Consider the following 63,901-nt stretch of genomic DNA (forward strand, 5'->3'; position numbering starts at 1 on the left):
CTTCTTTCGTCAAAAAGCGCCACTTTGACCAAAACGGAGACATTTCACACTAAGCCCAAATTTGAAATGACGGTTTAATCGGTACTAAGAATGGAAAACGAGTGTTATGTCTGTTTGTCTGTGGGTAAACCATATTCAATATTAAAATCTAATTCTACTACATTTATTCTTAGCAGATCCTAAGGGTACTGATTAACTGAAACATTGTACAAGAATTGTATGTGTGTCTCTGTCTGTCTTATTGTCAGCTAAAGGTTCACATAATTTGCTACAAAATATAGTAATCACTTGATATCAACGTCGACGTGTCATTCCATTCATCTCTGTTCTGTTAAAACGGAATACGGACGAAATGGACATAGCACAAATTGCTTAATTATCATAAGGAACGTGCTACCTTCAGTCACAAACACTGACACAGTTTGAAGCATTATGCAATATGAAGATTGGCCAATTAATACCTAATATCTACGGCCAAAAAATTTGCGGATTTGGACGACTAATGGTATTACCATTCAGATTCCTGATTTGTCAAATGACACACATTTTTCCGTAAAAAATTCCAAACCCGGTTCTTACCATAATCACTCCATACTGTAACAACTTTGTAGGTACTAGCAGCTCGAAAGAGATCCCTGTAGTTCCGATAGTGAAAGCACACACAAACCAAGCCCCCTCCCATTTGCACGAGAATGTGTGCACTTGTCGCCGAAAGGTTGCATAGATGAGCAGCATACAATTTTTGCATTGCAACAAATTCATCGCCCGGAGAGCAGCAGCAGCAGTAGCGCACAGCGTGAGCAAGAGAGATAGAGAGCGTGAGCTGCAGCGCGTAACTGCTGAACTAGGGAGAAAGAGCGCCGACTTTTGTGGTGCGAAAATCTCCATCCACCCCCTTCTCGTTTCCTGCCATATTTCGGTTATCTCCATGGAGCACAGCCAGGCAGGTTATGCAGAATTTGTTGCGAAGGAAAATTCCCGATGCCATGCTGCTATCTATCGTCGTTCGACTTCAGTTCGACTCCACGATGCGCTGCGTCGCCGTCGCCACCGCCGCCCGGTGGGTGGCTGGGAGAAAGGAAAACATCGAGTGCGCTTTGCCGGCTGCCGTGGCAGCCACTCGCAAATCGAAACGTATTGTGGTAGGTCAAGAAACGGAAATCTATTTAAAATGAGATTGTACACTTTTGTGTTTGCGAAACGGAGCCGCAGCAGCGGTCGGCACTCGACGACGTTGCTGCTACTGCTGCAAGTGGCAGAGAGTGCACTTTTTTCGCTTACATCGCTTCTAGCTCGAGCTAAACCGGCCGACCCGATTCGGGTCGAAGTGCGTTTGTGTTGGAGCGAGGGGGTGCAATAAATTAACACCGTACGGACAAGTGCTTGAAATATAGGCGTATTTAAAACGAGACACTAAATAACGAACTGCGTACAATTTATTTAAATATGATACTGGAGCGGACTTTTTGTTGTACCGGCCGGTCAATTATTGTAACACAGCCTGTCAGGTAGCAGTGACTGGTGGATTTTTTATACGGATAAACTGTTTCAACCGGGGGGGTTGAGTAATTAGGTGTTTACTGATTCGACCGTAACTTAACAGAGTGGTATAGATTATAGTATTGCCCTTACGGGTAAAGAATTTTATATTCAGTATACTGAATATATTCTTCCTGAGTGGAAATTTAAGAATGCAGTTTAGATTAGAAATCTTCATGAGTGTTACTATCACGTCTCATCCATTTTAAGTTACATAATCTATCTCCCAGCTTATATCCTATTAAAATTAAAATGTTTCGTAAGGAACTCTGATTTAGAATTAAACATTAAAAATTTAAAAAATTCTTTCTGCCGTGAGGTTTACCTGTATGCACACGTTTAATTATGTGACTGTATTGATTCTTGCACCTGTAAACGGCCGAATTTGATAACAGAAATTGCACTCTTCATACAGCGTCCAATGTGTTATTCCATTTAACTACACTATAAAAAGCAAAATCGTTATCAGTTCCTCCGCGCTCGGGGTCGTCATTTTTTCCCACTAATGACGCAGCAAACGAGGGAGAAAACATGCAAACAAATAATGAGAGAAAACGAGACAACAGAATACCCTGCGCTCTTAAGTAGGAACACAGCCAAAAAAAACCTACCGACCGTCACCCGCGCGATCATCACCTCGTCCTGTGGCTGTGGCTGCAACTCTGTTTTTAATAATTTTCTTTCTCAGTGCGATTTCAGTACCGCTTTGCGCTGTCGCGAGTTGCAAGTGACACTCGGCGTCCGTCGATTGATACGTTTATTGTTTCAGCTCTTCTGTATTCGAAAAGATTTCAGGAAATCCAGCAAGCTTTAAAAAGAAAAACAATTAAGACAGTTCCAGCAAGTGGAATAACCTGCAGAACATCACAACCGAGAAACCATTGGCAAATGTTTAAGTGAATTAAAAGACAAACAGTCAACACCATTGCGGTCCGTAAAACATTGCTCCAGAATTTTCCTATAAAGAGTCAAACAGCGATCTGCAAACAGAGCGAAAAAGTGCAACCAAAACCTGGTACCGCCCTTTCATCGCATCCGAAGCTTTCGGGGTTTGCCTCCAGCATTTCACCGCCGGTCAACATAACAGGATTAGTTAAGATGACTGCTGAATGCATCGAGGATTTGTATCCCACTTAATCCCGTGATACGGAGGAGACCCACCCTTTTGTCGGATTGTTTTACGGAAAAGGAAGCACGAGTTGAGTGACTTCCGTTTTAGAATTGTTTGGTTGCCCTAAAGATTAAAATCATCATTGTGTGTGCGTGCGCGCGAAAGGGTGGTAACTGAGTGAGTGTGTCTGAGTGAAAGTGACTGCAAAGCATGGATAGTGAATTCACCGAGTTTTTCAACCAGACCTGGAACAGTAAATTTCGAGCTGGACACAGCAGCGATGGAGGTGGCAGTGGCAGCAGTGGTGGCAATGGCTCTGGGACAGGATCCGGAAGCGGACATGGTTTGTTTGGAGCAGCTTCCGCAGCAGCAATGGCTACTGCTCCAAAGCTTTCTTCAAGACTGACACAATCCCAACAACAACATCAGCAGCAACAACAACAACAACATCAACAACAACAAATGGCTGCTGGTTGCAATTCTTCCGGAGGAACTTCTACCAATAACAGTTCCCTTCGGAATGACAACCTGCTTTCCGATACCCGCCTTTTCCTGAACGAAATTGCCAATAGCCATAAAAACCAACAACAGCTCCAACAGCAACATAATCAAAACAGTAGAAACCTATTTACAACGGGCATTGCAGCTGCCGCAACGACTGAATTACGTGATACAAATTTAGGGCCTTTAAGAAATACCAGTAGCAGTAGTAGTACCAACACTAGCAGTAACAGCATCAATACCAGTAGTAATAGTGTCCATAATAGTCATAGTTTTACTCGTGATACCAGAGAGTTTCCAAAGCTCAGCCATCGACTAATGCAACCATTGAACGATGCCGGCACTTCCGGTGGCTCTGCTGGCGGAGCAAACTCCGCAAGCAATGGCGGAAACGGCAGTGCAAGCACCGGGCGGCATTCGGGGATTCTGAATCAGCAAGATTTCAACGCGTTCTGCTCGTCGCTGTCGGCTGCTGCGGCGGCTGCATCGGCGGCAACTAGCGGCGATCTGGCCGACAGCACCACGCCGCCACCGTCGTCGGTGGTCGGCTCCGGCGGTGGCTCGTCAACGCTCAACACCAACAATCTGCTGGCGGCGGCTGCAGCTGCGGCTGCCGCAGCTGGTGCCGAACTGGGCGGTACGGCAAGCGATCTGCTCAGTCTAGGTGGGCATCAGCACGAGAAAAAACCGCCGAACTCAATTCGAGGTAAGTGTGTTAAAATGTGTTTCAAGACCAGGGCAGAGCAGGGTAATGCAACAAAAATAAGAACAATATCAAACGTTTCGTTTCAACACTTTGACCGGAACGACACACTGGGCAGTAGACAACTATCATAAGGTTTGAAATTTATTTTTACTCCTACTATAAATAGAGCGAGCAAAACATACAAGTGAACATCATTTTGTTGTTTGTAGGTAACTTTCTTATTTTGGGATTTTTTAGCTTTCTTATGACGGGTTTCAATTTTGAGCAAAATCTTCGCATTTATAACGTAATACGATTTACGTTATAGGGTTTTGCCAATTATAAGGATCTGAAGCTTTAAATCAAGAAATTGTTGTTTATGGGCGCCAATCATTGACATTCCTTACAGCTGAAAATTTTAAAATTAATTTGTTAAATCATTTTACAGCTACAATTCCATGACAATGTTGAAACAAAATGTAATAATAAACTAAACTAAACCAAACTATTTCAATGGAAAACATGGACAACGTTTTCCAAAAAAACAATTGGATATTGCACTTTATATCAGTCTTCGTCCACTTCGTCGTTTGGCACTCTTGCTACGTGCCCAATCCATTATAGCCTGCCGTGTTTTACCCGTTTAAGTGACCTGAATGCTCTCTACTCTATGCATTGCTCTGCTACTCGACAACATGCACATCTTGCCTTAGATTACCACGGGGGGAATTGGCTTCTTTCAGATTGGGATTTTTGTGTGACCTTGCTGGTTCAATCCGTAAAAGGCCCTGTTTGCAGCTGCTTCAGATGTCTGAAAACCTCTTCCAGTACTTTAAGATTAACGTCCGCACAAGCTAGGAACATACGAGACTTCATAATACTGGTACTGCTGCTCTGCCCTTCCAATACTGTTTTGAACAAGAGACAGTCCATCACCTATTCGCAAACCATCTAACGTCACGATTTCTGCTTCTATACCAGCTTAGAGTCAAAGTATCTCTGGTTACAACTCGTCTTCACTCTACTCGATCTTACCCTACTGGTCGCCAATTCCTCAAGCATCTCAACGTGCAATAGTTATTCAGGAGCGCATTCTCCATCTGTAGATGCAATCGTAACCAGCATAACAGCAGAAAATCCTGTAACGGTGGTGTGTTGATCGCGATCTCAAATAGGCTGAGTTGCTCCATGAAGAAAGCCTTGGGTTTACACCGTCTATAGACATTACTCTTCTTTATCGACAAACTTCGCAGCCGGCTGTTAGAGTACAGGAAAATTACGGGGCCAGTGTAACGAACCTACTGACTCTATCTAGCAAGCACCGCCTTGGCGAGATTCGAACATACGGCGACTGGCTTGAAAGACCAGTATCGTACCTCGAAGCTAACTGGGCTGATTACATGGATCCGATCCATGGACCGATCCCCAATTTACAAAACATTTGAGCAGCTATGGGGGTTGTTAGGCTAGAGAAGCTCGGAGTTTCCGCACCGCTTTGCTAGTGGCTACGACTTACTTGACTTTAACAGCCGAGAGCCGGGGTGGCTCTTACCGTATCAAGAATTCCTCTCCATTGTACTCGATACTGGGCTACTCGTCGCCAATTCGTTGCGCGTCTTGACACACGCAAGTCGGCTTCAACCTAGTCGAGCCATCTAGCACGTTGAACCCCTGTATTCTTGGTGCCGGTGGGGTTCTTCAAGAGAACGGATTTCACTGCACAGTCGTTCGGCATCCTTGCGACGTGGCCGGCTCACCGTGGTCTCCCAAGTTTCGCCAGGTGTACGATCGGAATCCCTCCAAGTAGTTCCTGCAGCTCGTGATTCATACGCCTCCGCCACTTTCCGCTTTCCGTTTGTACTCCGCCAAAAATAGTCCGCAACACCTTTCGTTCAAATACGGCTAGTGCACGTATGTCTTCCGTAAGCAAAGTTACTGTCTCAAGTCCGTAGAGGACTACCGGTCTGATAAGCGTTTTAAATATCATCAGCTTTGTGCGGCGGCGTATATTCCCGTATCGAAGCGTTTTGCGGAGGGAAAAGTAGGCTCGATTTCCAGCTTGAATGCGTCGTTGGATCTTCTTACTCGTATTACTGTCGGCGGTGGCCAGAGATCCCAAATCTACAAACTAGTCTACCACTTCCAGTTCATCGCCATCAATAGTCACTGTCCATGAGAGGCAAACGTTGCTTTCTCTGGCAAATGTTGGAGCCTCTTCGTATCATATATTTGATTTTCGACGCATTAATTTGTAACCCTATCCTTCTAGCCTCCGTTTTTAGTTTGGCATAGATTGCCTTCGCCGACCTAAGATTTCTTGTAATCGGTCGAGGTCATCTGCGAAGGCTGGGAGTTGGCTACTCTTGCTGAAGATCGTTCCTCTCGTTTCGATGGCCGCTTGCCGGATCACACCTTCAATAGCGATATTGAATATTATACAGGACAGTCCATCCCTTTGACGCAACCCTCTGAGCGATTCGAAAGAACCCGAAACGCGCACGTAGCACATCACTCACGTCAGAGTAGCTTTGATCAGCCGCGTCAGTTTGTCCGGAAAACCGAACACGTGCATTATCTGCCATAACTGTTCTCGTTCAACTGTATCGTGTGCTGCTCTGAATTCCACGAAATTATGATGCATGGGCACGTTGTACTCTCGACATTTTTGGAGGATTTGTCGAAGAGTAAAAAGTTGATCCGTAGTAGCATGCGCCCCCATAAAGCCCGCCTGATACTGCCCTACGAATTTCCTTGCTATTGGGGATAGACGACGCAACAAAATCTGGGAGAGCACCCGGCGGCGGCGGCGGAGGCGGCGTTGACCAACGTGATGCCGCGATAATTACAGCAATCTAGCAGGTCGCCCTTTTTGTAAATGGGAAAGACTACACCTTCCATCCACTCCTCCGGTAGTTTCGCCTTCTTCCAAATCCAAGAATTTATTCAATGAAGTGCCGTGGCTAGCGGTTCTTGGCCATTTTTGTAGAGCTCCGCCGGGAGTCGATCCTTTCCGGCGGCTCTATTATTCTTCAGCTGACGAATTTCTCGCCGGAATTCTTCAAGATCGGGAACCGGCACGTTGTTGTCGTTTGTAAGCACTCCGAGGTTAACTTCCATTGAGTCTCCTGCTGTTATATTGCCGTTGAGGTGCTCGTCAAAATACTGCTTCCACCTATTGACCACCACGCTCTCGTTTGTGATTAGATCCCCTCCCTTGTCCCTATACATGTCACGTTTAGGTGTGTAGCCCTAACGAGTTTGGTTCACCTTCTCGTAAAACTTGCGCGTGTCATTAGCCCGGAATAGTTGTTCCAGCTCCTCACGATCTCTGTTTTCCTTCTGGCGCTTTTTCATTCTCAGGACCGTTGTCAACTTATTCCGCGCTCGTCGATACTTGGCCAAATTCTCTCTCGTGGTTATGCTTAGATAGTTTTTCCAAGCTCATTATTTCCTATCTATCGCTTGTTGGCATTCGGCGTCAAACCACTCATTTCGTGCACACAAGGTTTCCACTCCTAGCACCGCGGTTGCGGCCTCGTTCGTTAGCGACCGAGCGTATCAAGCTCCATCCGCTCGCGAGGGTCGAAGCTCGACAGAGGAACGCAGAGCTTCATCCAGTACGCGCGCGTAGTTTTCGGCAACTGGCGGGTTGTTTAAATGCCGAATGTTTAGCCGAGGATGGCAGCTTTGTCGCGAGGCAGGGTGATGTTCGAGAAAAACCAGCCCTCGATGAGAATATAGACGATTTGGTTCGAAGTTTGTTGGTCAGGTGAGTTCCAGGTGGCATTGTGAATATCTTTGTGGCGAAAGAAAGTGCTTCTGATCACCAAGCCTCGGGAAGCTGCAAAGTTGATGCATCACTGGCCGTTATCATTCGTGTCAATTTTCAGGCTATGGGACCCGCTCACCGGTCTATACATTACTTCCCTGCCGACATGGGCGTTCATATCCCCGGTGACGATCTTGATGTCCCGTCGTGACCAGCTGGCGTACGTTGCCTCCAGCTGCTCATAGAACGCTTCCTTCTCGTCGTCGGATCTACCTTCGTGTGGACAATGTACGGTTACATCATCATAAGAAAGAACCGTTGAAGAAACGGCCTTTTATCCTGAACACGCACATCCTCTCGTTGATCGCTTCCCAGTCCATTAGGCGATTCTGCATTTTGCCCAACACTACGAAGCACGTTCCCAGCTCGTTGGTCGTTCCACTACTCTGGAAAAATTGGGCTTTGCCGCCAAGGATCCTCCACACCTCGCCTTTGCAGCAAATCTCCTGCAGTGCCACGATGCCAAACTTTCAGGGTTCTAACTGATCGAGCAGCAGCCTGTCGCTACCAACGAAATTTAACGATCTGCAGTTCCAGATACAAAGTCTCTATTCCATGTCCTTATTTCGTCACCTTTGTCCATACCGAATGTTCCGAGTAGAATTTTCTAGACCCTTTTTAGTTTTAGTTTAGTGAGTTTAGATATCAGTAGCCATACCAGAGCTTACGCTACCAAGTCTCGTGATGTGGCTGCCATCTTACGAGACAATACTGTGCCTTCTTCCCTGTTGGTATACGAGCTTAGTTTTTACCGGGGTTGGTTACACGATCTCCGCTCAGGTTGCTCGTATTCCGGCTGGTACCATGTGGAGGTAGGGATAGAAGTTGCTGGAAAAGAGGCTAAGGACCACAATGGGGTCTGTTTAACGCATTTTCCAACTATTTACCAACCAAGTGGCTACAATCGTTCCTAATACATCGTAGGTTCAGTGTGAAGATCATGTTCGAGTTTTCTAACTAGTTCTGTAATTTATCTGGCGTACCACAAGGGACCAACCTTGGACCACTGCTAATTTCTCTTACTGTGAATGAACTACCCAGCAAACACCAACTCGTATATCAATGTACGAAAATTATCGTTATTGACTTTTAATAAATTCAGGATCGTAAAAATAGCCTAATGAAACGCACACAAGTTTACATTCTGTCGTATTTGACGATAACAAGTGATTGACTTACGACTATCAGTGCAGAATTGTATATCATTATACAACTAATCGCTTTGAGTCGGATCCTATCGCATACAAAGACTCATAAAGTCGAATTATTAACGTATATTTTGTAGTACGTATATGGCCTCCAAATTAGTACGCATATGCTAGTTTTGTGCATCAGATACGATTTTGCAGGGTATATATAAGTACATATAACTCATTTGTTACTCTGATATGCATATGAAAATGTTTACTGGGTATGAGCTCTCCTATCACTTGGCTGTCGGTCTTTTTAAGCTTACGATTGTGGACAAATATGAAGATTGGTCACTCCTTTCACCGTAAAAATAAGCCTTTTAGCTTTTGATATTACCGTGGTGCGATGCAAGTTGAAGGTGAGTCTGGCATTAAAGAGTACCGCGAAGTCGTTCACTTGATTAATTACAGCGATGCGTTGGAAAGGCATTTCTTGACATTTCGGAATGTTAATATCAAGCCTGTTTTTCCTGCACCAATCGACGAAAAAATTTAAGAGCCCATGTCATCTATACATCGAATCACCGAATATAATTTCGGGCCATCAGCATATATCAGCTTGTATGCAACTGCAAGCAACGAAGCAATGTCGTTGAAAAACAACACAAACAGGAGAGGTCCCATATTGCTGCCTTGAGGAACACCCGAGCAGTTGCCAAACTGAGAAACAGAAATCACACGAGAAACTCTGCTCCATAAATAAGAACTGAGCCATTCGGAGATGCGTCTCGTCGCGAAATTTTCTGCATGTATGTATGTGTGATGAATAGACCTATAGATTTCCCACTGCCTGGCAGTGACATTATGTAAAAAGATAACCGCAGTCTCTGGAATTAATTTAGTTTCGAGTTATACTGCCGTTACTCGCATAGCAGTCCTATTTAGGATGGAGTTTCCTATATAAATGGAACTGTTATGCGAGTAGTGGCAGTACAAAAGGTGTTAGCTCTTCTGACTTTTCTGAATTTCCGATGCAAAAAACAACATATCTAGCGTAACGCCAATTACCTACATGTCGAACGAAATTTATCAATAAATGTCGAGCATCAAATATTCGTATCTATTTGATGAGCTGCTTAAAAATTAGTTCTTTTACAAATGTTTTTCTGTACAGTAGACACAGAAAACTAGATTTCGACGACGATATTTTATTTAAATCCTGGCAACCGCGCATCGCGAAGCGATCTGTTCAATTCGAACCAATGTGACACTCAACGGAAATCACGTTGCATTGGTCGTGTTAATGCTTCTCTTTTCGCTTACAAAGTGCAACATTCGAGTGGAGGGATTCAGCTGATATGGCCAGTATTAGCAAAACAACGCATTGCACCGAAGCGTGCAGGCGTTGAAATCAATCGATTTTATTTTCAATTTTTGCTGATACATGGGTCGAACTCCCAGCACATTAATTCGTACTTATTCATAGCGTACTGATTCATCAAATTGAAATTTTGCCGATTGTTCACTGGCTTCTGACCGAAGAGGATAATTGATCGACAAACCGGACAAGCGTACTACATTGTGCGTGAAAACGGGTACATTCGGGTAGTGTGCAGCTGCCAGAACCAAAACAAGCCCATTGATTCGTATTCTAATCATTGCCTATTTGTAGCTAATCATGTCATTTGCCACATGACTGGGCAACGAGTATTCCGAGCACATAATCCGCTCGACAGCTGGACGAATGAAGACATAAATGCAACATTTATCTCTCCCAGCGAAGAATGCACACCAACCAAAGGGCAGAAGAGTAGTTGGCGGCACTCAATCCATTCAACTATTACACTAGTAACACTACTACCTACTGGCGTATCACTGGCCGCGCTAGTCAGCTACAAAGTTTCAGTTTCAATCACGTTTGCCGTAATGCATACAACACAACAGGCACGCTCCCAGTAGCGGCTTTGAAGGCAGCGTGCCTTTTACTAGTGTAATCCGCTTGGGCAGTAACCCCTCCCACTCGCGACCGCGCGGCGCAAAAAAGTGCATTATGCAGGCACGCCATTAGTGATTCTTTGAATGACATCAGGCCCGCACAGAGAGACTCCCACTGGAATCAATGAAAACGCCAGGGTTGAATTTCGAAGCACTTTTTTGACTACATATTTCTCCGGAAATGTTGCTTGGCTACCTTGCATATAAAGGCTATAATTGATGATACCAATAAATTTTTCCAATACATGGAATTAAACCCTGCTGTACTTCCATCAAAGAAGGTTCATCGACTCTGAGAGCAGCGGAGTAGTACAAATATTGTACACCAGCAAGCGTTATTCTTTGCAATAAACATATTATTTGCATACATAGTACAATAAATTTCAAAGCACGAGCATCACCCAATCTGCTTAATGGCAGGCACCGTGTATCAAGCAACTTCGCTCAACCGACCCAACACTTGATCGTCGCAGCGATTTGCTTTGACTTGACGTTGAAGTTGCAGTAATACCCTGGAGTGACAACGTAATAAAATCGGATTGAGATTGGGCCATAATAGTAATTGGGAAATTGCAGAGCTCTTCTTTTACTGCACCAGACCGGATAGACTGGAGGAGCAGCATGGAAGTTTTCTGCACCATGGAATGTTTATAACCTGTTGTTGCACTTGTACTAAGAGTAGGTCAGACATAATGTTCTACTGATCATGTTTTAAACTTTTCTTAGTCAAGTTTTTTGTGACTAACCTATCAGCATCAAACTCTTAAAACTGCTGAACATCTGCCTAACAGATCGTGCAATGAAAATGTTTATTTCCAAAAACACGTAAAAGTATAAACAACATAAAACGACAATCATTCGGCTTCCTTCCAGTGTTTCACAGCGCCATCGTTGGAAGATCAGACACGTTTTCACAGTAGCTTGTGAACCTAACTTTCGCATACAGTCACTGAAACAGAACAGTCATCCAAGTTTACCGCCGAACCATCCAGAATATTTTAAAAGTCGCTGAACAGACATACAGTTCGTAATAATCATTACCCGTAGCAGCAGCAAAAGCGCACATACCCGTTCCAACAGCTGGCAACTCGCAACAGCAAATAGACGGCAAATGGCAATGCCGCCGCATCATCATCATCGCCATCATCATCGCACACCTCGCGCGCCGTACAATCATCGAGCATCATCTTCACCAAAGTTCATCGACGGCCCGGACCTACCGAAACTTTGGCTGGCCCAAGCCGGACGGCGGCCATCGCCCAGCCGCGTACGGACAAGACCAGAAAAGATCAACGAACTCTCGTATACGGCTTCGCGATCGCGTCAATTTTTTAGTGTCTGGTCGCGAGTTCAACTCAGAACGTTGTCTTGTATTTTATATTTAGCAGTTTTTTTTTTTCGCTGCTTCGCCGAAATTACATTCTTCGTCGCATACCCCGTTCCTTTTATACCTACTCGTTGCGAACGTATCGCCGTCACGTGTCTTGGCATATTATTTCTTGTACACTCAAGATTTTTTACGACTTCGCATCCAAAGGCAGGTTCTCACGAGGCGTCTGGCGATCGCGTTTATGTTGGTTCAATACACAATCGGCTACCAGTGCGCGTGGTAGCGTCGTCGTTCGAATGATAAATTGTGATGACGGTTACGGCTTCCAAATTTTTCATTCTCAGTGCGTTCTTCGAGGAAACATGCTTGCATGTAAGATCAGCTCCGTCGTGTCGTAGTTCATTGACTTTCGCGAATTTTGTTTTGATTCGAAATCGCCACCGAAATCAGCGAGTGAATCATACGTTCTATGGCCGCGCTGAAGGAATGGCCTCATCAGTCAGTCACTGCGAGAAGATGCTTCAACTGAACTGTTTGGTTGAAATCAAAGCTTGGCGAATTGAAGATTGTGAAATTGCTATATAGCCCTGCAAAGTTTCAACTGGATAATTGGTTGGTCTTGGAATATCATCTCATTCACTCTCTGTACACCACTGATGATGCAAAAATAATGATGATCATCAGACAACTAGCTGCCTTGGTGACCGGATGATAGCCATAAATATGGTATCCATGCGTAAGGGTGCCATAAAAAACGATTCCCATAATGTATGTTTGCAATAATTGGCTAGAATCACAATGTTTGCTATCCCATTTTCAAATTTAACTTATTTTCCCCTATTTTTAACAACATTTACTTTTATTTGAGAACATTTTGACTTTGAGAAAACAAACCTTTAAATTTAACTATTCCCAAGTAGCACTTGTAACTAATCATAAAAATAAAAAAATACAAAAAGGTTGCACAGCAGTTATATTTAGGATACTTGTAACGAGTTAGCTTACATAAAATTAAAAATAGTTACTTTTAAGTTTTCTAGTGACAAAAATCTCAAAAAGTTACCAGGTAGTTACCAAATGACCACATTGAAACCTTTTTTTCGAACTGTCAACAACTGTGGTCGTCGCAAAACAGTCACATTTCAGTTACGAGTTACCAAATAGTTATCAAGTGACACAAATGAAACCTTTTTCCAAACTGCTGGTCGCAAAACAGTTAATTTTCCGTTACGAGCAGTTACGAAGTCAAAAAAAAGTCAGCTAGTAACATTTTCGCAACAATTTGTTCACTGTTTCTTGTAAACACAACGGATTAAGGAAAAACTAGACCTGAAGAATATTGCTAATGGTAAAGATAAACAATTGGTACACGGGTTGTGAAATGCTCTTGTAAATGCGTTTATTTACTTAATTGATGGTACTTGGAATCTTCTCCTCCCAGACATTGGTATTAAGTAAACAAATGATGATTATTCTCAAACGTCAAAACGATCAAGTTACATCGAAACGAAACCGGCAATGAAAATAGGTTACAGTGTAACTTAGAAATGACGACATAAGAAATAAGTGACTACAACAGATTTAATATTGGTTACCGTATAACCGATACCGTAACCAGGTCGAAGGCTAAGGTTACGTACAACTAGAATGTAACTGCAATGTAACCTTCTATGATTAACACTGGTGGTAACTGTTTTATTAAAACTGAAACTATTCTTTGATACTAAATTAACACTTTCTTTTCACAACAATCACTAAAAAATACCTTTCTCCGATATCAACAATGTGAACAATGAACAATGGCTGCTTAAAATCATTTCATGCAATATGCCGAAAACGATACAAAACTTCAAGGACGATGGTGTAGTAGTTAGAACCAAAGGCAAAATGGCTATGATTTTTACTGTGATAGCGAAAACCACTTGATTTTTAATGGTTTCTAGGTGAATGCTCGACTAATTCATTATTGCTAAGAATAAATTTAAAAAATCAAAAAATTTAAATTTAAATTTTTATATTTGATTTACAAAACATCAATTTTTCAAAGAAGTAAGTAACGAAAAGCTATATTAAATAAGAGCGCGTGAATTTTTCAAAGCTAGAATCGTGCATTTCACCATAAATTTGAAACTGCATTAAAATTTGTGTTGAAATAATAATTTATACACTCTTCTATATTCAACAGTTAAATTTACTGCTTGACGTTGACAGCCATAGATTGAAATAATAAACCTGCTACATTTTCGCTATGCAATAAAAGTTACAAGATAACTAATTTGCCAACAATTGAAAGTCAATTTACAGTTTATGTGTAACTTCAATAGTAACCATTTTGTAACTATACATGTTACATATTGGTTATTGAGTAACTGTTAATGCAACCAGATTTAGTTACATAAGTTGCGCTATTTCGGTTACACAACTGTTATATTTTAGGTTACTGTAACCGAAGTTTTACATTTAAATTTGTCGCATATCAGCCGCTGCGACTCAATTGTGACAACGTGTGCTACTTGGGTTTTGCGTAAAGAAGTCCATAGAATCGAATATGGTCCCATTTAGTTGGGACCCCGTCAATTTTTTTGCTGAGTTCCCTTTAACAAACGAGAATATAGCCAAAACATAATGTGCTCCAAATTAACCCTCTAACGCTTTTGGGACTGAGCCATGCTTTCCATGCTTTTTTCAATTTCGTAATATAGGGTTTTTTTTTCTAATTCCCGTCGTAATAAGTAAAGCCATTCTAATTTTCATCATTTGTTGGATGGATTTAATGAATACTCCAAAAGTTCTTGTGCTGACTTGACTAAAACACACTTACCTTCCGATCCGTGAACTTTGAAATCACTGAAAAGCGACTATTAAAGCATATTTTTGAAATTACGCAACTGACTTTATTTCTAAAATTCGTCGTACCGTTTTAAAATCCGTCCATCAAAATTTTTCATCGTCCAAACTAAAAATCACAACAATGTTTACGAAGCTAACGCGCATGTATTTGTGTAGGACGGCATGACAAATGTTATTCTACAAAATTTCTGCAGGTCAGGCAAGTTTTCCTGGCTGTAGAATAACGACAATGCCTTGCGTGAGTTATTTTCATTTATGAATGACGGAAATTAAAACGATTAGTCGACATTGTCTTCTTCGTCGGACGAAAAACGTAGAAAACGTGGTAGGACTGCTTTAATGATAAAAAGCATTTAAATAGATCTCAGCTCACTTTGATTGATCGCGTATGATAGACAACTAACTAAAATATTAAGGAATAACTAGTTTTGCATTGTGTGTCATAAAAATGCTGATATTTTTAATGATTTGTATTATGACGATATAGCAACATACCCTACCTATCTGAATTGTAAAACGAAAAAGATAAATTCGACTATTATACTAAAATAGAAATTGACCATAACAGAATACTTTGCGATGACAATTATGAAATGGATGGACTCCGAGCAATTCGCTGGAAATTTTTATAGATGTAGAATCATTTATATTTTATCAGCTAACCTGGTCGTTTCTAAATAGCAAATTTTTGGCTCGTTTTTGCCCATAGTGCGTTAATGAGCCTTCCAGTTGGCCTCGAGGTATGAAAACGAGAATCGCAATGTCACCCCTGGTCTAATAATACGTTCAAAATTAACTGCTGATATTTATTGTCACATATTTCATACCATTTGTATTTTTATTATAAAAGAAGTAAATTTTCATTTAGCGCTAAGTAAAATTTCTGTCCATCGATTACCATTTAGCGATTATTGAGAGAAAAAAATCGCTTAACGCAGATTAATAACTGTTGACAGACCGGCTGCTGATGTTCGCTGCTAGAAAACTTGCTGTGTCTTAATGTCTTGAAAGCATAATTTACGCGGTTTTAGACAAATCCGCCCTTCCCGGTTAAACATTCGGTAATTAGACAACCAGCAGGTTGCCGCAAACTACGCGCGACTGCTGGATAAAATTCTACCTTCCTCCCTGAGGCTATGTACTTCGGCCTACGAAAACGAATGGACCAAGATACGCTTCCCCAGTAACAATTTGGGTTTTATTACACTCTTATGATGGTATTTAAGACCAAAATTGGTCTTGAATGCTACAACAAGAGTACAATAAAACTCACATTGTTGCTTGGGTTGGCTCAATAAGGTGGCAACCGCGATGCTAGGTGTAGAAACTACAAGTGAACGAAGTGAACGATAAAATCGGTCAAATATCGCAAAACGTAGAATTAGTTGACCACGACCCTATGGTTGAAAGCAGCGCCGGAAGAATAAAGGGTGTCTCACATGAAATTGCACCATGCAAGAAATGCTGTAAAAAATTACCCAATTGACCGATCCTTTTCAAACTTTAAGACAGCAAAATATAACCCATTAGTAAGCTTTTGACATATTTGTTTCATGCAACTTCAATACACTCAAGTCTTTTTTTACACGGTTTGTTTTTTCGATTACTCGAAAACGGTGCAGCTAAGGAACTATTTACAATCTACGTGAGGAATGTCGAGCTACTCCCAAATGTATTGAGAAATTAATGAATGGTCTCTAAGTTACCCTGTTCTTAATACTCAAAAAACTAAACCGTGTAAAAAAAGTACTTCAGTGCACCATAACCATATGCTCGCACCTTACTCCACTCTAAAAGTTTTGTACAACCTAGCTGCAGTTTTACTCTGCAGCTTCTGTACGGAAATTCACTTTTTCTTCATGTCTTCCTCAGACTAGACCTCCGTGGGATGCTTCCGTAGTGCCTGCTTCGTAATAGGCCTAAGGCCTTATTTCCGGTGCGTTGGAGGCGCTCATGTCCTTGAGTACGAAAGTGACTCTGTTGGCTTCGTACCACTCCAATACATCCTTTGAAAATTGGCACGAAGCTAGATACGGCCAGAAGATCGTAGGGCCCTCGTGTTGCTTCGACAGAGGAATCAGATACTTCTATAGACACTCCTTAGGGTAGATCTGCCCGTTAACATTCCTGGTAGTCACGAACGGCGCACTCCGTTTACCACATGATGTATTTCTTGGTCAAATCATGTACTTCTTGGCAAATTATGAAATTTTCTGCATCCTTACTTCCTCCGGAACATCAAACTTGTGGTGGGCGGTGAAGTACAGTAGCCCCGCAAGCTGCTGGAAGTCCACCTTGACGTAAGTCTCATCATCATAAGACCAAGTCTCATCATTCATGATGAGAGAGTTGAGGACTCTCCAGGTGCTTGCGCAAAATAAATTCGCGGCGTTGCTTTTTGGGTGACACCATTTTATCCCAATGGGTAATTTTCTTCAGCGTTTCTTCCGTGGTGCAATTTGATGTGGGACACCCTTTACCAGAAATCATGAAGAGCTGAAACAATTATTCCGGGCTAATGACACGCCCAAGTTCTATCCGGAGGTGAACCGATTTCGTAAAGCAATTTCACCGAAATGGAGTTGTGGATTTTTATTTCTTGTAATGAGAGGCCTGAGAATAAACCCAAACTAAAGTCATTTGACACCGAATGGCCTGATTCTACTAAGATTCGAGCCCATGATCACTCGCTTGTCAAAGCAGACTCGGAAACCTTGTGGCTGCGAAACCCCTCAACTCTTGGATAGGCGTCTCAATGGCGACATAACAGAAATCCGGACTTCATCGAGAAATCGAAAAGCTGAAGACCAACATAGCCGGTGGAAAGGATCGACTTCTGACAGAACTCTCCAAAAATAGTAACGAACCACTAGCAACGCCACTTCACTGGATAATTTCAAGCATTTGGAAGGAGCAGAAACTACCGGAGGAATAGATGGAAGGTGTTGTTTGTCCCAACTACAAACAGGGCGATCAGCTCAATTGCTGTAATAGTCACGGCATTGCGTTGATTAATGCCACAAAAGATTTCGTAGGACTATATAAGGGCCCGTGCTACTACGGATCAACTTTACACACTCCGGTAAGTATTCCAGAAATTTTGGGAGTACACCGAGCCCAGGCATCATATTTTCGTAGATTTCAGGGCAGCACATGATACAGTCGAGCACGAACAACTATGGCAGATAATCCACTAGAACGATTTTTCGAACAAACTGACGCGGCTGATCAAAGTTACCCTGGAATGAGCGCTGTGCTACATACGTATCGAGAGCATTTTCGAATCCCTTCGAAACATGGCTTCCAGCAAGAGGATAGACTGTCTTCTATGTTATTTAACATCGCTATTAAAGATTATTGAATGGAGAGGTAAACACGGAGATCAGGCAGAAACAGGAAAAGAATTCTGAGCGATGGTCAAACTGTGAAGCCACAAACACAGGAGAAGGTTAAGAAGGCGATCAGCGAAAACGGTTAGGCTGCTGGAAAGGGCGGTATCCTGGCTGAACTTCTAAAAGCGGGGAGCGAACAGCTGTACGTAGCACGCTATGTCTAAAGGCACTTATTATTTAACTTACATGCACCTCAGATTTCTCTTCACAGGATGTTAGTATTAATCAAAACAATCAATTTAGAGCAGGGCTTAAAATATTCTATCTTGGGTTTTTTGAAAAATTCAATTTTCAAGGTTATTTAGGGGTCATTCCCTCTCAAGTGATCATATCCGTTGTAGTTGACCACATCCGATTTCAACTAAATTTGGTATAATTGCTCATTCCGCCCCCACCTTCATTTTCCCAAAGTTTTGTACGGGTTGATCAGTCCCCCTTGCAGTGACGCTTCTCCATTTTTCCCAGATTTTCGAAAATACTCATTTTTCACTGCATGTCACTGCAAGGGGGATTGTTCAATCCATACAAAACTTAGAGAAATTAAATGTGGGGTCGGAATAGGCAATTATACCGAATTTGGTTGAAATCGGAGGTGGTCGATTACAACGAATATGATCTCTTGAGAGGGGATGACCCCTAAATAACCTTGAAAATTGAATTTTTCAAAAAACCCAAGATAGAATATTTTAAGACCTTCTCTAAATTAATTGTTTTGGTTAATACTAATATCCTGTGAAGAAAAATCTGAGGTGCATGTGAGTTAACTAATAAGTACCTTCGGACATAGCGTGCGTAGCGATCCACCGGACCATCTGAGAAGGAGAACAAATGCCAGAGGAGTGGTTGGATGGCCTCATTTGTTCTATTTTCAAAAAAGAACATGGGCTAGAGTGTTAAAACTATCCAGGCAATACATTGCTCAATAATGTGTATAAAGTGCTTATAAGGTTCCACCTATAAGATTCTGTAGACTGAGATCGTCAGCGGAGTCCTTGGCGGAGTCTTACCAAGCTGGTTTTGTGAGGGTGGCTCCACAACGGATCACATGTTTATCGTGCGTCTGTTATTTGATAAGCTCCGGGAGTACAACTTGTTGACTCATCAACTGTTTATGGATTTTGAAGCTGCGTACGATTCAGTAAAACAAAATGAGTTGTGCCAAATAATATTAGATTGAGAGATTGGAGAACGGCAGACCAGGACCGATAGTACTGGAGAGTCATAATTCCTTCGGCGTAGGATGAATAACGGACCGTCGCCACTAAAGCAAGTGAAGATATAATCCGGCGAGCGAGAATCAAAACGAGAGGAACGTGCTTCGGAAAAAGTAGTCAACTCCGGCGACCTACGACTAGGCGACCTTGACGTCATTACTATAAACCTTGGGGCGACGGAGGAAGTTTACGCCAGAGTAAAAACGGAAGCTGTGAGGATCGGGTTACACATCAAAGCGTCGAAAACCAAACATATGGTAGAAAGGACCACAGGAAACAACACTCGCCTCCGACGGACAGTGACTATTGACGGCGATGAACTGGAAGTGGCTGATGAGTTCATATATATATAGAGATCCCAGTCACCGTCGACAATAATACGAGTAAGGAGATTTACCGACGCATTCAACGTGGAAATCGAGCCTCCTCCTTCCTCCGCAAGATGCTTCAGCCAAGAAGCATATACCTCACCTAAAGCTAAATCAATCGCTAATCGGCTTGTATTCCAGACTGGAATTTCCAGTCATCCAGATTTACGTACATGAGCTCCACACTAGTAGTGTCACTACAGAGGCTGTGTCTAGAATGGAGCGTCCTAACGTATGCATTTAAAAAATCGACTTTTTTCGGATGGTGATACAAAAAACTAAGACAACTAATTGAGTTTGATAAATTTCCCATGGAAGGTAATTATATTAGCTTATTTGAAAAAAATTCTGCGACCTTACGAGCTTCCTTTCGGCAGTTAACCGGAACATTCGCCATGGCGGACGAAAACATGCGTATAGGCATGTTTTTGAGTTCTTCCTTTGTTGTATTTATCAATTCCTCCTCAGTTTTCGCGACAAAATTGTTGGAGTAGGGCTTCAGATTTGCCCAGAAATTCTCGAAGAGACGCAGCTGGGAGACGTTGGGCGGGTTCACCAACTTCAACATTCAGCCGCTCGATTTGCTCCAACGATCGCTTCGAGTAGTGCTCCGACGCCAGATCCGGCCAGTACACCGCGTCTTCGCCCTTATGGTATTTCTTGACTCAGCGCAACGCAACTTCCGGCAGGCACTTCGTACTATAAATTTCCCCTTTCACGGCCAATCCGGAGCGAACGAAGAGCGGCTTTGACATTCCCTTCTCGCTGATTGTCAACCACAGCAGCACCTTCTTGGGGAACTTGGTGTGTGAAATAAACTTCACCTCGGAGCTCACTTCCTTCGTGGGAGAAGTAAAATACGAAGTGCTCTGTCAGTCGTTGCCATCCAGGGTGAAATAGGTCTCGTCGTCTATCACCACCGCCACATCGCGATTCGCCGGGAAAATTGTCTTGACCATCTTATTCAGCTTATGCCGCAGTGTCATTGTCTGCAGCTCCGAGACCAGTGGACGGGACTGCCGCTTCCTTACATGTATGTCCATATTCGCCAGGCATTTTTTCACTATTTGGCCGGTCGCAACGACCTCCCGACCAAGCGCATGCAGCGTCGTAGCCACTTTTCCCTCGGTCTTCCTTTGTTTATTTTATTAAAGACACTTTACATCATTGCGGTGCATTCGTGTCTGTGCAGCCTAATGTCACCCTTCTTACGCTGTTTTCCACAGAACAATATTACAAGAGTAAAGACTTTCTCAATTTACCTGCTGTTACAGTTATTTCAACCAAATTTATAGAATTAGAAGATTCAAAACATTTTCGACATTTATACGCAGTTCTCTTTGAGAATTACGTGCTATATATTATAAAAATACTTCTTCAATCAACAGTTGCTTTAGTTTTTATTTTTCGAGTTAAGCCAAAACATCTAATTTATTATATAATTTAAATTAAATATTCTTTCAGCCAACTTACCATAGCGTAATTTCTTCCATCTTTGATTGACAAATTCTGTTTCCTCCTCTTTCATTCCAGCACAAATCGAAATCATCCCCTGCAAAGTATGCGGCGACAAATCGTCTGGAGTACATTACGGCGTGATAACGTGCGAAGGCTGCAAAGGGTTTTTTCGTCGCTCCCAAAGCTCAGTGGTCAATTATCAGTGCCCCCGGAATAAGCAGTGCGTCGTGGATCGAGTTAACCGAAATCGGTGTCAGTACTGTCGACTGCAAAAGTGCCTAAAGCTTGGAATGAGCCGCGACGGTAAGTAGCACAACTGTTTGTTTTATCATTTTCAATTGTCCTGGGAAAAGAGATACAGAGTACAATCAAAATGCTGGCAATCCAAAATTGTTCGTTAAATAATCGTTACCAATCACTATGTAACTAGGTATGACTTTTTCAAAAGATATATTATCAAAATGCAATTCGCAGTATCAATCAGCTGCCAATTTCCAAAGAAATCACTTGTCATAAATTACGTTGCGAAATTTATACCAGCACCTCCATCAACTATACACATAAGCGACTAGAGCAGATTACTTCCATACCATATTCAGTCTAACCGAGAGCACATTATATCGCGTTCAGAGGTCATCGACCCATCCGAACGTCGAATGGGTTCGCACAAAATGCGTCATTCCCCGCCTTCCGACTGGCTTCCGCCGCCGGAAAGTTTTGGGCGGCAAAATGATAAATGTCTATCAAATTAGAACAAACGGTTCTCGTTCCCAGCCCGGTCACCAGCAGCAGCATAACCGGACCCGAAACATCAATAATGCTGCCCCAGCGGGGCGTGAAAGCACAGCAAAAATCAGGGAAAAACAAATAAAACCACCCGTCGTCAGCCATCGCCGGATAAATACCAATATTTCAAAAAGGCGTAAATTCCAATTTACATAGTGTAAATGTTTTCTCGAGATCCAACAAGAACGAGTCAAGAAAAATCGTTCGCCCAAACCGGAGAGCTTACGACCGTACGAAATATAGAACGAACTCATTCTCGTGTCCTCTGTCAGCCGGTTGGATGAACAAATAAAAAGCTTTCAACGTCCCCGATCTACCCAGCCCCCCACCTCCTCTCACCGTTCATTCGTTTACAGTGCGGCATCGTATCCGGCGGCAAACTGTCTTCCTTTCGCTCGAATACATACAATACTGTCATAACGAAACAGACACTTCCTGAAATAACCACCCCCGCGAGAGGACGCTAGCATAGAAGACGGGGGACATCATGGGAAAATTACAAGATGTAGCAACGTTTGCAGATCATTTGTTCGTCTTGGCTGATTCGTCTATTCCTCCGTAGATCCGTAGCTTCAGATTTTCCAAACCGGTTGTGGACAAGGATGAAAGATGAACGGCCAACGGCAGGCAGAAAGGAGCGCGACGCTCGTAGCGCCATTCGATTGTGGTTTATGTGATACACCCGGCATTGACTGTTGATATAGAGAGTCGAAGAAGACCGTAAGAATTGCGTCGTAAATGGGCGAAAATTGACTCGCGTATGGGGAAAATTGACGCACTGACGAAATTACGGACGATGAATACTTTGAAATGGCACAATAGAGCCACTAAAAGCAAATAAAATTTCGATATTTTTATTTGTATGTATTTTTATACATGCTTACACGGAAATGGTAATGTATTTGTAGAAAACGTTCGTTTGAGGTTATTTTCTGTCGAATTTGGAGTGCAACATGTTTTCTACAGTTTACTGAATCGTGGCGAGTTCCAAGCTTGAGTTTTATGGATGTTTCGTTGATCATTTAGAAAAAAAAACAAAATCCATGCGTGTGGTAATTGCATATCTAAAATAGGAAACAAGGCGCAGTACCTATGGCCTTAAGTTTTTTGTGGCAAAAATAATTTCTACTGTTAAAGCCGATGAGTTTTATAGCGCATTATACACTCATTGACAACATTTTTAAACAGTTGTTTAATTGAGCCTCGAATCTAAGCTTCTGGATTATTTAACTTAGTGCAATCTGAATAAAATTCTTAGTTCTTTAATGTCACTAACATTCCCTTTGTATAGAGACTAGTAAACAGTTATAATTTTCCAGGCAACTTCTGAACAGTTGAGTGTTATTCTTTACTTATCAAAACAATTGTTGTTTAAATTTTCACTATTACGAGGGTCCGCTCCAATGTTACATACATAAGAATACTTTTTGAAGAAAATTTCATGCAATTTCAGAGTCACAACTACACTTGATGTGATCCATGCAAACGCTCCAATTTTACTTTTGTTTTCGAGCATTTTGGCTGATATCTTGCAATGGTGTATTGAAAATAGCTGGTTTTGGAGTGACAACTTGCTTTTGGCGTAAATGTATAAAGACGATTAAATGTACACTAACGCTAAAACACAGCTATTGTCAGTCCAAAACTAGCACTTCTTCTAAGACAACACATTCTGCAAGTAAAAATTGAATACTTTTTTTTTCATTTCGCTGGTTTACGGTAACGCTTTCTCTTATCCGTTATATTTTTCCCGCAAACACCTCCCTCAATTGGTCACTGCTATCCGAGAAATCCCTTCAGATCAACCACATCCAACGGTCATTGCTCTGGCCAGTATAGACGCGTCATAGTGCAACATACAGCCACCGCACCGCCAGTTGAAGGAAGCAGAAAACACCCTCGGGAGCTTTGGTTTTCGTGATTGTGCTAGGCCGTTTTCCACCCCAGTGTGGCACGCAGAGACTATATGGATAAAGTACCGCTTTAAGGATACGCGGATTGCCTAGAGATTTATGCAAGTCCGAGATTGTGTGTTAATTTGTTATTTATGGAAATGTTTACTGCCACTGTTTACTGTTACTGGGTGATTAAAGTTGGCTTTTCAGTGGCACTGCTGGACTGGTGGAAAAGATTGATGCTTCTAATAAAAACAATGATTACTGCGGCCATTTTTCTACCGTAATTGCAATTAAGACTAAAGTGCAGCGCTAGAGCTTAACAGCTGCGGAACTTCGTGTTACAGTCAATTTAGTTTGTGGCCATGAAGTTGAATCAAAAAATTAAAATCTAATCTAAACCATTTGAGTTGAATGTCTATTGAAACGATATTCACCGACTAGAGTTTTCATTAATTTCCTTTGGATTAAACTATAATTCCAGGCCAACTCATTTTACCATTCCGATGTGAATGCAACGATTGAATGTGTGCAATTAAACGGATCATCGATAAAATACATAATTTACTCGTGCAGTAATCGCTGCTTTCCATTTCCAAAAAAAAAAACAGTAGATGCATTTATATTTCCGACACCGTAATTGCCTTTTCATTACTCCATCCGGATTGCGTCCGGGCTTTTGGTCGGTAGGTAATAACCATAATTGAATCCCTCCAGCGAAGCATGAACGCTTCCACTAGCCATGGAAATCTCCATGGTCCCCACTGGCTCATCCCAAAATGGGGCTCCCTATTCGCTTGTATTGACTTCGGCTCTGCAGACCAACATAATCAGCCAGCCGATGAAAGTCCACGAATTTGCAATTTATTTATAGTGATACTTTTTCCATGGTATAATTCACAAATTACAGAAAGCTTTCGAACAATTGCGAGATAACATACAGATAATGGTATGGTTTGCCGCCTGTTTTTGTCAGTAATTGATGCTTCTCTTTTATTTTCCATTTTTGCATCGATCCGCAAATTTACGTTTTTTCTTACGATTAAATTCAATTGACTGTAATTCAGCATTCATTTCAAAACACCTATTTTAATTTGTTTGAATTAAACTTAAAACATGTGAGAAAATTCTTATTTAGTTGTTTTTTTAAATTCTCATGCCTATCATCATTCTTGTTAGTAACGCTACTTATTGAAAAAATAAAAATTCTAATTTTACTTCACTCCAGTTATCCCTCCGTTAGAAGCGCTACTATCTAAAGCACAACATAAAACTTATAATGCGACAAAAGTTAACTACACATTTACGTACGTCACCCAACACAGTACTAAGAAACAGGCCCGTAGCGAGGCGAGGGGGATCATTTCATATTGATTTCGGCTGTTTCGTAACGTAAGCAATATTTACTACCGCGTTTGGAGTGAAAATAATTCTCGTGCCATTGCTGAAACACCTTTATAACCTAAAATGACATTGTTTGGTGCTGTTTTTTTGGGCCGGTGGAATCATTGGTTCATTTTCTTCAAAAAAGATGCCAGCCAGAACATAATAGTTAATGACCATAATGTAACAGGTCCAAGATCATCGGGTTTTTTTGTACCAGATTACCAGAGCTCTGAATGTGGAGATGCTGTGGTTGCAATAAGACGGCGCAACATGCCACAACTGATTCATTGAAAAAGTGTTCGGTGAATGGCCTCCTAGATTATGCGATTTAATGCCTTTTGCAGCTTTTAAACGCCATAAGCCTTAGGCCGATAAGCCGCTTACGATTGACATCTTGAAACACAACATTCATCTCGTTATCATTTCTAAAAAAATATTGTGTGAATATTTCCTTTTTTACTTTACTTACATGCTCGATTTCAAAATTGTAATATATCTGAATTGCAAAAATAACTGGGTAGCATTAGATATGAAATATTAGAAAGAGAAATTGAACCTTCGTAGTTGACTCTTCTTTAGATAATTGTTTTTGCTTGAAAATTAAAACTGGAACTTCTTTTAAAATAGTCATTGGTTTGATTGTATCGTTTTTACGATGTTGTCCGCTAGAAATTTCTCGGGTTCTTTTTCATTTCGACGTATCTAACAATGAGAGATTCTCTTCGTGTCTTCTCTCTTCCACTTTTTACGGCGAAACTAAAGCATTGAAAAGAAAATTTTCAAAACATTTAGCTAGTTAGTGATTCCGGCAACCGATTTGTGCTAAGCTGATGCGCTAAGATACATGCTTGAGAATGGCAAAAATAATGGTTTTTTCAGCGCTAGTCTGTTTTGATGGCATGAGCGATCCGATAAACGCAAAATTTGCTTGAAATTTGCATAAACTTATATGAGAAAATCTATTTATTAGCATTTTCAGTTCTATACACCACTATACCTATGAATTTGCTTTAATCAACCGCTTTTCTTCGCTTTTCTGCTTTTCTAGTCCGATCGTGAATAACAGCTAGTGATGAAAATGACAAATGAAATATTTTTCACTTATCTTGTATTTCAATGCAAATTGCAAAATTGTGCAAATTGTACACACATACATGCTCACATACATACACATACGCATAATACATACATACGCACATAGATCACACATACGTTGAACACAATCGACCCTTGATTGATATATTCTGGTTTTACACATTTTGAATGGTTTAACATACGGTGCTTTGCCATTTATTACTAGGGGATATTTATTACGGTGCTTGCCATTTATTACTAGTCGGTAGAGGACCAACTAGAACAAAGCCCTCGATCGCTGGTCAAACACCGTCGGCGATCCTGAGGGTGTGCTTCACCTGTCTCTTTTGAAATGGCTAGCGCGGCCGTGAGGAGCGTGCTTGCTCTCAGGGTCGGCTCTACATATGAATGCCGATCAAGATTTCGGATAATAAGTTTATCTAAATGAACAACTATCTTCACATCAGTGGTGAATGACCCTTTGGGTTAAAACCACTCAAAAAAAAAAATACGGTGCTTAAATGTTTGAATACCTTTTGAATGAATCGTCCGATTTTCAATAACTTGGTTTCGTTTGAAAGATGTGATTTAATAATGTAATGTTTGAATTAATAATAAAGTCTACAATGTTTGTCATTTGATTAATGTGTTTTAAACGCAGTAGAAAGGCCAAATCACACCGCTAAGTAGATTAATTCGGGTTTTTTTCACATTTCTTTATGTAACTTTCAAACCACCAGCCCATCATCATGAAAATTGGAGGTTATAGCTTTTAAAAGGTCTCCTTTCATTTGCAATCAATTTTGTTTTAAATCGGTTGAGGGACCGCTACGAAAATAAAGTCTCTTATTTTGCGTATTTTTATACATAATTTTTGAACTAAAAGTCCGATTAATATGAAGTTTAATAGCGACCTATGGAGCAACTAGACCATTAATTTGATACTAAGATCATCAAAATCGGTTCAGCAATCTCCGAGAAAAATAAGTGAGATTGAAAAGTGTGACATACGCACATACACACACACACATACACACACACAGAAAATGCTCAGTTTTTGAAACTGAGTCGAATGGTACCTGACATTCGGCCCGCAGGACCTTCTTTCCATTTTCGGTTTTTCAAGTAATTCCTATACCTTTATCTATCTATATATATAAAAATGAAATGCTGTTCGTGTGTCCGGTATAGACTCGCAAACCGCTCAACAGATTTTGATGAAACTTGGCATACATGTTGCGTTTGATGTGAGGAATGTTGTTAGCATGGTTTGAGACCCTTACCCCCTCTAGAAGGGGGGGCTCCCATACAAATGGAACACAAATTTCTTCATAACTCGGGAACTAATCAAGTAAATGGAACCAAATTTGGCATGTGAAAGTTTTCGGAGGCAGATATTTTTTCTATAGTAAATTAAGACCTCTCCTTCCTTTAAGAGGGGGGGGGGCTTCCATACAAATAAAACAAAAATTTCCTCATAACTTGACTATTAATCAAGCAAACAGAACCAAATTTGGCATGTGGGGGTTTCAAGAGACAGGATTTTTTTCTTTGGTTGTTTTGAGACCCTTCCCCCTCTAGAAGAGGGGGGCTCCCATACAAATGAAACACAAATTTTTTTATAATTCGGGAATTAATCAAGCAAATGGAACCAAATTTGGCATGTGAAGGTTTTTGGAGGCAGAAATTTTTCTATGGTAAATTGAGAAACCTCCTTCTTCGCTCCCATACAAATAAAATACAAATTTCCCCATAACTCGACAATTAATCAAGCAAATGAATTTGGGGGTTACTGGAGGCAAAATTTTTTTCTATGGCGTATTGAGATTCCGCTCCCCTCTGGAAGGGGGAAGGCTCTCATACAAATTAAACAGAATTTTTTGCAATATTCAAAAAGTAATCGAACTCGCGAGTGTTGCCGTCCATTCTAAAATATAAGATAATTTTGGAACAAAATTGTTTAGAATAAATCGGTGAAGCCTGAATAATGGGTCAAATTAAATAAAAGTAAGATAATATAATACCTATTTTAAAAACAAAATTGAAGAGAAAATACATTGTTGAAATGAAAATATAAAGAAAATAATGTTGATATTACACTAAGTTTATGGTTTCTGGCCAGTTTTCAACTGATTTCAATCGAACTGCACTGATATTTTATTACTATTTTGCCAACATTACCATTTTATGGGTTGGTAATAGAACCCAAATCGTTACGTTGAACTTGCTGCTCGAGTCACAAATGCTGATGCGTTGGATTAGAAATTTGCGGCATGATTTAGGAATATCTTGGGTTGTCAAAAAGAAAGCTCTTGGTTGCAAGATTACAATTAATCAAGTCTTCAGGTTTATGCATCTACCCCCTTTTTAGAATGACCTGGTCGAACCATCTAGCACGTTAAGCCCCTCTATTCCTGGTGCCGGTGGGGTTCTTGAAGAGAACGGATTTCACTACACAGTCGTCCGGCATCCTTGCGACGTGGCCGGCCCACACCGGATCACACCTTCAATAGCGATATTGAACAATATACAGGACAGTCCATCCCCTTGCCGTAACCCTCTGTGCGATTCGAAAGGGCTTGAGAGTGTCCCCGAAACGCGCACGTAGCACATCACTCACTCCAGAGTAGCTTTGATCAGCCGCGTCAGTTTGTCCGGGAAACCGTACTCGTGCCTTATCTGCCATAAGTGTTCGCGTCCAACGGTATCGTATGCTGCTCTGAAATCCACGAAAATATGATGCGTGGGCACGTTGTACTCTCGACATTTCTGAAGGATTTGTCGGAGAGTAAAAATTTGATCCGTAGTAGCACGGGCCCCCATAAAGCCCGCCTGATACTGCCCTTCGAATTCTCTTGCTATTGGGGATAGACGACGCAACAGAATCTGGGAGAGCACCTTGTAGGGGCCGTTGACCAGCGTAATGCCGCGGTAGTTACAGCAGTCTAGCCGGTCGCCCTTTTTGTAGATGGGACAGACTACGCCTTCCACCCACTCCTCCGATAGTTTCTTTTCTTCCCAAATCCTTGAAATCAGCCAGTGAAGTGCCGTTACTAGCGGTTCTTGGCCATTTTTGAAGAGTTCTGCCGGGAGTCGGTCCTTCCCGGCGGCTCTATTATTCTTCAGCAGACCGATTTCTCGTCGGATCTCTTCGAGATCGGGAGCCGGTACGCTGTTGTCGTTTGTAGGTACTCCGAGGTTAACTTCCATTGCGTCTCCTGCTGCTATATCGCCGTTGAGGTGTTTATCGAAGAGGAGTCATGACTATAAGTTCAAATAACTTGGAAGTGGCACAAATGGAATGGAAGTGGTAATGGTAGTTTTTGACATCTTTCCGATACCCTTTTTTATGCACAGAAAATATATGGGAGGTCGTTCATGCAAGCAAGTATATATAAGATGGATAAACCAAACACGAACCGGAAGGAGTTTTAAAAACGGATAATAATTTATTTTGTAGTGAGATGAGTGATAAAGTGTGTTTAAGTGACCCATAATTGCGGAGCGACTGTATACCGATTTTACATACAATGCTTGGACCAGGTGTCGCCACTGTACCACAAACTGTGGCATATTAAGTGGATTAATCTCTTATGAGCTGCTAAAGTCAAATAATTCCATTACAGTAAACCTGCACCAATTACAAACGACACGTTTGAAGCGAGCATTGACATACCGAACCAAACCGAATATGCAACTAGGCAGAAATCTATAATATTCCATCATGACAATCCTCGGCCACATGCTGCTATATTGCATTGTTAACAATTTCTCCCGCTCTTCGACGTGGATACAACCAGATAAACAATAAGTAATCAGTTGGACATCGGCATCGTCCTGATGATAGGCATAGAATGCCTGAAACCGGTCGACTCGTAGGTAAAAATAATTTTTGTCAATATTGTTTTTATCTTTAAATGTTGTAAGAGTGATACGTGTTTGTGTCTTGTCCACCAATTTTATTATTATTGCTCCAAAACTACTTGGAGAATAGTAGTTGGAATATTTTACCCAACCCCCCATCTACACCTGATTTTGCGCCCTCCGACTGTCATTTATTTCGATTGGTGCAACACGTTCTCACCAGGATACGCTTCATTTTTGATACGCCTTCGTTTTTGATTTTTGCATCAATTCAATGAATCCTTGTCACAAAACTGCCGTTTAATCTGTCTCCATAGAGCAACATGGCTTATCCCCAAACGCTTCATTACTACAAATCTACTGCCATTGGCTGCGAAGTCTGTCGGTAAAGAAAGGTCAAGTCTTTGAAAGATGGTCTAGCCCAAGGTTTTGCTTCCATCGTTCTGTACATTTTACCTTCGTCAAATTAAAGTTGCAGCTCAAGTAGATACAATAAACACAGTTTTAAAGTTACCACTGACTGCATTCTTCGGAAAATGAATTGTTTAAGTGCATATGACGTATTCGTTTGCTGGCTTCAGACGTACCTCACAAATCGTTAGCTATCAGTAACGTTAAGCTCCTTTAAATCGTACTGCTTCTATAATCAGTCTGAAGTTCCACAGAGAAGTAACTTAGGACTGTCACTATGCCTTATATTTTTAATGACGTCTGTTTTGCGGTACCGCCTGGCTGTAAATTGTTTTTCGCAGACGATCTTGATATACGCGATCCGCTGAAGACGGCAAACAACTGGAAAATTAAAAAATATTAACCCAATGCATTGCAATGAAATGATAACGGTAAGAATATGGAACAAGTACTACACAGTCTTTCAGCAATAGAAACTAGAATTCTCTCAATCAACTACAAATAAAGTAACATTTGTCAACAGATTTTTCAATTATTTAACAATTAACAGTATAATCGACTTACAATAATCTCTGTGCAATATAAAGATGCTTTGCGCTATCGTGGAAGCGTGCATTCAGTACATGCTAAAAATTTTCTTAACAATGCTACCAGCTTTTCAATCTTTCGTATAATAGCTAACGCCAGTTGCAGGCATATTACGCTAGTATAAGGGATAATGGCGTGAAATATTTTAGTTTTTGTTCGCTACATCGTCAACTGTTGACGTAGGACTACGTCTTACGGCAAGTTTTGAAATAGGGTGTCATTCCAAAAAAACGAAAAATGCGAGCGTCACGAAAAATGAAAGGTTTTGAGCGCTAATAGCTCAGCGGTTTTCCGATCGATTTTCAATATTCTTACACCAATCGATCGGAAAATCTTCTAAGAATTGACCCAAAAGAAGAAAAGTATGGATTCTTAATGTTGAACTATTGAAAAATTGAAAATAATAAACCTATGTTTTACCAGAATTCTCGCTTCGTGATTGGTTGGAAGATTCTTTGCGATGATCTAGACCTATACCAATTTGATATCTGTGCTTGGGAAGTAAGCCAAAACAAGCGACCAAGTCTTCTCATTTCAACAAGATTTCTTAACGCCGCGGTTAAACCTAGGCCATTTTGATGTCCTTGCTTGGGAAGTACGCCAGAAAGAGTGACAAAGCCCCCTCGTGCCAACAGATTTTTTACGAATGCTATTAAACCTAGTCCAATTTGATGTCTGTGTTAGGGAAGTGTGCCAGAAAAAATGACACAAGTTCGTTGTCCCAAAAGATCGCAAATTTTTTACTGCGAGACGATTAAACCTCGGCGAATTTGATATCTGTGTTGGAAAAATGTGCTACAGCTGTAGTGTTCGGTTATAATACGACTCTGTATGAAGGTGAAATTAGCCATCATCGATTCTGCCAATTTCAAAAGCAGTTTTTTTGTTTGAAACAAAAATTCGGTTTATGAAAATATATTCGCTGTGTTCAGATTGGCAAGAAGAATGCAGTATATACATTTTTATAAACACAATCCCGCTTTTGGGCCGAAAAGCTGCTTCCGAAATTGGGCTTTCTAACGAAAAGTCAATGACTGCTAGTTTCCCGTGAATACGCATGCTTACCGTTTCATTAGAAGTGTATTGAAAAGATGTGCTGTTGATAAAATAGGATTAAATTGGTAACATCCCTTCAACGTGGGGAACCATGGGTAATAAAAACAATCTCTAATTTCAGTAAGGTAGCAGGAAAGCAATAGTTTGTGTTCTTGATTTTGTTAAATTGTTTTCAAATGCACAATCTTTTGAGAATTGAACGTATGCAATGTTACTACTTTGATAAATGTTACATACAACGCATGTAGCATGTATATATGTTGCATATAGCATGTATACTTGAAGAATCGAATGATTACAAGCATGAATACATGCTACTATTACTACAAAGAGACTTACGTAGGCCTGCGTCTCCTATATATGCGGTCGTGTCTTGTACACAACCCCTCTGATTTTTTTGAGTTTGCTAGACATGAATTCTTCCCAAGTAATAATTTAAGTCTGATTACGTTCCTCTAGTGGTTTTCATGACCAATTTCAAAAGACTGCGAATAAAACTATGAACTTCACTGGCACTCCACCTTCTGATAACCGGTATAAAACTGCCTTCTCGACCAGGTGGCCCACTCTTCAGAATGTTTTTATAACATCTTTACGAATACTCAAGTAGTCTTAGTCTTATCACGCTCTGTTAAAAACAACCGTAACATCAATTATGCTCTTCGCTGCTTGACAGCCAGCACCATAATTCAATATATTTTTAGGTTTTGTTCTACAAAGCTATAGAGCATAAAGCTTGCTCTGGTAAAACCCAAAATTAGTCAGCCAATTTCGTTAACTTTAAAATAGATATCAAGTAGTTTCTGTAGCTGTGCAGCATATGCGCATTAAATTTTATTGTGCATATTGGTATAATAGGTGGATAAAATCAACGCGCCATCAAAATTTTGCAATTTTTGAAAGCTAATTGGTTTAAAAAAATAAATATATCCAATTATAGTCAATCTTAATTTCTAGCAAAATCATTTTAGTTGCTTCTTGTGACTTGAAAACCGATAATAACTTTCTTTCTGCACCTCACACTTTGCTTTGATGAATTTTTGTTTACGGGCTAAAAAATACTGGAATGTGGCAATATGGCCTCGCATTGCATAACAAATGAAACCGTACTGTTCTAGGCAAACCTTTTCACCAACCCTAGTCAATCATAGAGTAACAGCAGCACCCCGGGCCGTTCACTGTGCTTATGCTAAAACCCTAACCTATCCTATTTTTAAGGTTCGTGTTAGAAGCATAAAGCTATTGCCCGTTTCTCCGCCAATTTCGGTTATTATCTCCGCAGGATGTAATAATCGCTTTCCATAAACTCCATGTTTCAGCTCCGCATAAAGTGTTAAATTGTTCACTTTAACGGCTTGCTATATACCTATGCCAGTAGGATACGAATGCACTCTACAAATTCAATTCAATCTAACCAAGAGCCATTACAGTGCCCATTTTCAGCAAACAGCAATAAATCTGTTGAACCATCCCACCGCATTTGGAAATAGTTAGACTGTTCAACAGTCGGGAACGGCAGAAGTCCGTAAGCGAGAAGTATTTGTTTGTTTGGACAAATTCTAATAAATTTTAAAATAGATTTATCTGTTCATAGCGTAAAATTACAACTTGCACGTCGGGTCGTTTTGTATTTCTGTAATCGTTACTGTTCTTATATATTACGGATGCGACGATTTAAGTTTGCTTCTGGAAAGGTATTGTAATTCTCGATTTGAGCGCTTTATAAGTTTAAACAACGAACTGATTAAATAGCAATCATTGATTACAAGTAACGGATAACCAGAAAAACATATATTTGATCCAATCAAAATAGAATCAAACACTTTCTACTCCATTTCATCAAATGCTCATCATTAGACAGTAGCTACGATGCAAATATCCGCTCGGGATAGATCAGTTTAGCCGTGTTGGTGGACAAATTGCATGGTCGCGCTACAGCGCGACAGCTATGTACAACAGTCGCCGCGCCGCTTTGATGCATCTCTGTAATTAAAACTATGAAAAGTGCATTTTATTTGCATAACAGTGCAATAAATTTTTCGATCTGCTTGCACTGCGCTACCGGCAAGCGGTGGCGGAACCAATGGTGTGGTGCAGTAGAACGTGCGCGCAGTACACGGGGCGCTAGTAGAGACGGGTCGGTCGTTCGGTCGGTCGATATTCCAACAAAAGGCAAGGAGTACAAAACTGTCCGATATACCAACAGACCACCACATCAGACGGGATGGCTTTGTCGCAGAAAGGCACGCTACTGGCTGATGCGGAGACAGTTCTTTACCCTCTAGTGATTTTACTTGTTGACGATGATACTTTGTCACTGCTGGCGACGCTAATTCACTCTGCGCTAACATGAAAGTACACAAATTCACTAAGACCAGCCACAAATTCTTCCGCTAGCCTTTTTATAAAATGTTGGTGGCGTTTCAAATTTTTAAACATAAAGTTGATGGATGACAATGCCTATGCCCATCTTTAGAAATCTGAACAAACGGCGAAATGAACGCGTTTACGTTATTTGTTAACCCTCTCTGTCCCAGGGGTGTTTTGTTGGTTTACAGTTTTTGATCATGTAAAAAAGCTATAAATTAGCAATTGGTCAAACGCAACTATACAGCTTGTTAAACAATGTTTTTACTACGTTATAAAACCAAAATATCCATATTTGAATGCCTCAAAAATTTTCCCGGCCAATTTTAGTATCGGAAGTCATGGAGCACCTGTGCTACCATGGGACAGAGAGTTAAAGAGTATTTAAAAGCTATCTCCGACATGATATTAAGAGATAATTTTTAAACTTCAACTTGGTTTTAATAAGCAAGCAATCGAAATTGCTTTCCAATCCATCGGGTGTACCTCAAGAAAGCAAATTAGGCCCTTTGCTTTTCACACTGGTCATCAATTAGTTCGCTATATGTAGTGCTTTGATCTACATGCTGCTTGTTTGCGAGGAATAGCCTTGTCAGCCTTGGCTGCCTGTTCCCATGTCAAGGCGGCTCTTTCTCCACCAAGTACAGTTTTTCAATCAAGTGAGCGATTGTATTCCAGGTTACGAGTGGTTCACGACAGCTTCTGATCCGGACCAGGCAGCTGAATTAAGAAACGTGTTGTCTCAGCATTAAAGCTGAGACAGCAGCCTCATCTGGAGACTCGGTAGTGTGGCCCTAGTAAGGAAATCTATCTACCTTATTATGAGCAATCAAGAAAATTCTACTCAGAACATGGAATGGATACTTGATACCTAGAGCTGCAGATCGTCGGTTTTCGTAGTTGACAAAAGAGTACTGCTGGAACAGCTAGAACCCCAAAAGCTCGGCATCGCGGCACTGTAGGAGAGCTGTCACAATGGCGAGAAGTTTGAGAATCTGTGGCGGCAAGGCTCAATTTTACTAACGAACTAGAAACAAGAAGGGCAGGCAGAATGCAGGATCGCGCGACAGTTAGGAAGGTGATCAGCGAGAGAATAAAAGGCCGTCTTTCCAACTTACCATCACAAACGGGCACAGTCCATACAAAATACTGTAATGAACTGTCTAGAAATAAGTAATTACGTGGTGAAAATATCTGTTTCTCTGTTTCTAAAACCAAAAAACTTCGTCTAATGAAGGAAATTTGCAAAATACTCAATATTAACAGATCAGCGAGATTTCAAATGCCATCCTAACTGTGATGAATAGTATTATTATTCATTCTGTCCCAGAAACGAAAAAATACGACTTTCTATTGTGGAGGAAATCAACCTCTAGACAGCGGGAAAATGGTTTATCGACCTAGTAACACTGAGCTTAGTCTAAACTAGGCATTCATAATTTTTTTTAGAAAAAAATATAAATAATATTTTTTTCTTGACATAATTAATTGGATTCAGCTCACAGCAAGCAGTTTTGTGAAAGACCGACTACAAAGCTTCGATATCCCCAACGACTGGCAATAAAATACTTTCACCATCAGAGCCCAGAATGAAATCGTTGTTACGTTGAATAGTGTCTTCCAAGTAACAATTTCTATACTGTGAAAACATTTTTATGCGAATTTTATTGCGGTAATACAAAGCCCATTTCTTTTTTGGCAACAACAAACGGCGTTGAAAAAATTCATCATTAAAATAACCTGTTCAAACGACCTTTATAGACGCTCTCAATAGGCAATATGTACATAATAAAGCGTAATAAAGCGCATTCTTTAAATTCAAATGAAAATCTTCATCAAGCGGTTTAACTACGACCTAAACAAGTATTGCGCAACTCTTAGGCATTTGCTTATCATTTCCAACGAATGTTTAGCTTTATTAGCTTTTTGATGATCTCTATATTGTTGTTACAACCATCCTGATAAATCTTTTTTAAGTCTCATATACTTGAACTTGCTTAGGACCATAGAGCACCACACTACAGCTGAGAATTAGAACCAGGTTTTTAAACTATCTGAATGCATCTAAGTTTTATTGTACAAAATCCTATTATAGTTTCAAAGCGATCAGTTAAACTTGAATGAGAGTTTTTCCCTCCCAACTAACAAATGTAAGGCTTTACTTAAATTTTATAAAGAGATGATTGTGGCAATAAACATTACCAGCAGTTTTATTATGATCTTAAGCAGTACCAAGGTGAACGAGCCATCTAAAATGTTTATAATAACCAGGCACAAAACCCAAATGAAATTGTTCATTAAAATCGATTTACGCAAATACGAAATTGCGAAAATGGTTGCTGTGAAAATCTAAGAAAATCATTTCAAATTACAGTAGTAAGCCCAGACACATGCTTTAAACAGATGCTTTACTTATCACTATAAAACTAGTTGGCTGCGCGCAAAATCCCACAACAAAGCATAGCTATGCATTGGCGTAGCAATACACTAGAGTAGCATCAGAAAATTGATCTTATTGTGATTACTATTTAAACCGCAATAAACCTGTTATTTTAACAGTGCATTAGAAAAGGTAATACCTTAACCAAATAGATTTATTGTGGTTATTGTGAAAGGCCCTAGGCAGTAAGCCTAGGTAACTAACAAGTATTATCATAAGCGCATATTCCGCCACGAGTTTTTGTGTAGCATTTAAGGTGACTTAAATGGTTATTGGTTTGTATTTGAATTGCATTCGTAATTCTTATTCGTAATCTCCTATTACCATTTGACTAGGGAATCCTCTCGGACCATTTTCCGGACTCCTCTGGTTTCTCTTCGCATATAACACTCCTTGTCTTCCACCATTATTATGCCGATAGGGATCATTCCTACTTCAAACTGCTCTATCCTGATTTCGTTTGGTCCCCAACGCTTTAATCCAGGTTGAACCTCAGTACCTGAAAATCGACAGGAAAACACTAGCCAAAAGTCGACACTTACTACTGCTAGGTCCACGGCCATCATTCTGATTCTAGCCAACGCATTGATGGCCTTCGTCGCCTTCTCACAGGCATAGTCCACGTGGCTATTGGAATTAAGACGATCGTCGATCATCACTCCAAGGTGCTTCAGTATTCGCTAGGAAGCCATGGCGTACTCTCCAACAGTGATTTCCCCCCGCTGCACCGCTTTGCAGTTACTGGCCAACAACACTTCCATTTTGTGGAGAGCTACCTGCAGCTTCTCTTCTTGCCTCTCTACCTCTTCTAGTGTTTCACCCGTTACCGATAGTAAAATGTCGTTCACAAAGCCAACGAGCCCCTTTGGGCAGTTTTAGAGTCAACGCACCGTTGCACATCCCTTTCCATAGCGTTGGACCGAGAATAGAGCCTTTAGGGTAATCTTCACCGATCGCTAATCCTTGGTCGTCTCATACCAACACTTGGTTCTGGAAGTAACTCTTCAGAATTTTGCACAGGTAGTCCGGGACTCTCATTCTCTGCAGTGACGCGGCTAAAGCTTCCCAGCTGGCGCTATTGAAAAGGGTTTTCGACGTCAATGGTTATCACCGCGCAATATCGATCGCCCCTTCGCTTTTGTTCGGCCGATTTTTTAGCTTTCTCGACTACTGTCCGAATAGCGTCAACCGACTTTCATTTCCGAAACCCAAATTGCATCCTCGACATACCATGTGCGCTTTCCGTAAACTGCATCAACCTGTTGAGAATGATGCTTTCCAAAAGCTTTCCGAGTGTAGCCAGCAAACATATTGCTAAATTTTTTGGAGGCGTTCCAGGCTTTGGCTGTATTACTAACATATAATATAATGTAATGTAACTAACATCGGGACGTGACCTTCCTCTAGACAGTTCTGCAGCACCACCGTCCTGAACATGTCCGGGAACGCTTGGATTGCGGTTTTGAGGGCTACGTTAGGGTCTGGGTCTGGCACCTTCTTCACTTTCGGGTCTCTTGCAAAAGCTGCGAGTACCTCGCTGGGCACATGTATACTCTCGGCATTGTCCCCTTCGTCTAAGTACGGCGTAGGTGGCCACCACGCAGGGTTGTGTCTCGAGAAAAGTCCTTCTGTGATGATATTCATCTTTTCTGGACCAACCCTCACAATTATCGTTGAACCTTTGATTTTTGTCATAATAATACCATACGCGTTATCCCAGGGATTAACGTCAACGCCACAGCACAGCTCTTTGCAGTAATTCGTTTTGCACCTTTTGATAAGCCTCTTCAATGCATTTCTTACCACTTGGAACACGAACCTATGGTTATCTCAGTTTGCTGCGCTTTTAGCTATCTGAACTCGTCTTCTTACTCTGAGACAGCTACTGCGGAAGTCGTTGAGCTGGTCGCCGTACAATCCTCGGTTCCAGCTTTATTGGCATAGTTGCATCACATGTCCTCACTAACCCCAAGAAAAAATTCTAAAGCCACTTGGTTTTACTTGAATTTTGTAAAGGTTTTATCGCGGTATTAATCCTTACCTCTGGTTTTTTATGGAGTAATTCTCGCTGAAACGGGGCCACTACTAACACGAGGTCCTCAAATATTGGAACTTTGGCACTTTTTTGGTTGAAAATGGTTAAAAAATAAGAAGCGCACTTTTAATACCTCGAAATAGTGGACCCCTCGTTCGCCAAGGGGCCTAACAGTTTCAAAAAAAGATGAGTTTTTAGCAAACCTTGAGATCTATGTCATGTAATATTTCATAAATTTGCATTGAAACAACAAACAAATTTCCCAGTTCTCTAAATAAGAATAACAAGGGGGTGAATTATGGATATGGATATGAATGGGATGGGAATGGGATATGGGAATGGGATGCGAATGGGATGGGAATGGGATGGGAATGGGATGGGAATGGGATGGGAATGGGATGGGAATGGGATGGGAATGGGATGGGAATGGGATATGAACGTTCAGGTCGGTAGGGAAGAGATGTATAGACCGGTGGTAGGACCCCATAGCCTGCACACCGACACGAACGATAACGGCCAACGATGTATAAACTTCGCAGCTTCCCGAGGCCTGGTGATCCGAAGCACCTTTTTCCCGCGCAAGGATATCCACAAAGCCACCTGGAGATCACCTGACCAACGTACAATGAACCAAATTGACCATGTTCTCATGAAGGGCCGGTTTTTCTCTAACATCACGAACGTACGCTCCCGACGGGGTGCGGATATTGATTCTAACCATTACCTAGTAGCAGTACATGTGCGCTCAAAGCTGTCCACCGTACACGGGACACGTCAAAACCGCCCTTCTCGGCTGAACATCAGGCAGCTAAATAACCCGCAAGCTGCCGAGAGCTACGCGCGAGTACTGAATGAGGCACTGCCTTCTTCCGAGGAGTTAGGTGCTTCAAACCTCGAAAACGGTTGGGGCCATCGGAGAGGCACTAGGTATTGAGCCTCGGAGTACACAAAATGATTGCTTTGATGGGGAATGTCAACAAGCGGTGGATGGGAAAAAACTGCTTGGAAAAATTATCTATTAAGTATTAAGTATTGCCACTATAGAGACCCTGGCCAAATACCGACGAGCTAGGAACCAGTTTACCACGATCCTGAGGAGGCAAAAGCGCCAAAAAGAGGGCAGAGATCGTGAAGAATTAGAGCAACTATTCCGAGCTAATGACACGCGCAAGTTTTATGAGAAGGTGAACCAAATTCGGCAGGACTACACACCGAAACCTGACATGTGTAGGGACGAAGGAGGGAATCTAATCACAAACGAGCGCGAGGTGGTCGACAGATGGAAGCAGTTCTTCGATGAACACCTCAATGGCGAAGTCGCAGAAGGAGGCGGAACGGAAATTAACCTGGGAGCGCCCATTGATGATAGTAATGTCCTAGCACCTGATCTCCAAGAAGTCAAACGAGAAATCGGGCTGCTGAAGACCAATAAAGCCGCTGGGAAGGACCGCCTACCGGCAGAGCTTTATAAACATGGCAGAGAAACGCTAGTAAAGGCTCTACACTGGGTTATTTCGAGGATTTGGGAAGAGGAAACCGGAGGAACGGATGGAAGGAGTGGTTTCTCCCATTTACAAAATGGATGATCGGCTAGTCTGCTGCAACTGTCGCGTTATTACGCTGGTGAACGCCGCCTACAAGGTACTCTTCCAGATCCTGTTACGCCGGTTGTCACCGATAGCACAAGGTTTCGTAGGGAATTATCAGGCGGGTTTCATTGGGGCTCGCGCAACTACGGACCAAATTTTTACTATCCGACAGATCTTGCAGAAATGTCGGGAGTACAACGTGCCCACGCATCACATCTTTATTGATTTCAAAGCAGCATACGATACAGTCGATCGAGACAAGCTATGGCAGATAATTCACGAACACGGTTTTCCGGACAAACTGACGTGACTGATCAGAGCTTCATTGAATCGAGTGATGTGTTTCGTACGCATCTGGGACACTCTCGAGTCCCTTCGAGACGCGGCGAGGGTTGAGACAAGGTGACGGTTTATCCTGCATGCTGTTCAACATCGCTCTTGAGGCGGTAATCCGACGAGCAGGCATCGAAACGAGAGGCACAATTTTTACCAAGGGTAGCCAACTTCTAGGCTTTGAACATGACTTCGATATCATTGCCAGGAGCTTTGCGATGGCGGAGGCAATCTACGCCAGACTGAGAACGGAGTCTAGGAGAATTGGGCTAAAAATAAATGCGTCGAAGACCAAATACATGAAAGGAAGAGGCTCAAAGGAAACAAACGCGCGCCTCCCACGGACGGCAACCGTTGACGGCGATGAACTAGAAGTGGTAGAGGAGTTCGAGTATTTGGGATCGCTGGTGACCGCGGACAACAACACTAGTAAGGAGATCCAGCGGCGCATCCAAGCGGGAAATCGGGCCTACTTTGCCCCTTTGTTAAACGCTACGATCAGGAAGCGTACGCCGCCGCACGAAGCTAACAATGTTCAAAATTCTTATTAGACCGGTAGTTCTTTATGGACTTGAAGCCGTGACGCTGCTCATGGAGGACATACGCGCCCTTGCCGTGTTCGAGCGGAAAGTGCTGCGGACGATATTTGGTGGAGTACAAACTGAAAGCGGAGAGTGGCGGAGGCGTATGAATCACGAGCTACAGGCACTGCTTGGGGAGACTCCCATCGTACATCTAGCGGAAGTTAGCAGGCTACGGTGGGCCGGACACGTCGTAAGGATGCCGGACGACAGTGCGACGAAAATAGTCCTCTTGAAAAACCCCACCGGCACCAAGAACAGCGGGGCCCAACGTGCACGTTGACTCGACCAGATCGAAAGCGATTTGCGACTTCTGAGACGACTAGGAATTTGGCGACGAGTGGCCCAAGACCGAGTTGAATGGAGACGAGTGCTTGAAACAGCACGAGCCACCCCGACTCTATGCTACTGTAGAAGAATAAGAACAACGGGGTAAATTTTCAAATGGGGTAAATTTTGTTTGCGTCAATCTTGGATTTGGCCGCCATATTGGATTTTATCAATAAATCGCCGTTTTTGCCATGAGCCCCCCAACCGATTTTAATTTTAAAACCACCATCGGAAAGCTGAAAATATTCTAGAAGTTGTGAATTGGCATTAACTAAATGAAACAATCTGTAACAAGGTTTACAAATCTCATGTAATGGTATATCTTGCTACAGATAATAAATTGTTTCATTCAGTTAATGTTAATGCGCACTTAATTTGATGGATGTTTCCTGTAGCATTTTTTCTCAGCTTTCCAACGGTAGGTTTAAAATTGAAATCGATTGGGGGGATCACGGAGAAAACGGTGGTTTTTAGATAAAATCCAATATGGCGATCAAATTCAAGATGACCGCTTAAATTTTTTTTATTCCATTTGAATGCTCTCTTCTTCTTCTTTACAGAACCATACCATTTATTAGTTGTTTAGTTGTACAATTTGATATAAATATATGGATTGAAATGGAGACGTCATTCCAGAGAACATGGGGCAAGGGGGACCCATTAAAATACAAGTGTTTTAAAATCAAACTTTCGTTCTTTACACACTTCCTAGATGTACTACCGTGTCTAATATTTCCAGTTTAATTACATAATATTTATATCGATAAAACTTTAACATAGAACCGATAGGAAAAACCCGAGAAAAGCAAAAAAAAGTCAAGAACTTTGGATAATGAGCAAAAGACACTACAGCTAAGTCTCTTTTTACGCAGTTTTTTACGCGATTTGTTTTTTTTTTCTCACTCGAAAACGATGCAATTTATCTACTTGATTTCAATCATATTTTCCGTTTTACATAAAATGCAAACTATTACCAATTATTCAAATAATTCACAATTTAAGAAAACAAGTTAACAAGATAACAAGAAAACAAGAATATAAAAAATAACTTTCAAGCGATTTCATAGAAACCTTGAATCCTATTACTCATATAAAGAATCATTTGAATAGGTATACAGACGCTATTTATTGCTGAAATTACGCTGAATTTATTGCTCGCTAATCGATCCTGACCAAGTCAATATACAATTCGATGCCGATACATCTGGCTGAGCTGCAAGCCAGACATGCAAAAAAAAGTCATTATTTGTCTGGTGACCTACATTTACCGCATTCCCGCCAAGCTACAATCAAATTTGGTCTCCTTTATCTCACAACCCTGCATACGAAGCTTATCACTTGTACGTGTGTATTTTCGGTGCACCTACGAATGACAACATGTGTACAATAAATGTTGTCTTGAATTTGCTATTTCTATTCACACATTGCATCGCGACCGTATAGTAGCGCCTATGTTCAGGACCTAGGACACAAAGAACCGGCTGCACAAACTACGAGAGCGCGGCAGACAGAGATATCGTGACAAAGTCATCGCAACATTCGGTAGAACTTATCGCAGCCAGACAACAACGTCATCGACAAATTGCACTACGCCGCCCTCCCGCCCGATCAGTCGAAGCCTATACCTACACCTTCCTTTCATTTCATATTTGGCAATTCAAATAGCTATCCAACACCGGGCTCGATTGATGAAACGGCATGACGACAACGATGATATCGAATCTAGGTCACCAACAACACTCGGCGAGCACAAAGTTGCGGCAGGTAATGGCTACGACGACGATTCGCCGCCGTCAATTTCAACGCCGCGGCAGTGTTTGTTTAGGTGATAAATTGGTAAAGTGGAGTCAGAACTTCGCGAACTCGCGAGCGGTTAGTGTTTCAAAATTTGCATTTTGGTATGAAATGCTACACCTGTCTGTTTATCCAACCCATCGATGATTGTTCGCTAGTGCGAGCGTCGGGAATTTGCGAACTCATCACTTCCATGGTCATAATTTGTTACGTGATACCCCTAACTGGTAGCTATAATTGGACTGGTAATTGTTGTCTGAGGTTCGGGAATGTTATGCGATTTGAAACGGACAGGAAATAGAGTTCCTTTTACAACACAGTTCTACACGCCGGTAATTTTGAATAACAAATCACCTTTCACATTCATTTCATTTGCTTAACCTATATGTGTTATAGGATCATTAATGTTCTACATAAAATAATTTAAAGTGCCTGAGAATACAAAACCTGTAACTGTAGCTCTGTAAACTGTAAAAACAGAAATAAACACTTTGATGTTGGGCCTAGCGTATAACAATGTTGCCATCCTGTATTGCCTGTGCCAAACATGATTTATGCTAGCAATGCGTGTGGTGTGGATCCCTATGCGTTTTTTGTCGTCCAACCGCGTCGCAGCCAGCCAACCTGCACCGACGACAGCAGCAAGCAAAGAATTCATTACATAACTCGATGAACATTCCAAACATCGGAGCTACGGTGACAGAATCGCAAACGTGCAGACCGGCATACCAGTTTATCCCCTTCATTTCCAACTTAATCATCATCTCGCCCAAACCAAGCCAACCCATTCGAGCATAAATTCCAACACAGCGCATTGTTTATTCATCTGTTTTTTTTGTCGCTCCGAGAACGTCCTATTTTTCCACGCGCCGCATTCGCATCACACAGATGCATGCGCTTTCCGTCGTGTGACGCCGCTCCCGCTCGCTCGCCCATCTTCCCCATCCGCGGCATTCGCAAGCGAACAATCCGACGAAGACTGCGACCTACCCTAACTAAGAGTTGTGTAGAGCTATGCAATTCTCTTCTTTCCTTAGGACATTGGTGGCGCACAAAGTGGAATCATTCGTTATCGCTGCTGGCAGATCACACCTGTGTGTACGTACCGATTGCCTCTAGTGCCATACCGTGTCTCGCGATGCAAAAGGCAACTCGCAAACCACCGCCGCGGCTTCTGCCTGGCGGCAGTCTCAATCATTTTATGAGACGTCTCACTCTCGGTTGCTTCGTCGCGATAAGAGAAACTCGAAGTGATGCAGAACGGTTGCAATCATGATGAGTGGCTTATTTGTAAGCTCAAATTAACAAGCCACGTAACGTTGAAGATACCAGCTTAAATAATTAGTTTGTTGCTTGCGAGTTTTAATGGACTCAAAATTGATGTACCTATTCAGGGGATTTTTTTTAATAGAATACGAGTAAACTTTCAACTTCTAATCTGTCTACAGAACTCAAGAAAGCTTTTCAAAAGACGCGATCCAGCTGAAATGAAGAATCTAATCTTACCTAATCTAAACCTTTTCCAGTAATGTTCCTTCTGAAAGTGCAGGAGATTTATTTTAAAAAAGCCCTTGGATTTAGATTTGCTGAGCTGTGATAAAAGGCGTATTAATATAAAATTGCGTCATGCACATCAAATAATCAAAATTTGATCTAGTTTTAGTTGACATAGCTGGTATAATATAATGATTTGTTTATTTTGGACAAGCATTACGCATACTCTATTTTGGACATTTACACCAAAATCAAATGAAAGTGGCCAAAATTAAGTACGCGTAACGCCTGTCCAAAATAGATGAATCACCTTACAGAATACACATCAGTTTTATAAATAATAGTAGATATCTTCATGGCCTTACATTTAGCTTCGAGGTACGATGCTTACGTAAACAAAAGGTGAACACTCGACTTTTCAGAAGAAGGTTTTGTCCTGATAAAATGGAGTACCAGCCGATTAGATGGAAAATTCCGGACTTCAGGTGCAGTTGGATCTAAAATCAAGGCAGAAATTGGACTAGAAATTAGAGTTGACATTGAATTGAAATCGGACTTGATATAGGGCATTAAATTAGATTTCAATTTGGACTAATTTGAGTGTGAAGCATTATATCAAATTAAACTGGGAATTGGACTTAGAATTGGGCATTTAGAGTAATTTGGATTAGAAGAGGTAAATTTTGAGCAATTTGGACTAGAAGTTTTACTTGGAATTAGAAATGAAAGCAGAATTATACGTTTTTAATTGAAATTGGACTTGAAATTTCATTTAAAATTGGAATAGAATAAGACTTGGAATAGGATATGAAATCAAGCTCGAAATTGAATTTAAAATTCGAATTAAAATTGAACATGAAATGAATTTAAATTGGATTTGAGTTTAGACTTGAAATTACATTAGTCTTAAAATTGGAATTCAGATTGTACTTGGAATTGGAATTGAAATTAGAGTTTAAATTTGACTAAACATTAAAACTAATTAGACACGAAGGTTTACTTGAAAGCAGAATTGACATTTTTGTTCTATTCTCTCATACATTTTACCTCTTTTCTGTTCCGTTGTTTCTCTTTTCCAGTGCCGTTCTTTTAATTCTTGTTTCGTTTTTCCATACCGTTATTCTAGTTTCTACTCTAACTTTTGTGCTCTATCCTTCACTTTTACACTTTTTTCATCGTTTTTCTTTTCGTTTTGTCCTCTGTTTTTTATTGTTTTTTCTTATTTTCAGTTCTGTGTTTCCTCATGCTTTTCCCTTGTTTTTTGTTATTTTCTATCCCGTTTTCTGACTATTCTTGACTTTTTCCCCTCTTTTTCGCTCCCAGTTTCCGTATTTTTTCTTGTTCAATTGATCTCGTTATTTTCTCGCTTTGCACCTTCATATATTCCGTTTTCATCTTTATCATACCCCGTTTATCCTCTTTTCTGTCACGTTTATTCTGTTTTGACTCTCTTTTTTTCGTCTCTTCTCCGAGTTAACTTCTTTATCTCCCGTTTTCGTCTATTTTTCTTTCGTTTCACCTTTTTCTGCAATCAGTTTTTCTGGTTTTTCATTTCTGTCCCATTTTTCCTTGTTTTTCTGTCGTCTCCTTTTATATCCCGTTCTTCTTTGACCCGTTTTCTTCGTTTCTTCTGTTTTCCTCGATTTTCTTTTTTTCTTCTCGTTTTTTTTCTACTAGCTGAGTGCCCGATCTTACTCGGGGAGCCTTTGTCTCACAGCCACTTGTACATCGGTTATTGTAACCGAAATGCTAAGAATGCAAAAATAGAACGCTTGTTTCTCTTTCGGACATTCCTCCCCATTTGTCAGCTCCCCCTCTTTTGTCTACCCGACCACCTGCACACCTGCTTTCTTTACGGAAATCCCTATAAAACCCTATAAAGTAATGAAAACAAAGCCATTTTTCCAATTTGCACCTTCCGCTTTTAACAATGGCCACCCCATCCATAGGAAATAAATAGTTTTGTTATTGTACTTTTCTAAACACAGCTTTTTATTTATTTATTAGTTTAGTATTACATGCTATCCTAATAAAAAAAGTAGAAGGGGCAACAGTGTTTCTTCCAAGGATACAACAAACCTGTCATTCCTTTCATCTCACTTCAAGACAAAACTTGTTTGTAAACAATGTTTTTAGTGTCACCACCAGGAGCAAGTATGCACCAATTATTGGCTAAGTCCACTCTGCAGCTTTATGTGGCATAAAGTTTGCCAAGGGAAAAACATGGTGTTCTCAGATGAACTCCACGCTGTTAAAATGATTGCCCCTGGGACTCAAACAAAGTCGGCCAACAACAATTAGCAGTAATGATCGAACACTTTTTATACAGGTCACTTTGATTCGGGCATAATTACACTTGACCTACAGCTGCGAGCATTGCAGTTTAGTGTTTCGTATTTTGATTTTTTCTGTTGTACGGATAAATTGTTGCAGTCATGTGGGCGTTACTTCCCCCCTCTCGTCAGCAACCTCCGGTCATTAGCTCCTCCTTTTATCCTGTCCTTATGGGAGAACCGTCTAAACATTTCGGTCCCCCTGTTGTCAACCCCTTCAGGGCTGATTCTCTTTTGTCAAGGAACATGTGTGCCAAGTTTGATGAGGAACGGTCAAGCCGTTTCGGAGTTATGGCCTTGCTCCTATTAGGGAACCTCCCCCCTTTTTGTTGACCCCCCAGTGCTGATTCTCTTTTGTCAAGGAACATGTGTGCCAAGTTTGATGAAAAACGGTCAAGGCGTTTCGGAGTTAAGGGCACCCCCCTGTTATGAGCCCCCCCTCTTTTGTCAACTCACCAGTGCTGATTCTCTTATATCAAGGAACATGTGTACCAAGTTTGGTGGAGATCGGTCAAGGCGTTCTGGAGTTATGGTGAAACACACAAACATACAAACAAACATACAAACATACTCACGCTCACTTTTATATATATAGATTTCGTACGCCCTTGCTTATCTCGTGTTTCCTCTTCTTGATTCTCATGTTTCCTTTTTTTATACCCGTTATATCCTCTTTTTCAGTTCCTTTTCTCTTCTTTTCTCGTTCTATTTTTAACTCTTTTCCTGCGTCCTGATTTTCATCTGCTCAGTTATTTGTTTTATTCTTCAGTTTTTCGTCGTTTTCAAGCCATTGTTTCCTCTTTTTCTGTCTCATTTGCCATTATCTTTTCTCGAGCCCATCCTTTCGATCTTGAGTTTCCTCTTTTTTCGCTTTTGAACTCCTTTTTTTATCCCGCTGTTCGTTTTCGTCTATTCAGTTCTACCTCTAATTATGTCACGTTCACGTCACGTTTTTATTTCCGTTGTAGTCTTTTTGTCCTCTCCTTGGTTGGTTGGTTTCCCCTGTATTACTTTCATTGTAACATCGCAAAACGTCGATGTTAGACTACTGGGATGAAAATCAACTGTTCTTTACCAGCTTGGAACGGAGGTAGTAATTTACCACAGATGGAGCTCTGCTACCATGCAGGCTCCCTTCGCCACTCATATAAGACCCCACCAAGCTTTCATCAACATGCCCGAGTCCCATTAACGTATGCATTAAGAAATGGACTGATTTTGAAAATTTGACACCGTTATCAGTTGATTTGCTGCAGTCATGATTACAACAGTCAAGCAACTACACTCGATACTCTATTCGTACTGCCAGCGCCACCCTGGACCTTTGTGGGGGAGATATATTTGAAGGCATCGTTTAACTTCTTGACGGGGAACGTCATGAACCTGAACCCAGTCTCCAGTCGGTCAGTTGTTGCCGGCCAGCGTCAAGTAGATCTCGTCATTCATTATGACCACAACGTTGCGCTTCACCGGAAAGATGCTTTCTACCAGCACCTTCAACCGCTCCTTCTAAGCGATTGCCTGCTGCTCAGACACTCCCGACCTCGACTGACGCATATAAATGTCCATTTTTTCAACTTTTTCGCTCCAAGGTGGAGCTGGCAATACGAACAAAGCATCGACCGTAGTTGCTTGACTATTTTAGCAGCCATGGCAGCCACAAATCAGTTATAATGCTGTTTTTCTGTACACGCTTACTAAACGTAGGAACAGGACTACGTAGGAAAGTTGGTTATCTTCCGGACCTGAATGAATAAACCTATTTCAAGGCTCGTTAATAAAATGAAAAAAAAATTTGCTTATCTAGTATTTTGAATACACTCTATTTCTCGCTCTACTTTTTGATACCTATTCTGTAACACAAGCTTCGAGGTACGATGCTGGTCTAACAGGCCAGTCGTCGTATGTTGGAATCTCAGCTGAGCGGTGCTGCTAGAGTCACTAGGATCGTTGCCCCGCGATTTCCCGTACTCTAATAACCGGCCGCGAAGTCTGTCGAAAAAGAAGGGCCAAGTCTTAAAGATGTTTACAGCCCAAGGCTTTGCTCTAATACCTTACCTGTTATTTTTACAGGAATAGATTCTAATATATTTTTAAATACAGTTGTTGAAAAGCTGCACAGCCGAAATAACATTGACGGTTTTATTGCACTCTTATGACGGTTTTTGTGACCAAAATTAGTCATAAATATCATTATAAAAGTACAATAATGGGGCCAGTCCCGGTGTAGTGGTTAGCATTCACGCCTCTCACGCCGAGGACAGGAAGCAAATGAAACAAATGAAATGTTAAGGCGGAACCGAAAGTGGCTAACGTTATTGTTTAGTGCGACAAACACTGTACTGTACATCTCATGTGTTCGTTAAAAACCGAAACGTTTATTTGAACATTGCATTAGTATTGGTAATATATGTCAAATAGCGGAGCTTACAAACATAAACAGCTGATCCGCAGCCAACCGCACTGACTACAAACATCCCGAAAAAGGGTTTGTTTTCTTAATCAAGGCATTCCGATTCAATCAAAATTAACAGCAGCAACTGAATAATGCGTAGGATCACTAGGATGTTTAATTAATCCGCTTGCATCGGATTGCGTTTTTGATTCCTACGTTTGCGTTTTGTTTGTTTACTCATCTAAGCTCATCGATGCGGCGAAAGTTGAAAGCTCTTTAAAAGCTCATTGATGTGACGAAAGTTTGATACTGTGTTGCTGTTTTTTCGGAAATCGCTTGTTCAACGAATTATGTGCGTAACCAAATATCTATTAACTAATTACAAATTATACATTGGTCGCTTTTATGAACACGTAATGATCGATATGTTCAGTTAAATTTATTTTCCATTAGCAATTATGTTTTGCTAAGCGTTTATTGATACATAGCAGATCGATAAATTGAATTACAAGTTTTAGGAAATTATAACAGCGCTGGAAGCACTGATTACGCGGCGAAAGCGTGCTCTGCCAATACAGATGCATTTTTAAGGCGCAAAACAATACATGCGTCGAATGGTAGCCATTTATCCAGTCATCTTTGAGCCACTTTCGGTTTCCCCTTAAACAGAACCTTTCAAGCAAGCTTCGATTGAAGGTAGCGATTTGTTCAAGCGACGACAATTGAAAGTCAGGCACAATTTATCGATGTTGACTACATTAATTCTAACTTGTAGGAAATGTTATTCAATTTAACGTCGTTTGTATTCAAACCTAGTCGTTTCTACCAAATATTTGATCATAAAGTACAAATGAAACTTTAAAACCGACCGCCATTATAAATTGAAACGCACTTGATTGATGCTGATTGAAACTGATTTCGAAGTTGATTCTAGAGTTTTATTGCTTCAGCGTTGACTGATGATTTGCAAGATGACGTTGCCAATCTCTGCTCACGAATATCGTAAAAATCTTAAATTTAGCGTCTCAAATGTATAAAAGGTGCCATCTCACAATGTAATGTGAACATGTGTTAGAAATAAAAATAAAGATTGCATGGAAGAAAATTAAACAAATCCCGAATATTTTAATATGAAACATTGTTTCAAACAGTTACTGACACAAAACATTCAGAATGGCAATGATATCTGTTCTAAAATCATATCAAAAAGTATGGATCAGAATCTACTCATAACCAGCAGCAGCATTAAACGGTACGTTTAACGACAACCCCAAAGAGCAAAAAACCTCTCGCAAATCGATAAAACACTGCCGGCGTCCTGTTTGGCCGTCTGCCAGCGGTTCTGTATATACATAACAACCATATCGCCACCGGGAATGGTACTTCATAAAAGTTACCTTATCAAAAGCAATGCCCTCTACCATGTTTTCTGCTTCACAGTATAAATGCAGCACTGTTCAATGCAAGCTAGTTTGTGCAGATCGAATCCACGTGTGCTACCAGGACCATTTTCAATTATCCTGATTCGCAGCATTCTGTCTCCCCCTTTTTTCAATGGTGCTGCTGTCATGAACCGCTGGTCGGTGGGAAAAGGCTGGATGCGCACTCTCGGCTAGTAAGCAATCGTGTTTTACGATAAACAGTCTCACTCAGTGAAAATCAATAGGTTCGAACATAGCATCTTTGGTGAAGTTGTACTCTGTTGTTTCATCTGCACTTTTGTTAAAGCCCGTTTACTAACAACTTGATTTCGTACTTTTAATTTCCAGCGGTAAAATTCGGTCGAATGTCGAAAAAGCAACGGGAAAAGGTAGAAGACGAGGTACGGTTTCATCGAGCTCAGATGCGTGCCCAGAGTGATGCGGCACCCGACAGTTCTGTGTTTGATACCCAGACGCCCTCGAGTAGTGATCAGCTGCACCACGGCTACAATGGGTAAGATTTGCTATAGCTGATAAGACCTCTGTCTTATTCCCAATTTTCTTTGCAGATATGCATACAACAATGAGGTTGGTTATGGCAGTCCCTATGGTTACTCGACATCGGTCACCCCGCAACAAACGATGGGCTACGACATCTCAGCGGATTACGTGGATAGTACAACAACTTATGAACCTAGAAGTACGATAATAGACCCAGATTTCATAAGTGGACACAGTAAGTCAGCACTTTGCTCTCTCATTCTGCGCATTAAAACGTGCATGTCGCTTTACTAACCATCCGTGGTGACGGGTTCCTACCCCTGTACTGTACATATTTATTTCCTCTTACTAACCCACCTTGTAGACAAAGACAGCTCACCAAACCATCGAGCAATAACGCTGAACGATATTCGTTTAGCACGAGTTCAACAGACTGCAACAGCCACCGCGAACAGTACCGCTGGTGGAGGCGGTAGTTCACAACCGCAGCAACAGCAACAGCAGCAGCAACAACAACAACCAGGTCAGCAGCAACAACAACAGCAATTGCCGCAGCAGCAACAAAACCCCAACCAGCAAACAGCAATAAGCACTCTCTCTAATCAAACCTCCGGCAACAATAACAACAATAATAACAACAGCACACATAGTACAATAATCACGATTAAGCAGGAGCAGCTTACGAACGTGGACAACATCGTAGGAAGTTTCGTGGATTCGACGACCTTCCTGCCATCGCCCAACAGCCAACAGCAGATGGTCAATCCGAATCTGGTGCACACCAGCGGTACCAACGGACCCGGGATGCCTCAAACCGTGGTTTCTGGTTCAGGTGCATCACACTTCTTTGTTACTAACGCCAAACTGATTTGTTTAACAAGCCCCTTCTAACATCCCTAACATGCTGCCCATTCAACAAAACGGACAAACGCTGCAATAGAAGTCACAGGTAACAGCATAAGGCGTAGCGATTGCTGCCAGCAGAATCCAGTGTCTACGGTTGGAAACGGTACTGGTGCTGGTGTGGCCGATGGTATTGGGTTACCCCATTCGCATCTTCCTAGCCAGAATACACCGGTTTCGTTCGGTGAGGACGATAGCTCCTGCGACTCACACTCAAAATGGGGTAATGTGGATTTTCCTAGATGGGTGTTCTTTGTGTTGTCTGTCGGTTGATGTTGTGAACCACTAACTCTACCTTGTATGCCACGAACAAAATGGACCTTAGATTAACGGATTTTTTTCTTTTTTCTGTACTTTTAGCCGAAGGCGACATCAATGACGTGTTGATAAAAACCCTGGCGGAAGCGCATGCGAATACCAACCACAAGCTGGAAATAGTGCATGAAATGTTCCGAAAGCCACAGGTAAGTTGGATTTGTTTTAATGTTTACTTTCGTAAGTTACTAATTTCATTTTTGTTATTTAAAAGGACGTCACCCGCATTCTGTACTACAAGAACATGAGCCAAGAGGAACTGTGGCTGGACTGTGCGGAGAAGCTGACAGCCATGATTCAACAAATTATCGAATTCGCCAAACTGATACCGGGTTTCATGCGGCTAAGTCAAGATGATCAGGTAAGTATTGATTTAAGAACGAATAAAACAAATCCCAAACTAATCAATTTTCATTCGCCGTAGATTCTCCTGCTGAAAACTGGCTCATTCGAACTGGCAATCGTGCGCATGTCTCGACTGATGGATCTCTCAACCAACTCCGTACTGTACGGGGACATCATGCTCCCGCAGGAGGTGTTCTACACGTCTGACTCGTTCGAGATGAAACTGGTGGCGTGCATATTTGAGACTGCGAAGAGTATCGCCGAACTGAAGCTGACGGAGACGGAACTGGCGCTGTACCAGAGTCTTGTCCTGCTGTGGCCCGGTACGTAGTGTTCTGGTTTTCAGGTGGATCACGCGAACGGTTTCCTTTTTACATTGTTCTTTTTGTTTTATTCTTTAGAGCGAAACGGTGTACGGGGTAACACGGAAATTCAGCGATTGTTCGAAATGAGCATGTCCGCCATACGGCAGGAGATCGAGGCGAATCACGCACCGCTCAAAGGTGACGTGACGGTGCTGGAAATCCTGCTCAACAAAATCCCTACCTTCCGGTAAGTGCAATTTACAGGTATAAGAAAAAATCAAGCTATTAAAACGTAAGTGACGAGTTATCACAATTCGTGAACTGATGAGACCTATGGTTTCTAAATGGTGACCTTTCAATTTATACGCGTTTTAAATACAGTAAGCGGACAAATGTAACAAATCGAAAAGTGCTTTAGACCCTTCGAAAAGCTTGTAAAAAACAGTTTCAAACAAAACAAAACAAATAAGATGAATCATGGTTCAAAATAGACGTCCGTCACACGCTGGCATCATATCGATCTAGTAGTGGAAATCCTTTGAGAGTAGAATCTCTTCTACACTTCAACAAAGGATGTAGAACAATAAAATAAATAAATAAATAACAATTAAACTCAGCGGAAGGAAATTTTATTAACAAGCAACAAGTACTGAATTTCTCGAGTTCAAAATTCAAAAGAATTTTGGTATGAAAACGCGTCCACAAATATTACAAAAAACTGGTGCCAAACAGCGGGAGTTGAGAAGTTTGTAAAACCCAACTCTGTTATTTTCATCCGGGACTTGGCCAAACAGTTCGAAGTCAAGTATATGAACGTATGGAATATACTGCACGTAAAAGCCCATAAGACGCTGTTATCCCAGACCTTTTAAGAGTATCATTGTTCGGTTTGTAACCAAAATCAAGCTCCTAGTAGGACGCCATGATTTCGTGGCTAATACCCGTGATGAGGTGCTACTCGCTCCTTAAACGATTTACACAAAGCTGAAACTAATTCATGTGCACCTAAACCACAGCTAGAGCGAAAATCTGCCGAATATTCTCTCATCTGAGGCAGGTTTTGATGTTTTGATGGTGATAAGGGGCCTAAAATTTGTGTTACAAACAAACACACGGTACCGATATAGAGATGTCAGTACCCTGACCGAAACTCCAGCACCGCAGTGGCAAATTGATCCATAAATGTAGGCGTTTTGTAACGAAGACTCGGACAAAGGCAGTCACCAACGCTTTTGTAATATTAAAAGGCTATACATAGGTTATAATAGTCTAGAAACCCCAAAAATTTCACTTCACTTCACTTCACTATACTCGAACCTGAACTACTCGTCATCAATTCGTTGAGCGTCTGGACACACGCAAGTCGGCTTCGCATATGGGGATAAGTGAAACAAACAAACATTGTTGCCAAAAATTAATTTTAACTTGATTTTCTTCAAACTCAGAAGGTATAAAATACAATATTTTAGATTGGGTTTTGTTCATTGCTTTATTTGATCACCTCTGCAAAAGCGAATGTCCAGACCTTGCCCTTAGCATGAGTCATAAGGTTTTCAGCAATCAATGGTGGGACTGATTACTTTTCATTTTTTTACCCGCTGTTTCTTCTCCAACACCTTAAGTAATTTTACGATATTTGGCCTTCATGATGGCCCAAAACTTCCCAATCGGCGAATTTCCGACGAGTTCGGTGGGTTAACGACCCAAGTAACAATTTGGGTTTTATTCCATATCCAGCTAGAATACTACCTCGCCTCCGTGAGACGCCAACAAATTTAAACCAATCTCCAGTCCCACGTATACCGCTCTATGAAATATATTTCTTTTTTTTACCTCAACAATGCAGACAAATCAATTTGGCAGTAGATCGCCAATGTAATGTGGTATTTCATATTTAGCTATCCTGCGTGACTGATTCGCCCTTCGTTTTCGCGGGAAACCGTCAGCCAAACTGCTGTCACTTTACCTGTACCAGCTACACGCTATTGGTAACTTCCCAAATAATGTGTAAACACCACACATTACATATTCCGGTCATATCCTATAATATGGTATAAACTCCAGAATGCCACACGTAAAACTCCTGCTCCGGAAACTGCTTGTGTCCGTCTTTACGTAAGTCTCATCGGCCATCACGATACACCTCAGTTTTGTCAGCCACTCTCTGTACAGCTTTGTTTGTTGTTCCAGTTCGGTGCCTTTCGTACCTTGGAGACGTGAATGCTGACGCGTTTGATCGTTTTTGTGACAAACAAAACAGAAATATTCACCTATTTCGGTACATGCGAACAGCTGTTTTTCGATACATCTGTGATACGCAGTCGAATTTTCTACAACGGCGCACCTGGTGGATCTGTTCTTGCTCCGGTTCCATCTCGACGACCACTTAACAGAATGTGATGAAATTTTGCCAACGTACACATTACACTGTTAGTTATTTTCAGTCAAAATTTCGTTTATTTCTACTCACAAGCTAAAAAGTTACACACTAGTCAATGTGTCTCACTTTTTTCGAACCTACAGACTTTACCACTTCTAGTTCATCGCCCTCCACGATTACTGCGACACGTACAAGTACAAGTGGAAACAATACTCGCAGGCGTATGAACCAAGAGCTTCAAGCACTACTATAAAATATTTTCGTCAACACCTGGTGGTAGACGGAAGGCTACGATCGTTACGATAAGTTCCGCTCTAAAACCACCTACCTTACTTACTTACTTAGGTGGCTTGCCGTCCTAAGACAAAGCCTGTTGAACAAAGTTGCTCCATGTAACTCGGTTGAGGGCTACCGCTCTCCAATTCCTCGGACACCGAGTAGTCTCCGCCAGATCTCGCTCCACCTGGTCTAACCATCTCGCTCGCTGCGCTCCTGGTCGTCTTGTTCCTACCGGATTTGAGGTGAACACCATCTTTGCAGGGTAGTTGTCCGGCATTCTTGCAACATGCCCTGCCCATCGTATCCGTACAGCTTTAGTCACCTTCTGGATACTGGGTTCGCCACAGAGCTGTGCGAGTTCATGGTTCATCCTCTACCTCCATACTCCGTTCTCCTGTACGCCGCCGAAGATCGTTCTTAGCACTCGTTGTTCGAAAACTCCGAGCACTCGCAGGTCCTCCTCGAGTATTCTCCATGTTTCATGACCGTAGAGAACAACCGGTCTAATAAGCGTCTTGTAGAGTGTACACTTTGTACGGGGACTTAGTCTGCTCGACCGCAATTGCTTGTGGAGCCCACAGTAAGCACGACTTCCGCTGATAATACGCCTCTGAATCTCACGGCTGGTATCATTGTCCGTCGTTACCAGTGAGCTACGGTAGACAAATTCTTCGACTACCTCAAACTCATCGCCGTCGATCAAAATACTACTGCCCAAGCGGTGTCATTCGATCTCGGTTCCGCTGGCCAGCATATACTTTGTTTTAGACGTATTTACCTTTAACCCAATCTTTTCTGCTTCGTGCTTTAGTCTGGTATAATGTTAAGCCACCGCCACAGATGTTCTGCCGATAATATCCATATCATCGGCAAATATATTGATATTGAGAACGGTGATCGCTCGATAGTTCTCACAGTCCAACTTGTCGCCCTTTTTATAGATCGGGCAGATAACCCCATCTTTCCACTCCTCCGGTAGCTATTCCGTATCCCAAATTCTAACGATCTATCTATCTATCTATCTATCTATCTATCTAACACCTATCGTTGGGGCTGGCACCTCTTTCCCGTTTGTTGCACCTTCGAAATCGCTTTCCCCGCCGCCATGGTTCTCCGCCTGTGAGCCATTCAGGTGTTCGTCGAAGTGCTGCTTCCACCTACCGGTCACTTCACGATCGTCCGTCAGAATACTGCCAGTCTTATCCCGACACATTTCGGCTCGCGGCACAAAGCCTTTTCGTTCCGTTCAGTTTCTGGTAGAACTTTCGCGTTTCTTGAGAACGATGCAGCCGCTCCAACTCCGCATATTTCTGCTCTTCCAGGGAGCGCTTTTCTCCCGAAAGATTTGGTTTCGCTGCATCTTCTTCTGTTTGTGTCTTTCCACGTTTTGACGTGTGGCACTGCGCATCTTGGCCACCCGCGCAGCGTTCTCCTCATCCATCACCCTCCTACATTCATCGTCAAACCAATCGTTCCACTGATTCCGGGCCACATGCCCGATGGAGCTCTCCGCTACACTGCTGATGGCTGTTTTGATAGTGTTCCAACAGTCCTCGAGAGGGGCTTCGCACAGCTCGTCCTCTTCCGGCAGCGTAGCTTGCGGCGAGGTCTGGCTGCTTCAGCCGCGCGAGATCTAACCGAGGTTGGCGCCGGTACCGAATGTTGTTCACAACGGAGAGTCTTGGGCGCATCCTAACCATCACTAGGTAGTGGTCCGAGTCAACGTTAGCGCTTCGATAGGTTCTGACGTCGATAATGTCTGAGAAGTGCCGACTGTCGATCAAAACGTGGTCAATCTGTGATTCTGTCTGATTTGATGACCTCCAGGTGTACTTGTGATGGAATCTGTGCTGGAAAAAGGTACTACGTACGGCCATATTCTTGGAGGTGGCAAAGTCGATAAGTCTTAGGCCCATTTTATTGGTCCGCTGGTGTGCACTGAGTCTTCCAATCACCGATTTGTATTCCTCCTCCTGGCCGACCTGAGCATTGAAATCCCCGATGACGATCTTGATATCGTGTTTTGGGCAGCGGTCGTGTTCACTCTCCAACTGCGCGTAGAATTCATCCTTGTCGTCATCGGTACTTCTGAGGTGAGGGCTGTGCACGTTGATGATGCTTATATTGAAGAATCGGCCCTTGATTTTCAACCTGCACATTCGAGGATTGATTGGCCACCACCCAATCACCCGTTTCCGCATCTCACCCATCACTATGAAAGCTGTACCCAGCTCGTGTGTGTTGCCGCAGCTTTGGTAGATGGTATGTCCATCTCTGAACGTACGTACCGTTCAAACATCGAAAAATACAATTCGCAGAGTTCCAATAAACCGATAGTATAATAACGTACATCAAGTCCCTTGTACATTTCACTAGGATGTACGCACTGCGAAGTTTTTCACAAGTGACCATCACTGGTGGTCGTCACAATTTTCCAACTAAAATGCACTAATGATACTTTTTCATCTCCCATTCCAGTGAGCTCTCCATCATGCATATGGAAGCGCTGCAAAAGTTCAAGCAAAATCACCCGCAGTATGTGTTCCCCGCGCTGTACAAGGAGCTCTTCTCGATCGACTCGCAGCAAGACCTAATGACATAACAGGATCACCCGCAGCAACCGCAGTCACAGCCACTTCCGGAACAGAACTCGGATCACATCGCACTGTCCGCAGCATCCATTGACGAATATTCTCAGCCCCAGCAGAACCTTCAACACCACCTTTTACAACAACAGCAGCAGCATCAGCAACAACAACAACAACAACAACAGCAACAACGAGAAGAGCAGTACATGATGGAAAACGCACCGGAAGAAATAGAAAATGATGGTAGCGCCAAGCTGACCGATACACCTACGGGAGCGGTTAGCGAAAATAATACGTTTATCATCATCATCCAGCAGGACGGCGAAGTTATCACCCAAACCAAGTAAACGGCGCAAATCGCCTACAGGTAGGCAACTGTTGATGCGCAGCGTCCACGTGGTCTGCTAAGAACGTTGCGTCGTCATGTGAACGATCCGAGCAAGCGTGTGCCACTGTTCTGTGAGCAACAGCGGGGAAAAGTACAGAACACGCCGATAGAGAACTTCTACACTGATGAAAAAACAAAACAAAACTTGTTGTTTGTAAACTTTATCACTTATACCCCCTGTCCCCTCATATTATGGCATGGCACTTTTCGGAAGTAATGCGTGATCGCTAATTATGAAAGTAAGTGAAACATTAGAGAATAAACAAACAAGAATACACAGAGCGATAGTAATTGTTGATGTAAATGAATTTAATGATTGTTATATTATTTTAAAAGTTTTAATTTATATCTCTTTTTTGTTTGTCTCTGGTCTTCACGAAAGATTTTCTTTATTTTAAACCGTAAAAAAAGAAAGAACAGATTAATGTAACATTTAGGAGAGTTTATATATACTAGTGTGTTAAGTTTACTTTTACCGTATGTATCGCAATTATAGGACACACACAGACACAAATACTGTAACGCCTGTTTTGTCAGTGAAGGTTGCGCTAACGCAACCAACTGCCTTCTTCTGTACATTTTAACAGCAGTGACAGAAGGATTTTGCTATCCTCATAATTTGTTTTTTTTTTTTGTTGAATTGTTTTATCTGTTTTGATTTTAATTATTTTTTCTTCAATCGCGGCAAACGTACAAAATTTGTTTCAACTGGTATGCAAAATTTTTATTTGTTTTCCGATAGGAGCAGATTGAAAAAAAAATATTTTCATCCTAGGTTTCAACGTAGGAGTATTAAGGTTTTGAAGAGAAAATGATATAAAATGAAAAATAGAATCTCTCTCTAAAATGTTTTTTTTTTAGGTAAGCGAATTTTCCATTTTTGTTGGAAAGTAAAAAATACACAAAAATTTATTGTGGAAAACTGCAAGCGCAAATTTAGAGAAAAACATTTTCATATGTTTCCCGTATTAGTATACAATTTTCGATAAGCAAAACGACAACTTTTATATTTTACTTTGAGTTTTTTTATATCTGACATCTTTGAATCCAGTTCACGATTGCTTACACAAAAAATTGGAAAGAAGTAATATGACAAAATGTAAACCACAAAACACGTATGGAAGGGTTCGAAACAGTATTAGCAAAGGAGCAAAAAACGAACATAACGAAAAGGTTCAAGACTTGAACATGAGACTCCGATAATTTGGAAGTATTTTTCAGATGACGATGAGATTCAACATCATTGGCTTTATAGTTCATTCGCTAAATAAAAATTAACACTCGAAATCAGAATTACCATCACCAGTTCATCCGTAGCCCAGTTTGATTTACCAGTTTGACTATTGACGTGTTCCTTTATAAAGACTTTCTGAATTTCGAATCTTTGTATTTATGTTTGAGTCATGATTGCCTCTACCATGTTAGTGTTTCACGCAGCCCCCTATAATAAGAAAGAATCAGACACTTTTTTCATTCAACAAGTGAAATAGCAACAAGCAAACTCTGTCTCTCTCTGTCTCTTCAAACTCAAAAAAATCAAATCCCTGAATCATTTGAACAAACAAAAAAATAATCAGACAACCTGATAATTATTAGAAAAGACCCCTCCATATAAATTTGTAAGCGAAATGAAAACAAAACGGTACTGAAATTAGAGTTAGATTCTTTTTCTAAATTTTTGAAAAAAAAACAATATGCACATATACCTAACATTTCAATAATTATAATCGTTAGAAGAGAAAATCCGATCTGGATCAGAAAACTGATGAGAGACGCGCGCACTGATTTACTACTAGGAAACGGAAAAGGTGTTTTTGTTCTTAAGTTAATAGTGCAAAGACTTGTATAGTGAAGCAAAAGATTAGGTTGAATAACGGAAAAGAGTAAATCGCACACTTCCATACCCGTTGATGCGTGAAAAGAAAGAGTAAAAAAAATACTAAGACATGTGGTTTACCTGTCAAGTTATATCACCAGCCCGGGTGAAGTGGATCGCGGAATGCGCAGACACGGAAAAGTTACACAGTCTGCAGTAAACCTTACTGCGACTTAGAAAATGAGAACTTATAAATGTATGGGTGCTTCTATATATAAAAGAATGATAAAATTATATATATTTAAAACAAAAGTATAAACTAAAACAATTACAAAAGAAGGTTTAAATAAACAAATTACACACAACCACACATGCAGACGAAGAGGAAATCATATGCGGAAACAGCTAAAATCACAGAAGACGAAAAAATACACACACACATGTTGAAACGTAAATCGAATATATATTATCGCGGGAGATGAGCCAGCAATTGGGCGGACTGGACAAATACAAAACACTGACTGTAACATTTTCGCATCAAATTCGACTGCCACGAGCCTAGCTGCTGGTCTGTCCCCGTTTTCTTTTCATGAATGTAAGAATTAATTGCCTTAAATGATATATATTACATAATATACAATATAAAATTATATTTAAAAATGCAAACGTAAAGAAACAACCACAACAATTATTGGAAAATGACGCTGAAGCAAGAGGAAAAGTATTTTTCTCTCCCAAGAACACACACACAGACACAGACAGTGATGAAAAAGAAGCAAAAGAGAGAATAAAACACTTAGAAATAATTGATTTTTTTTTCTAATCATAAATTCAAAGGAGTAAATTTGTCATTATGATACAGTAAGAATAGTTATCTAAATTCTATACATAAATATAACACAATAATTTTAAGCTAATGATGAACATAAACGAGAGAAAAGGAAGAAAAATCTAATATAATTTAAATTAATTTAAACTTCGGATTCTGATGCAGAAGTTATAAATAGTTAAATCGAGGTTACACGCGAGCCTCGTATGAATTTCATGGAACGCAAAGAAGCAAACCTTAAGGAAACAAACAAAAGTACAGCAACCTAGAGAAAAATAGCGAAATTCGGGTAGGTTTTAAGTTTCACTGAATATTATAATCTATTATACATAATAATTATTATGATCGATTAATAAACTGATTAATCCTTATTATTGTTGTTTTTTCTATTTTTTGCTCTTTTTCTACAAAGGATAGACTTTTATTGTAGTTGTATATCTTTTTACTAAGGATAACACTAGCTAATTACAGAAGCACTATTATACATATACGAGTACATAAATCTTTTTTGGATTCATTAAAGTACTATGTAGGTAAACTAATAAGCATAACACTGTTGAATAAATTAGTTGAGAGATGAAACAACTTACGTTCTGTTTTGTTTTGTTCTTTACTTAAACTAGTAAAATTTATAGAACTAATCCAATGGAGCAGTTACTTCAGTAGATTTCGGTTCTATCGAAATTAGTAAAAATTTAAATGTATTACTAACAAACAACCACACAACCAAACCAAGCGTGCTGAAAGATCAACCAACGGAATCGCTGATCTTGTTGAATTAAGTTTCAATAAGTTGGTTGCTGCATCGATCGAAGTTTCGACTAATGGTATACGGCCAATACGTTTTACAATATCTAAAAAGCGCGGACAGAACATCCGTGGAAGCAGTCCACAATAGTCCTATTAAGTTTAAGAACCTTTCATCGTATTTTGCATGTACCAACCATGTTGTAACGAACGATAAGCTAGTAATCCTCAAAACGCACAAATGTTTACCAATCGGAATTATGCTTTCACATACGCCAAAATCATCCAGAATATTACTACTCTTCTTCATTCCGTGTTTGTACTCTTTTGCCCGAGACCATCTTAGTTAAACGACATTTCCGAAATGCAGTGTTAAATTAATTATTATCACTGCTTGTATTTTGTTGTTACATGTTGCATTGGTGGTCATGATACATAACATAGGTATTTCTAATCTGAATTTGTATTACTCACGACTAACAATTGGTGTATCATTTCTCTCTCACTCAATTGCGCTCATTCTAACTCACTCATTTACCGCAATAAAATAAACCGTGGAATTCTAATTCTGAAGGCGAACAGAATAATGCATTTAAAGGCAAGAAGACAATGTTTTGCCATTTTGAAGTATCGATTATGACCGCGCGTCGAAACACACCGAAGAAAATTTTCAAGCAACAACAAAAAAATAACAAGAGAAAACAAAGTACTTGTTGATATTCCTTTTATTACCAAGATGCAAATAAAAAGACTAACAAGAAAACTTAAAACAACTCTGCAAAAAACCTATTACTAATCAGATTACTCGTGGATTATGGAAGCAAACAAGCTGCCCCGCAAGCGAACCGTATCGACAGTAAGTATGTTCGTTTAATTCCAACTAACACATGCGACAGATGCAAGTTACCGTGTGAAGAGATCGATGCAATTG

At 41.1% G+C, this 63,901-nt stretch overlaps 1 protein-coding gene across 1 annotated transcript; it reads left to right on the top strand.

Annotated features, from left to right (window-relative positions):
• The first annotated feature begins 2,860 nt into the window (after positions 1 to 2,860).
• Positions 2,861 to 59,204, top strand: LOC128739945 (ecdysone-induced protein 78C). The gene is made up of 11 exons (XM_053835446.1): positions 2,861 to 3,857; positions 21,478 to 21,705; positions 51,923 to 52,088; positions 52,144 to 52,310; positions 52,440 to 52,907; positions 53,016 to 53,201; positions 53,339 to 53,442; positions 53,508 to 53,654; positions 53,718 to 53,961; positions 54,040 to 54,190; positions 59,081 to 59,204. Exons 1-11 carry the CDS (start codon positions 2,861 to 2,863, stop codon positions 59,202 to 59,204), a joined length of 2,982 nt encoding a protein of 993 aa, XP_053691421.1.
• Positions 59,205 to 63,901: the final 4,697 nt, after the last annotated feature.

This window comes from Sabethes cyaneus, chromosome 3 (genome assembly GCF_943734655.1).
Source record: "Sabethes cyaneus chromosome 3, idSabCyanKW18_F2, whole genome shotgun sequence".
In the NCBI taxonomy this organism is placed as follows: Eukaryota; Metazoa; Arthropoda; class Insecta; order Diptera; family Culicidae; genus Sabethes; species Sabethes cyaneus.

Coding starts and splice junctions, on each gene's coding strand:
- LOC128739945 (XM_053835446.1), top strand. CDS start 2,861: ATGGATAGTGAATTCACCGAGTTTTTCAACCAGACCTGGAACAGTAAA. Junction 52,908..53,015: donor AACCGTGGTTTCTGGTTCAG/GTGCATCACACT, acceptor ACGCTGCAATAG/AAGTCACAGGTAACAGCATA. Junction 53,443..53,507: donor AAATGTTCCGAAAGCCACAG/GTAAGTTGGATT, acceptor GTTATTTAAAAG/GACGTCACCCGCATTCTGTA.